The sequence below is a fragment of the Gossypium raimondii genome, chromosome 6 (genome assembly GCF_025698545.1).
Source record: "Gossypium raimondii isolate GPD5lz chromosome 6, ASM2569854v1, whole genome shotgun sequence".
NCBI classification, from domain to species: domain Eukaryota; kingdom Viridiplantae; phylum Streptophyta; class Magnoliopsida; order Malvales; family Malvaceae; genus Gossypium; species Gossypium raimondii.
This window is the reverse complement of record NC_068570.1, coordinates 9,299,799-9,371,887: the sequence shown is the minus strand read 5'-3', so window position 1 is coordinate 9,371,887 and position 72,089 is coordinate 9,299,799. Positions and strand designations below refer to the sequence as shown.

Here is a 72,089-nt window from a genome sequence, read left to right as displayed (position 1 = left end):
TATTTGTTTTATTGTCCTAATTTCACTTTAATTACAATTTTACCCTTAGTTCACACTAACTTGTCATTTCTTCTCTGTTTATGCTGTCTCAACCATTTTCATATGCCTATTTATCCTTTAAGTCCTCCTTTATTTATTAATTAATTCATTTAATCATTATTTCTTTAATTAGCAAGTACAATTTAGTTCTTTTTAATCAATCAAAATGTTAAAATTTTCTAACGAAACTTTAATACTACCTTAATGATATTCTGTAAATATTTATAAAAATATTTATGGCTCCGTTTACAAAATCTAGGTCTCGATACCTTATTTTCAAAACCATTTTATCTAATAAATCCTTCTAAAACACAAATCACTAATTCAAAAATCTTTCTAAAATCACACTTGACTCGTAAATAATAAATAATAATAAATTTTTGAACTCACTCATCAGATTTAGTGGTCTTGAACCGCTATTTCTGACACCACTGAAAATTGGGCTGTTACAAGGTCGCACCACCCCTCGGTTAGTATGGCTCAACTTATTCTATTGCTTTCACTAACCCCATCATTTTTACATAAGAACCACATCTTATACCACCCCGTTGTGGCACACATTCTGCTCGACGATATGAATGATTTATTTATTTGTTCTTCTCAAGTAAATATTAATTGTTTAACTAAATTATAGTCGATAAGATTGTACCGATATTTGATATGAAATGTTTTTAAATAAATATTGTTTTTGAATCAAAATTGGTTTTCGTTTTCATTTTCTATTGTTAAACCAAGTTTAATACGACCATTTTCTAAGGATATATAGGGATCTAGTCTACACAAGAAAAATGAACAAAGTTGTATATTGTATTGTTCTCTATAGTATAATAGAAACTTACATTCACAAATTACAAAAAAAAATTGAGTATAAATGAAAAACTCAACAAATAGTTGTTAAAATATTAATAAGTCAGTTAATGAGGTGTTGTTCTTATCCTATTAGTGTGGACATGACGACATTGTATGCCTTGGGTTCCTACAAATCCCATATAACCTTGATTGGTTTGTCTTTTTCCGAGAATCCATGTTGTTGCGTATTTGAGTAGATTTCGATCGGCCAAGGTTCAAATCAAAACCACTAACTGATTGTCGTGTTGGGATCTAGTATTTTGGGTTACCTTCAAACCCTGCCTATTGGACATTATGCCTCCCACAGTTGAAATCTAGGGCTGAAACTGATGAGCGTCTTCCCATTGATGATTCTGGGATATCATAATCAGAACTTTCTAACAAAGTAGTGAACTCACCGCACAACTATGTCATTGGACTCTTAGCTTTTTCTTCTGTTTTGACCTCTCAAATTGAACATAGTCGACCTCCGACCACTTTCATCTGTGTTCGCCAACTCCGCATATAACTTGAGTATTGGTGATCCACTAGCAATATGCATCTGCACCATCACCTCTATCCCTCTTGCGCCTCTAATATTGAAAACGTCATATTTGACGAGGTCGACCGAAGAACAAAATTGATATTTCAATGACGATACACTAATCTGGGTGGATTCGACGATTTTTTGCCTAATTATTGCACATAGCTTTGACAATTGTATGTTCGGGTTGAAAGTCAACCGCGTTGTGTTCTCCGATTAAAAAAAACCCCATTATCAGTGCCATAGACTTCACTGTCGTAATAAACAACAAAATTAATTCGTCTACTCATTTCAATGAAATAAACTATTTCACATGTTGGAAAAAAACATTATGCAGAAAAATAGAGCTGTAATTATATATGAACAACAAAAATCGAACCTTACTTGATGCAATTACGTGTTTGATCCAAATTATGCCTTATGAAATGCCTTGCGAATTTCTTCTTCTTGCAATTCTTCGTGCAATTTAGTTTGCTCAAAATTGCCTTATGACACTCAATGTTGAAAGCCATCCTTTTATACAGTAGCGGTGAGTGGCAATTGATTCAGAAAATATTCCCGAGATATCTCAGGGGTGAGTGGGAAGTTTGTACGCGTTGAATTTGGTAGACAGAAAACGCTCCACGTAAGGCGTGATTTCAATGACATGTAAGAAAAATTCACTGAAAGCACGTCCAACTGAACGTGTTTTTCGTGCAATATCAAAAAGATGCACTGCAAGCGCGTCTAGCTGGATACGTTTTTAGCTTACATGGCATGAAAACGCGTTCAACTAGGTGCACTTTCAGTGCATCTTTTTGACATTTCACTGAAAAAGTGCCTACGTGGTGCATTTCTCCACTACGAAATTCAACTACAAAATTCCCACTAACCCATCAAATATCCCGAGATAATATTTTCTAAAAATTTTTGATCAACCTTAACCTATCGTAAACTACGGAAGATCAAAACTCAGTTTCATTCAAAAAAAATGAAAAAAATACAAACTAAGAGTTAAACGAATCTAGTAGTTCGAGTTTTGATTTCGAATTGAATTAAATTTTACAATTTGAATAATTTGAATATACGAATGGTGTAAATACAATTGTTGTAAATACCCTTTTGGTACCAAATTGTGCTCTAAATAATTTCAAAATTTTAAAATAATATTAATTTTATAACTCAAAAAATTATAAAAAGTTTCTAAAGAATATAATTTTTTTAAAAAAGTATAAAAAAACCCTAATCCATTATTTCATAAACCCTAAAACCCTTAACCTTACAAAACTCTAACCCTAAGCCCTTAACAAAAATTTAAAACCTAACCCTAAAACAATAAAAAGAACTAAAATAATAAATAACCATAGACTGTGGACAGAGAACAAAAATGCTTCCAGTTGAAAATGTTTTCAGTGGATGTGGTAGGAAAGCACGTCCACTTAGAAGCATTTTCTAGGCCTAATTTGATAATTTTTGGCCAATTCATTTTTTGGCCTAATTCGATAAATTTTGGAAAATTGACCTAATCCGATAATTTTTCCAAAGAAATCGGTATTTTTTTGTATTTTAGCCCAAATTTCTTCTGTTAATTAAAATGTAAAATTACAATTCTTGGATTAGGCATAAATCGATATTAAATCCAAAGTTGAAATATGATTTAAAAGTGAAATCATAATTTGACCCCCCAAAAATAAGGATATTTTAAAAATTGTAAAATATAAATGATTCATATTAGAATTGGAGAAATTAGGTATATATGTCGATTTTAAAAAATAATTAGAGAAATAAGTCATTTTTTGGGATAAAAACTGAAAGGAGCATTCTTTACTGATGTGGCAGGAGAGGGGAAGTGCAGCTTATGGGGTACGCTTTCCCCTTATCTCCTACCACATTAGCAAAAAAATGTTACTCCGAAATAAAATAGTCGTGGGTTAGAAGAAAAATTAATTATTGGATTGAAATTTGAAAATATTGAGAAAATTTTCATAATAATTTAAAAACTCGAGAATTTGGGGATAAAATTCACAGTTCATCTCATCTTTTCCACAGCAGGATTTTGTCACAAGAATACGAAACTTGAGAAAGAAAAACTTTTCAAAACAACACTTCTTGTTAGAAGAGTTTTTTTGATTTGTTAGTATGTCCTATCTTGTCTAGCATTTTGAAAATTGTTTCATATTCGTGGTAGAGTTTTGTAACACCCCCGACCCGGTCCGATCGTAAGACTAGAGCTACCAAATGCTATAGTTAATGTTGAAATAGAACACATTCAATGTAACACCCCAAACCTGGCTTAGACGTTATGGTCGAATCTAGCGTGTCACATTGAACTGTCTTTCGAAAATTGGACTTGTTGGTAAAAATTTGTTTCTAAGTTTTAAAAACCCCTTAATTACAATTTAACAAATCATCTAGCCAAAACATTTGCCTTGTTGTCTACTTTTGATATAATAAGTTGATCTAAAATCGCGGAAGCTTTTGAAACTCTGTTGTTTAAATCTCGTGTCTTTGAAAACAGTAATTATTTTTAAAATGCATCTTCTCCTAAACTAGTAGTTTAGAATAAGAAAGCAATAGCCCAATTAAAATTTTAAACAAACTTAAAGGCCTTATTACATAAACAAAACCCAACATAAACATTAAATTTCAATGAAAGCAAATTTAGAACTGTTGCAGTTGTGTGGCCACCTTCGAGTCCCTTGCAGCACCATATCGCCTAAGATTGAGGATTACCTGCACGGTTAAAAGGAAAGAGTAAGTTTATGAAACTCAGTGTGTAATCCCCTATCAGACAATTAGTATACAACGAGCAGTGACAGTCTAGGCCTGAGCCCTATTCAGTTACAGCATAGTGTGGGCCTTAGCCTAATATAATATCAGTACAGTGCAATAATGCAAACCTATCCTAATCCAGCCAACACACCACTCCGTACCACCAACACACCATGTGGGGATAAAATCGACCCACCCAGCCAACACACCAATATCACATCAAAGCTGCCAGTAATAGTATTGCAGCAATGCGCCAGAATGATGATCGCAAAGAAAGCTACCATAACGATGATCGCAAAAAAGTCGCCATGAATGATATACTTCCTCCATAACAGTATCCCGACCCCTTGCAGTATGTCATGTCATAAATCATATGTGTATGCAAAATGTCATACTCATTCATAGTCATACATATCATAGAGGAAATCAATTATACATAACATAAGACCATATCAGTCATTTCATCTCTTAGGGGTATAATAGTCATTTTACCTTATGGGGGTATTTTGATTATTTTACCCTATGGGAGTATTTTGGTCATTTTACCCTATGGGGGTAATTCGGTCATTTTACCCTATGAGGGTAATTCAGTTATTTTACCCTATAGGGATATTTCAATCATTTTACCTTATGGGGGTATTTCGGTCATTTTACCCTTTGAGGGTATTTTGGTCATTTTATCCTTCGAGGGTATTTCGGTCATTTTACCCTTCAAGGGTATTTTGGTCATTTTATCATTTGGGGGTATTTCGATCATTTTACCTTTTGAGGGTATTTCGGTTATTTTACCCTTCAAGTGTATTTCAATCATTTTAGGCCCATTACGGCCTAAGCGCATGAGCTTACCACACGAGCGTTCGTACACTCATATGGCCTCGAACGTCGTCATTTTCAGCTTTTTGACTTTTCCCGATTTATAGTAAAGGGGGGGTGTGATTACACACCTAGATTCTATTTGTTGAGAAAACCTCCCACGCCTATGAAACCTACACTTAACCAACAATCTCCAATTAATCACTTACGCAGTTAAACAATCGAATAAACACAAGTTACCACAATCGTTACTTACCACAAATTTTGATTGAGTGAAGAGGGAAGTTCACCAATCCAAAAGTAATCACAACCCTTCAACCCTTTGAAAAGTTCCTAGGCACCAACCAAAACTGGGTAAGCACTTAATCAACAGGTAATAAGGTAACACTAAACTATTACCCTTACCAATAACGTGAGAAAGGGAATCAAACTACGAAATGCGAGACACACAGTCGGCCCCTCAAAAGAAAGGAGAGATTCAGCAACTAGAAAATAAAAGGAAAAAATGAAAGAAGGGGAAAGCCAGAAAAGCAAAGCGGCAGCAGTGAAGGAGGACAAGGAACGGTAAAGAAGTTAGATTCAAAAGGACAAAAGGGGAGAAAGGTGTATTCGGCAATCAAAGAGGAGAGAAACCTAAAAGAAAGAAGAAAAAGAAAAAGATGAGGAAAGAGAGTATATTCAGCCAAAAAGAAAATAGGTGAAAAGGATAAGAGCAGTCAAAAGAAAACGAACCCGAGAGCTACCTCAAAACTTAGCAAAAATCGGCACCTACAAGTAGGGAGAGAGAAAACCACACAAAACTGGCATGAAAAGTAGAGCCAAAAATGAGCAGAATGCCCACTAGCCGAATTTTTGTGAGTAACAAGTCCAATTTTCGGCACCAGTCCCCTCTCCCCTCACTTCCCTTGATTTTCTCCTAAAATCTCTCCCCTTATCCCTCATTGAATCATTCCACCAATTTCTCCTCAACTCCCCCAACGACCCCATTCAAATTCCATTCAAACACCCCTTAGCTGTGTTTCAGTCCAACTCCACTTCCTACACAGCTCCAGTAGCAAAATAAATACTCCAATACGCAACCCAGGACTTGAACCTCAGACCTCACAGTCACACCACACACCACCTTGCCACTAGACCACAAGTTCTTTTTGTGTTATAAGACAGACACTAATATTTATGTGGCCTATATGCTAGTGTCCAGATTCATTTAAGAGCAAAACTAAAAATTCTGTAAAAGCCAACACTTGAACCCAGACTTCTCAAACACTCCCATACACACCCAAATCACTTAGCCACTGAAGCAAACATTCATTTATGTCACTTCCTTGCACAACTAAATATTTATGTACAGTCTCCTAACTGTTTTCTTGTTCAAAACCTATTTCTTCTAGGCCTAAAATTCGGGGTGTTACATTCAATTAACATCAATTATTTCAAATAAACAAGGAATTACTTTATAACTACACAATAAACATTCAAATTGAACATGAATCATACAATCATAATCAATTCAATGTAAAATCACCAAATATAATTTTTCTCGGGCTTTATACGAGCTTACGTATGCTTTAGTATCAACCTAGCATTTAACTAGGATTGATTTGCAACATTTTCAAAATTACAAATCAATTATATCATAAATCAATTATTAAAATAATCAATCATATCATAAACATTCAAATATTATAATATACAATTAAATTCGAGTCTTGATCAAGCTTACGAAAACTCTTAAATTAACTTGGGATCAAATAGGACTTAATTGAAAACTTAACAAAATGCATGGGAATTTTTGCAAACAGGGGTCACATGACTGTGTACCTAGGCCATGCGGTAGACTGTGTTCATTTAGAATTGGAGTTGCATAGTCATATAGCCAGGCCGTGTATCTCACTTAAGTCATGTGGACCTAAATGCAAAAATTTATTAAAAGTCATACGGCCGTGTACCTGGGCTGTGTAACAAGTTGAAACTGTGTGCAAACCTAGTGACCATATCTACAGTATTCACACAGGCGTGTGGCTAACCCGTGTAACATTCGGGAACTGTGTAAAACTAAAGTGTCCCTTTTTGTGCAAGCTACCAAAATCAATTCCTTAATTGGACCATACCTGCACCTATATCAACTTTTAGACATGTTTAAAAGAATGTATAATATCTACCATAGCATACCACAAATCAACATCCCTAATATCTAATCAATATGCCTCAATGGCACCACCACATAATATGAATCAATTCAAATATTTAATCTCATTTCATAACAATTTGGATTATAACCATATAGGTTCACTATAAGAAAATAAAGCTTCAAGTTACAATCACCCTTAAATGGTCATATTATCAAAACAAACCACATACAATTTTGGTACCAATTCCACATTTATATCACCTCAAACATACACCTAGAAACCTTATACAATCTACATAACAACATGCCATTCAATTCTACCATTAGACCATACCAAACAACCATTTATATACATACAAACCATAACCAAACTTGGCCATTATACACCCATTAGCTCAGGTAAATCACATTTCAAGTTGGCTATTCACTTGCCACATGCATATCTCATAATAATACCAAATCATCAAACATCATCAACATCATTAGACCAAAATCATAAACATCCAAGATAACTTAAACATAAATAAAATCCTATATACATGCCACATAACCAAATCTGGAACAAATAAAAGACTACCGAATCAGAGGTTAGATAGTGTAAGCTCCGAGTTGATCCGCCGACACATTCCATAAAGTAACCTATGGAAAGATAGAAAAGCAAACAAGATAAGCATTACAAATTCTTAGTAAGCTCATATGAAATTAACACAACATACCTTGATCTTAAGCCAACTTAAACTATTAAACCAATTTGGTAATTAATATGGCATCCTTGTCTTCCTTGCACTTTTGTATACATTTCCACAAAAACAACCAATAGGTTAGTTTCCTTATACTTCAAGAACTACTAATGTAATTCACATATATCTGTGCAATGATTTTATTATAAAAAGATATGATATCCAATTCATACCCAATTTATTAACGATATACTTAAGTTCTTATTCATATCAAATTCAACCATGCTTGTTTGGAAACATAATAATTTAACCCATTCCAATCCCTTGACATTCTCATAATGATTTAATTACAAGTTATCAACATACAATATAACATAAACAAATATTAATCCAAATAAGATCACACAAACTTACTTGAAAATTTATATACTCAAGAATTGAAACACAAATACCATACTCAACTCATGTACAACATTTAATACATCTTTTGTAACACCCCAAACCCGGCCTAAACATTAGGGCCAAATCTGGTGATGTCACATTGTAACACCCCTTACCCGTATTCTACGCTGGAATAGGGTACGAGGCATTACCAGAATAAATACACTTATAAACATATTAAACCGAGTTATAAAATTTTATCCAAATTAAAAACTTTCAAATTATTATCTTCGAGTCGCTAATTAGGGTTTACGAGGCCCAATACATACATATTCATATGCTCAATATATCTGTTAAATCAATCCAATATTGAAGAATCCACTTTAAGTCAGAATCAATATTAATCACAATCATAAATTTTTTCATGTTATTTTCATATATCACTAACTGAACTTTGAATGTCAATTTAGGAATATGTAATTCACTAACACATTCTGGTATACACAATGTTTAATTGATGAAATCATTTAATTGAGCTAAATTTCATATTCACTCCGAATTTTCTTCTATATCCATAAATGCTTTCACTTACCATTTACCTAACCAATTTCTCGAACCAAGCTATCACACAACAATAATACATCACTTGTGCTTCATGAATTCAAAGTTTGAATTTTATCTCCATCAAATCCATGTCATTCGAATACTTAAAGTTTATTCAAGCATATATTATTACGTTTCATATACCAAGCATATATCAAAATTACGAATACGTAATCAATTCATTTGTCATTTATTTGACTAGCAAATTAATCTCAAAATTCATAACATTCCATTACTTAAGATATGCCATAAAACACTCCTTTAACATAAACTAGCACCATGGCCAAATTTTTAGTATGCTATTTATTCGCCTTTTTCCGAATCACATAGCAAAATATTACAAATATGTATACATTTGAATACTATAATTATGCATCAACTTACCAACATGAGTTAATTCATGGGCCACTCATGACATCATTTCATACCAAATATACCACACGCATATGCTATGAAACTTTATTTTCTCTCATGAGCTTACCATGACCAGTAATGCACCAATATAAGTATCACTCCTATTTCAACATTTATCAATTATAATCAGACATTTAACCAATTATACACAATTCATTCATATACTTTATTCTTCCTCCTCCTCCTCTCCATCCCACATCCTTTATGTATATAACATGCTTAAATAGCATTATACATAATTTCACTATTCACTTATATCTAAATTCAAAGCTTTCTAATCGAGTTACAGTCACTAAATTATTTTTATCTGGAGATACAGAGCTTCAAATTAAGTTCCGTTAATTTTCCCCAAAACTAGACTCACATATCTTCTTACCATAAAATTTTCAGAATTTTTGGCTTAGCCAATTAGTACAGTTTATTCTTTAAAGTCACCCCTGTTTCACTGCTCAACATCTCTGACTTCTCTTCACTAAAAATGAATTATCTCATTGTACAGAATTCAGATGATATTTCCATTTATTTCATTTGAAAATAGACTCATTAAGGATTCTAATAATATAAATTATAACTCATAATTATTTTTGTACAATTTTTAATTATTTTCCAAATTCAGAACAGGGGATTCCGAGATCAATCCGACCCTGCCTCACTAAAATTCAAATATCTCATCATATATAACTCTTTTGCTTGCTCTGTTTCTTTTATGTAAAAATAGACTCATTAAGCTTTCATTTCATATCTTATTATTATTGTCCAAAACTATTTTGTTGCTAATTTTATTTTTTCATAATTTCACTTTTTCACTTTCAATCATTATTCAATTCAATTCCACACATATATTCATCAGTCAATCACACTTAATCGTTACATGATCTCATGTATTTTCACTTAGTCAATTTCTCGATGAACACTTTGGAATAATAACAAATACACGGTGGATTCAGCACACAGCAACCACCCTTTGTAATCAATGATATCCGGTGGGATCACCACATAGCAACCACATTATAATTAATGATACCGGTTCACATAGTAGCTTGCACATAGTACTACACATGTGACCATCACTATCCGATACACGTAGTAGCCTGCACATAGTACTACACACGTGATCGAAGCTATCCGGTACGCATAGTAGCCTGCACATAGTACTACACATGCGACCGATCATTCCGGTACACGTAGTAGCCTGTACATAGTACTACACATGCGACCTATCATTCCGGTACACGTAGTAGCCTGCACATAGTACTACACACGTGACCATCACTTTCACTTTCACTTTCACATAGTGGCCTACACACATTCCATTCCGCACATGTGATCATTTCTGTCACTTCATTCGTATCCCTTTTTATTCTGAATGTTCAATCGGGAAATTTCTCACTTTTTCTCATTTTTTCCTTTTTCACTAATCAAAGTCAATTCATTATCTTTCTTGACTTATAATAACACATTTAACTTATTTAACACTCGCATTATTCAATCCAGTCCAAAAATCACATTTTGGAAAAATTACATTTTTGCCCCTAAAGTTTCACAAAATTATGATTTTGCCTCTAGGCTCAGAAATTAAACTTTATTCCTTTTTCTTATGTTTTATGACATGCTGAACATTTTTCCCTTCTATGGCAACATAAAATTCTCACTCTAACACTTACAAACATTAAGTATTTTTACCGATTATGTCAATTTACTCGTTTTCACTTAAAATCGGCTAGCAAAAGTTATTTAACATAATTTCAAGCTTCATATTCTACCATAAAACATCAAAATAAACATATTTCATCTATGGGTATTTTTCCAAATATGAACCCTAGATTAAATTATTGCTAGAATGAGCTAAATCAAGTTACCAGGACTCCAAAAACGTAAAGAACATTAAAAACGGGGCTTGGAATAACTTACTATGGAGCTTGGAAGCTTGAAAACCCTAAATATGGCTTCCCCCTTGCTGATTTCGTTCACCATGGAGAAGATGAACAAATTTTTGGCTATTTTGGCCTTTTTAATTCTTTTAATTACAAAATGACCAAAATGCCCCCAACTTAAAAATTTCCTATTTCACTTATCTCTTGTCCATTTTTGTCCAAAAAGTTAAACAATGGTCTAATTACCATTTAAGGACCTCCAATTTAAAATTTCATAACAATTGGACACTTCAACATGTAGAACTTAACTTTTGCACTTTTTACAATTTAGTCCTTTTGACTAAATTGAGTGCCCAAACGTCAAAATTTTCGAACGAAATTTTCACAAAATTATTTTGTGAAATCGTAGACTATAAAAATATAATGAAAATAATTTTTTTTCTCGTCGAATTTGTGGTCCCGAACTACTATTCCGACTATCCCAAAATTCGGGCTGTTACATCTTTAAACCTTTATACCAATTTACTTTCACAACCTATTTATTGCCCAGAGAACTATAGTAAATATATTTCAGACACATGGAATAAGATTGCTCACACGAGCTATGAAAATGGGTTTGCTTACACGAGCTGTGGGTTGGGATAGTAACTTTACACGATGCTGCTCACACGAGCTATTAAGAATCCAGAAAAAATGTAGGACCTTAGCCATTAGTAAAACATCCAAGACCAACACCTGAAACTGTATAAACCCTAATGGCATGTCATTTGTATTGTAGTTATTCACTAAGTTCAAATGAACCTTATTCCTCGTATTCAATCCATTTTCAATCTCTGTAGTTGTATGCTCACTTTTCGTATTTCCAGTAATAATTCACGTACATTTACTGTGATTTATCACCATATACACATCATTTAATCACAACTGTGATCAGTCAATTCTACTCATCTATTCACTATTATCATTTAAATTTCTTATTTTACAATTTTTTATAGATTCCGTATTAATAAAAATTAAAATTGTATATATATAAAATTAATAGGTTTAAACACACAATTCAAACATAATAATAGAATACAATAAGTCCATATAAACTTACGGAAAACAACAACCAATAAGAAGTTAAGAACTAATCTATAATTTCTCGATTATCATCCGATTGATTCAAATCTCGATCTATAATAATTAATTTCAATTTATCAATTCTAAACATCTTTTAACGACTTATTACAAAATATATCAATTCTATTTCATTTTACAAAAGTTCTCTAAAGTTTCACATTTTATTCAATTTAGTCCTTAAATCGAAATAGATATATCTAAAAATTTTAAGCTTCGTTTTGAATCCGATTTCAATTTCATTCCTATACAACCCTCTAAATTCAAAAACTACAAAAACTTTATGTCAATTTTAAAATATTTTCATTGTAGTCCATAATTCAAAACTAACAAAATTCACTTTATAATTTATTCCATAATAAATCTAAGCTTATAACCAAGCTGTTTAACAACAAAAACATCAAAAACCATTAATGACAACATTTTAAAACTTTAAAAATTTTACAATTTAGTACCCGAGCTAGCTAGATTAAGCTACAACGATTTCAAAAACATAAAAATTACGAAAAACGAGTTTGATTTACTTGCCATGCAATAGGAAGAAACTTGATCAAAGCTTGGTTCTGTAGTTATGGAGAACTCGGTCATGGAAAGAAGATGGAAGGAAATTTTTCTCTTTCATTTCACTATCTTTCTTTTTATTTCATGTTTATTTCCTTTCTAATATATATATTTGTTATTATTCAAATTTTATAATAAAATTAATGTCATTATATGATTAAACCTTCCAAATAAATGCATTAAGGCTTAATTTCCATGCAAGTCCTTAAATGTTTCCCATTTAAGCCTTTTATCAAGTAAAAACCTATAACGATTAACTTTTACAATTTAGTACTTATACCTTAATTAATCACTAATTCTGTAAAGTTACATATTCAAAATTTAATTTACAATTTACAGAAACAAGGTCCCGAGACCTCAATTTCCAAAACCACTAACTTTTGAATCGATACACTTGTACCTTGACTAACTTTCCACATAATTAAAATTATTAGACCATAATTAAGTATAATACTGTAACAACCTCATAAATATTAATAAATAATATTTAATGACTCAATCATTAGAAAATGGAGTTCTAAAACTACCGTTTTTGGTACCGTTGAAAATCAGGCTGATACAAGTTTCCTATAAAATGAAGATTAATATGGAGAGGTTTTCACAGTTAAATTTTGAGTATAAGATTCGCATATTAAGGATAAGATTGTTGATATTAAAAATCGGAAGTTGGAAAATCAACCCAACAAAGTAAATTAGTTCAAGTAAATTTGGTGTCGGTGTTTGAATTTGGTTAATGAGTATTTATTTTTTTGTATAATGTTTTTGTTTTAATTTTATATTAAACATGTGAATTTTTTTTTTTTGGAAAAGATAAGTAAACGAATTAAAGTTGTTATTTATTACAACGGTCAAATTTGTGATATTAAAATTGGGACCGTTTTTGTATCAGTTGAATCTATGAAATTGGCTTTCAATTGAAGTATCAAACTGAATGAGCTTTTGTCAATCATTAGAAGGAAAGTCTTGACTTTCAGGCAGAGGAGAATTTCGAGCTTGGAATATAGATATCTAACATCAATGAACCTTATAAGATATGATACATTATCGACTTAATACCTGATACACATTGCTCAACTAGAAATGTTATACTAGATTTATATGCTTAGTTTTGCAATGTAGTGGAAGGTAGTCCGAGTTTGACAACAATTTTAGTTAATTTGTTTTAGGAACAGGAAGCAGAAAGTCCAGCCACACTATTGTGCAATCGTTTCATGGTGTTGTTGCATAACACATATCTGAGAATGTCTGAATCATCAATGGGAATGCATTCCTCATTTTCAGCCTTCAATTTAAAATTTGGCATGCAGTAGGGGTTAATTGGTAAATCAAACACAGAGACCTCGACACGGTATTATATGAGCACCTTTGATTTCAACTTCGAAAAGCTGATGTCTTATGCTGCAAACACTTATGCAAGTATGCCACCAAGTTACATAGGTGGGCAATCCGTAAGTAATATTGGTTTTAACGTAGGGTTGACGAGAACAAATAATGTTCTCCTGACAACCTGTACTGGCGAAGAGATATCCAATCTGGTACATGAAACCGCAACTGGGGTTGAGAATGAATGGGAAGTTGAAACTGATGATGATCTAATTTGGGAGTTCGAGCCTAATGGTTTGGAAATTGCATTATTTTCTAAGCCATACCGACCTAGACGTTATAGCTAGATTGTGAAGACTAAATTAGCCATCGAAATGACTAAGTAAACCTTCGTACCATAAAAACCTTAATTTAACTCATTTTGGAAAACTGTGGTCACACTTGAGTTAGTTTGAAAAATATTCATTTATTGAACCATCTATTCTGAAGTCTCATTTTTATTATTGATAGTGATGTTTATAGAAACCCGTTGTTTGTTGCTTTGTTTTGCAAAATTTTGTTTTCTTTCAAAATAGTGGAAAAATACTATTCATGTCAGATTTTAATTAGGTCGTGTAACATGCATTTTTCGATTAACATATATAATCAACAAGTTTGAATAATGCATGCATAAAACCCAAATCCAAAAACCCATACCACAGTCCAAAATTTTGGAAAACTATAGTTGCACTTGAGTTAGTTTGAAAAATATTCATTTATTGAGCCATCTATTCTTAAGCCTCATTTTTATTATTGATAGTGAGGTTTTTAGAAACCCGTTGTTTGTCGCTTAGTTTTATAAAATTTTGTTATCTTTCAAAGTAAGAGAAAAACACTATTCATGTCAGATTTTAATTAGGTCGAGTAACATGCATTTTCTGGTTAAAATATATAATCAATGTGTTTCAATAATACATGCATAAAACCCAAATCCAAAAACCCCAAACCACAGTCCAAAATGATATTTTACAATCCAAAAATCGAATAAATACTTATTAAAAATTAATAATAGTAAAAATAGTCCAAAGTCCATTATACGTTTGCATGTCGGGTCTGATCCTAATTTCGGTCATTACCTGAGAAGTTAAGACTAGAGCGTGAGCTTAAAATAGCTCAGTGTGAGTCAATATCAATATAATCAGTCAACAACCTCATTACAGTACGATATATGGCAGATTTCAATAAGCGTACGAATATGTCATGAGCATGATGTAATGTAAAAAGGTTCCTACCCATCCATTCGTTACACACCACAATAACCCACCCCAAGCATATGCAATATGACATACAATCATTGAGCAAAATCATGTTTTCAGTTGGGTTTTAGTACAATGGCATGTTTTACATGCGTATGGTAACATATTCAATTCAACAACTTGCTTAATATGCTTACAGTAACATATTTAGTTTAGTGGCGTGCTTAACATGCTTACGGCAACAATTCCAATACATGGATTGCAAGCTTTCAGTCAACTGATACAATGACATCGCAATCAAACATACTTAATATGCAATCAAACAATGACTCAATGAGTCGTGTGCTATAAAAACACTTAATAAACAATAAAAATCCATATAATGTCATTTCAAAGTATATCGATATCAAGCATGCAATCAATTAATCAAACATGTCAATTTTACATTCATGCAAATTTAATAAGGCTCATCACTCGGTCAATTGTAAATAGCGTACCTTGTTTGGCACCATTCAATACACTTATTTGGCCATTCTGTCTTGTCCGAACAACAAGCAATATTTACCAATTGAACATATATTTCAATGTATTGTAAACAATTATTTAAAGTTCCATACCTTAATTCGTAACTCGCAACACTACGCTGTAAAAATCCACACTTTTGCTCCTTAAAAGATCGTTGATCTAAAAACAACATTAAAATGTTAATTTTACACTTAAGAAGCCTTGAAACACCCCTAAGGGTTCGGCCAAAAAATATTTCAATAACGAATTTTCAAATTCGCTAAAATGATTAATCTTACACTAAAATAATGCCTAGCGATAGTGCAATTAGGTTTTGATTTTACTACTGGTTCAGGATGTTATGATCAGCACCTATGATCAATTTTATATAAAAAAATTCAATAATTAAACATTACCAAAAAGCATTCGAAATATCTGGCCAAAGCAATAACTTTAAGCAAAATTAATACGGCACTAGCTTTTGCTAAGTTTTGCACTTACGCTACCCATTAACATGTTCGCATCGTCGAACGAAGGGAAACGAGTTCACCTAAAAAATAACATGATTAAAAAACCAATTAGATGAGACGAGTGAAAATATTTTACTAGCTAGGAAAGGGCGACAAAAGTGATAAAATAACATCCCTCAAAGTGGTGTTTAAGGGGCGGTACACCACCATGGACGACACAAAAATGGGCTGCTTAGGGACGAAACAAAGAAGAGCTTAAGGGACTGTTTTAAGTTTGAAAATAAATGATAAGGGCCTAGAAAAAATATATTATATCAATATATTAAGGGCACAAATCGGTAGCCACTAAAGAGATTTTAAGGTACGAAAAACACCCCCAACGACGACGATTTAGGGGTTTACCTTGGGCAATCTTTAGGGAACTATAAGGCTGACATGAGGCTATTTTTGAACAACAAAATAACATCAAAATTCCAGAAATAAATCAGTAATAAACGGAAGTAAAAAGGAAGAGAACAAGAGAAAATAAACATCACCTACACAAAGAGGAGAGGGGGTGGCAATGACGATATTTTTGTGGCGGAAATGAGAGCTATTTTTGTGTGATAAAAATAGAAAAATTAAAGATGTAAAATGAATGGAAAAAAGTGAACAAGAAGGTGAAGAAAATGAACAACAAATCACCACCAATGGAGGAGAAATAGACAACAAAGAGGGTGCAAAAGACTAGGGTTTGGGCGGCTTAAGAGAGGAAAAGAAAAAGGAAAAAATGAATTGAAAGAGAAGGAAGATGATATGTTGGAGGAAAGGAGCAAAAAGAGAACAATGAAGTTGTACAAAAAATAAAAAAAATGATATTTAACCTTAGGGTTACTTAGTTGGACAACAATGCAATAGGAGTAAAGAGAAAATTTTGCATAAGATTCAATAATATGTAATAGTAAGGATTCAAACTCTGGTCTCGAAGATTATTGGACTCTTTCAATATTTTCTCTTAACCATTGAGCCACCAACTCATTCTTGTCATAATTTTACGAATCTAAAATTAAAAATTTGGGATGTTACAATAGGCCGTTCGTACTGAACCAAAGGGGAGTAATTCTGACAGTGAAGGTCAAAATAATGCTAAAGGAACCCAACCAAATTTTATGGCATATGAACCTCCACCCCAGATGATTAATGTCGAAATTGATATTCAAGATGGTTTTGTTATGAGAGTTCTTCTACAAATTTCATAACTTGTACTGTTAGAATTTTCATAACTTCCTCATAGAAGACTGAGTCATGAGAGTTCTTCTACAGATTTCAACGATTTTTAGAATAGAGTTTTCCTCCAAAGATGTTATTGCTACAATGAAATAGTATAGCGTAAAGTATGGGGTCAATTTTCATATTACAAATCACAAGCGGAAAAATATGAGAGGAAGTGTGCAATGCGTGGCAATAGATGTCCTTAGAAAATCATGACATTGATGAGAAAGAATACGAGATTCTAGACAATAAAGAAATATTACGCTCCACATGTGTTGTTGTAGGCAAGTCAAGGATCATTTGAAATTGAATTATGACCTTATCTCTAACATTAGCTTAACTATGGTGAAAATGAATCCTAATATTCCCTGCCAGTTTTGATTGCCAATATCCACACTGAGTATGATTAAATCGTGTCGTACTATAATGCATGGGTTGCAAAATAAAATACAATGGAAAAAAATGCATAACGGGTGGGATAAATCATACAATGATATGCCACAATGGTTGAAGGTACTGAATCAGTACATCCTAGGCACCCCCATCAATTTGCAAACAAAACCTATGTATCATGAAAATCGGATGGTCTAGGGCAAAAGAATTTTCCATCATATTTCTTGGACATCCAAGCCATACATTGAAACATTCCAATATTGTAAGCCACTAGTCCAAATTGATAGTACATTCGTGTAAGGGAGATATGAGCATCACTTCTTGTTGGTCATTGCACAGGACAATAATAAAAAAATCCTATCAATAGTTTTTGCGATTGTTGAACAAGAAACCGTGGATGCCTGGGACTTCTTCTTAACTAACTTGAGACGACATGTCATGCCACAATTCGGTATATACATTATTTCTGATAGGGAACCCAAAATATAGGTTGCAATTGATCGACATGGAAGCTTATAGGATCGTGCACACCATAGGTATTGTATACGTCATATCGGGGAAAATTACATAATCTAATTCCAAAAAGATGACGAACAACGATATGTTATTAACATGGGTACATAGTAAATATTATTTTCTATGATATACTATTTATTTTCCTCGGCAGGGTATGAATCTGTCTAACATCGATTCCATGAAATGTTGGAGAATTTGTTGGTAGTAAACAAATACAGTGCTAATTATCTGGATAGAATGGAAATTTTAGTAGTTAACAAATTGAATTAAAAAATTAATTAATTTAGCTATATTTTTACATTTTTAACAAAAGAATAACAAACAAAATCATTAATTATGTAATATATTCTAATATTATATTGACTAATTTTAAAATTAATGGATAATTCAAAATTGAATTAAACATACAATTTTTTTTTGATAAAGTGTAAATAAGTAGATTGATGATGTAAAAATACAATAAAAATATAAATGGAAGCATTACATGTATAATTTTTTTTAAAAATTAAAAGTTAACAAACTAAATGATGATGTACATGAAAAAAATTAATATGAAAAAATAATCTCCGTCGCTTGGCCGAATGTGTGCCACAACCCAGTGGGTGTTGGTTACGATGAAGATTTCCTCATGGTTGGGGTTCTGTCTCATCATCGTCATCTTCATTGTCCCCATCATCATCATCATCATCATCATCATCATCATCATTATCATTATCTTCATCTCCGTCTTTACCTCCAACATTATCTTCATCTCCATCTTCACCTCTAGCGTTATCTTCATCTTCATCTTGTTCTTTCGTGCTAGACTGCATTTCATCCTAGGTTGTGATCGTATATTGTCGGTTTTATTAGTAGATGGCTGTGAAGATGATCCATTTTTAAAGAATATTGATTTTGGTAATGCTTGTGACACTATCGATGAAGAAATATAGGGTGTTGAACTATCCAATTGTGCATAAAATGCTGGAATTGTAAGCAATCTTGGATACGATGGTGTTTTTGATGACAATGATGTATAATATGCTTCTGAAGATAAGATGGTGCAAACAATATTCATGGGGAAGGTGTTGATGCATGATATGATGGTGGAATGGATGATGGGGCATATATCGATGATGGTGCATAGTTTGGTACTTATGTGAAAAAAGTAGGGTTGTTAGTAAATGCACCAAAAATATATGAACCACACTGACCGAGAGGTGCACCTACTAGTATAAGATTTGTGGTTGGAGCTGATGATGATGAACTCGATGCATTTAGTCCCGATTGTGACCTCATATGGGGTCGTGTTGGCCTTCTACGACAAATTTGTCTACTCCTTTCCTGTTCCAACAATAGATATGACTTACCATTAAGTCTAAACCATGCCATGTAATCTGAAGATGTTGCTAAATCCATTCTGACAATTTGTTCGCGTATAGGTACAAAATCACACCTATATTCCCACAAGTTGATATGACAATTTTTTTGCATGGAATTTAGGCCAATCTTCATTGGTTCTCCCCCACAAGTTAATCTTGTGAAGTTCATCGAAGTTTTGAGGTGAGGACGAAATATTTTGCATAAAACCAAATTGACATATATTAATGACACTTTGACATGCCAAATATAATGATTTGTCAAAAATTCAGACATGATGCATTCTTCAATTCTCGGATCAAAGTATGACATCCATTCAAACAAAAATACAAAATTATAAAATTCATTATGTACCTAATTTTAAATTTTGAATCCTTACGTAATTATCATGTAATTGAAAACTTCAAAACTAATCTCGACTTCTGACATCTAACAATAATCGGATATCTTCAAGCTCATTCGGTATACCCATATAACTCACGTCATTGTTCCACATGTTCAAATAATATGTTATTCCAAAAAAAAATGAAAAAAGATAATATGATAACTATATTGTTAAGTGAATCTTGCCTTATTATTAGTGGGAATTGGTAAGGAAAGTTTACTTAGGACATAAAAATGGTAAGCGGTACCATGCCCAGGATTGAAGAAGGAATATACAACCATCGATTTAATTTTTTATGCTTCAATTGCTCGACACACTTCTCATTACAAAGTAGCCAAGACAACTGATCCCCAACAAAGTCGTCAAACTTCTTTTAGGTCGATTAGTTGTAGGAGCCACCTTAAATGTACCAGATTTTGAGATTTATCTAGCATTACAAGACCTCCAATCAACCTTAGTATGAATGCTTGAGCAAATTGTTGTCTTTCAACCATACTAGAAGAGTTGCCAAGATGTGAGAAATTATCTTCTAACACTAAACTTGTCATGCACCTTGCATAATAGCCAGTGGCAAATTGGCTTCCAATCCCCAATATGCATTACCCTCATAATGACTACCCATCAACTGGTAGACCAAGTTGTGGTTCTCCAGTGTAATCGCACACTCGCCGTACAAAAGATGAAATGTGTGTATTTCGGGTCTCCATCTTTCTAACAAAGCACTAATAAGTGTGGGTTTCTATTTAGTCTTGTCGAGCATACAGGACACATGTAAGAGTCCTACCTCTTTCAAGTACTTTTCAATAACATGTGGTTCTCTCGCACTTAAATTATGTATATATGTTTCAATAATTCAATCTTCGTCCTAATTATATAAACATAAAAAATTTTAAAATATATAATAGTATTAAAAATATAATAATATTAATTAAAATAAAAATATAATAATATTTTCTTACCATTTATAATTGGACAACGAATATATGCTTGCGATCTAAACCGAGTTAGAGGCATTGACATTTTAAAACATGTAACATTTATCAAATCAAATAAGATTAATTAATTTAGAAAAGAAAAAACTAAAAAATATAATATTATTAAATTACCACTAAAGTAACAATTTATTTAACGTAAAAATCGCTAAACCTATTAAAAGAATAAGTCACCTTATTTTACGAAATATTTGAGATGATGAAAATTGAATAAAATAAAGAAATTACTAACCGTTAAGAGAAGAAATTTGTTTACAGAAAATTAAGGTATTAAGATAAAAAAAATTAAGAGAAAAAGAGTTTGAAATTGAGGCAATTTACCAATAAAAGCCCATTTTTTAAAAAAATTACCGAAATGGGCCCATTATTTAATTATTTACCAGAATGGTCCATTTTCCACGAAATCGCGTCCACGTCAGCCCGATGTCAGGGTACGTGCCAAGAAATCGCGTCCACATCAGCGCGAGTTGCTGACATGGAAGGAAATCGCGTCCTTGAGGGAGCGATTTCCTTCCACGTCAGCAACTCGCGCTGACGTGGACGCGATTTCCACCCGCGCGTGAACAGTACCCAACGGTCAAAAATTTGACCGTTGCCCCCCCTAACGGTAAAAAAAAACTATAAATACCTCCACCCCTTTTTATTTTTTCAGAAACAAATCCTCTCTCATATTTCCTCTCAATTCCTCTCAATTTCCTTCCAAAATTCTCTCAATTTCCTTCCAAAATTCTCTCAAATCCATATTTAATTTCAATTTCCTCTCAATTTCCTTCCAAAATTCTCTCAAATCCATATTTAATTTCAATTTTCTCCAAATTTCCTTTTTTAAAATAATTTTAAAATTTTTTATAAATCGTAAAAATTTGTACGATTTCATCAATGGCCGGATCATTGACTCGTCTTGATAATATCATCACATATCGGTGGGATGAATAAAAATGGTAAGTGTTAAATTTAATTTTTAAATATAATTTAAGAATTTTTTATTTATGCACTTTTAGATAATTATTAATTTATTATTTGTTATAAAAGTCTGTAGATCGGGTATTGGAATGCAATATCCGAAATATGCATGCTCTTCCATCACCGTTGGTAGAGAATTACCTGCGGGAAGCGGGTTTTTGGTACGTGGCGACGGTAGGCCGGGGATACAAGTTGGACCTGAAACTGATCAATGCATTGATCGAGAGGTGGAGACCCGAGACGCACACATTCCATCTTCCATGTAGAGAGTGCACTATCACTCTAGAAGATGTCCATCTGCAATTGGGATTGCCAGTGGACGGGTACCCAGTTATCGGGTCTGCCCAATTTAGCAATTGGGAGGCAGTGTGCTACGAGCTTTGGGGCACTATTCCGGAGAAAATGGAGGGAGGTAAGGTCGAGATGGGCTGGTTACGTGACACATTCCCTGATCTGAATCAAGATTCAACCGAAATTGAAAGAATCCGATATGCTCGGGCATACATTCTACAAATAATTGGAGGTTATCTGATGCCCGACACGTCACGGAGCCGCGTACATCTAAGATGGCTGCTGAAACTCGTTGATTTTAGAGTAGCCGGTGAATTTAGTTGGGGGTCTGCTGTCTTGGCAACATTATATCAGGAGATGTGCAGGGCGACGCGACCGAGGAGAGCAAACGTCGGAGGTTGCCTATCACTATTGCAGTCGTGGGCACAGTTTCGCTTTCTATTTCTAGGTCCTCGGGTGAACCATCCATATACATTTCCGCTCATAACGTGGTAAATTTTATATTACATTTTACAATTATTAAGTAGATTTTTAAAAATAAAAGTATGCTAAAAATTTATTTACTTAGGTGGAACCATCCGGCAAGTTATGCTCGATTACCGTCCTCACTTGAAGATATACGGCTTCTATTGGACCAACGGTCGGAAGCAGAAGTAAGTATTATTGAAAATAGATATTTCCATACATTCGCTAGTCGATTGATATTTAGTATTTAGTATTTAGTATTTAGTATTATAAATATAACTAATATTTCTATCATGTTCATATAGTTTCAGTGGACACCATACGAGGATCCGGTAATTCGGGCAGTAATCCCGGAAGAGTTTTTACAAAATCCACAAGTTTGGCACGTGAAAGTCGTGTTGATCAACTACGCAACCGTGTAGTTGCACCAGACAGACAGAGTGCTATAGACAATTTGGATGTAGACAACCGATTCCGGTGGATCCTGAGGAGTTTGACGAGCAACACAAAGTCGACCTTCGGCAATTGAATATGGATTGGACGAGATACTGGTCTGTGTACATGGAAATGTAGGAAGATCGGTATGAATATCTACCTACTCGGGAACCAATCATCATTCCAGAGTTAGCGTGTGTTCCAGAATACATGCCATGGTTTAGGATCCATGGTAAGCCATATTTACTGACACCAGAGGAGAGGCAGCGGGAAAAACGTCGTGAAATGGAAATACACGGGCCTCTAAATCCAAGATGACAAGACAACGAAGGCAGCCCCACAACGAGGCCCAGACATTCACTCGGCTCATCATCAGCGGCCATGCAATCACCAGGCCCAACGAGACCACCGACGCAGTCACCCGACGCAGTAGTACAGCCAATGATACCCACACAACCACCTTTTCAGATGATGCCAGGTGTGTTTCCTAGCCCTTATATGCACCCTAACCCTTATATGTATCATTTTCCGAGTCTTATGGCAAGTTGTAGCCAAATGCCCGGTTCAGCTCCATTTCCTGTTATACCGAGCGGACCGCCGATGTATAGGCCAGTGGCGCACAAGGGATCGCAAGGGGGGTCGTCGGGGAGCTCTCCTTTTTACCAATCCCCACCAATGTATGGGTTTCAAACACCGTCCCCGCTCCTGATGCAAACACCTCCACATACACTATTCTTTGAAGGTGGATCATCGTCCCAAGTCCGACAACCAGATGCCGAACTGGAAAAACCAGAATTCCTACCGGAGGAACAACAACCGCCACCGGAAGCTAGAGAAAGGAGGAATCCAGCGCGTAACCGTCAACGGCCGCCATGTGGCACTGAATCCCTCGGGCATAGACATTGATTGCCGTATTTAAATTTATTTGTACAAATATTTTGAATATTTTGATATTATTTTATGTAAAAAAATAGAAATTGTTAGAGTTATTTTGATATTATTCGATGTAATAAAATAGAAGTTTATTTTATGTAATAAAATAGAATTTTATTTGATGTAGTAAAATAGAAATTTTTTCGAGTTATTTTGATATTATTTGATGTAATTAAAAACCCTACCCCTAACCTTATTTGATTAAAAACCCTAACCCTAACGTAATTTGATTAAAAACCCTAACCCTAACCCAATTTGATTAAAAATTAAAAACCCTAACCCTAACCTAATTTAATTAAAAACCCTAACCTAACCTAATTTGATTAAAAACTCTAACCCTAACCTAATTTGATTAAACCTAATTTAATTAAAACCCTAACCTAACCTAATTTGATTAAAAACCCTAACCCTAACCTAATTTGATTAAAAATCCTAACCCTAACCTAACCTAATTTGAATAAAAACCCTAACCTGACCTAATTTGACTAAAAACCCTAACCCTAACCTAATTTGATTAAAAACCCTAACCTAACCTAATTTGATTAAAAACCCTAACCCTAACATAATTTGATTAAAAACCCTAACCCTAACCTAATTTGATTAAAAACCCTAACCCTAACTTAATTTGATTAAAAACCCTAACCCTAACCTAATTTAATTAAAAACCCTAACCTAACCTAATTTGATTAAAAACCCTAACCCTAACCTAATTTGATTAAAAACCCTAACCCTAACCTAATTTAATTAAAAACTCTAACCTAACCTAATTTGATTAAAAACCCTAACCCACCTAATTTAATTAGATGGATATTGCCTGTAGTAGTTCGAAGCAACGTGTCTTAGGCAATATCTATGGTGTGTGCGCTGCCATAAGCTTCCCTCTCGATAAAATGCAGCTAGAATACCGGTGCCCTAATCTAAAATAACACAGATATCAGGTTGGGGGCATACATGCCTCCTTAACCTAGAGAGAAAGAAGTCCTAGTCATCAGACGACTCCCCCGGTGTTATTGCAAATGCAATTGGAAGAATTCTCCCACCGCCATCCTGTGCCACTGCAAGCAATAGCCGGTAAGTATACCTACCGAAAATGAAGGTACCGTCAATTTGTACCAACGGCTTGCAGTATGGAAATGCGTCTCGGCATTGCTTAAAGGTCCAAAACAGACATTTGAACACTTGGCATCCACGTAGCAATCGGCCGTTGTAGTACGCATGTTCCGTTTCAAGGTCTGTGATGGCACCTGAGACGTATCTCTCTAGCACCTGACACCACTGCCATATTTCATTATATGAGGCGTCCCACCCACTATGTATCTTCTCTAACGCCTTTTGCTTAGCTATCCAAGCCTTGCGGTAAGAGGACGTGTACCCCATTTGGCTATGGATATTGGCAATTAACACCGGCACTGAAGTCCTAGGATCTACTTTTATTGTGGGCAGTATCAAGCTAGCTAACATAGCTGAATCCATTTTGAGATGATCTTGTTAAACACCTATAAAGGAAGTACATTAAATAATGTAACATTGCATAATAAAAGTATTATTCAGATACCGTCAATACTATACCTGCAACACATGTATGTGGACCTTTGTACTTTTTTATCTCCCACAACCCTGTCCTTTTCCTTAACGAGGCGTAGATTTTCCATGAACATGTGTCGTCTTGCACTGCACACTTCGCCTCAAACTTATCAGATTTTGATTTAACGACGTGGTAGTTAACGCCGTTTTTGATGCTATGTTGTCTCAAAGCACCAATAAAACTATCCTTGTTGGTAAATTGATTACCAACTTCAAGTTCACCGAAATCTACCTTCGAACTTGTACGATCACGGAACCGGTGTGGTAGATCTAAAAACTCTAACGCGTCATCTGCAGACAGATCGACATTATGCATGTGGGCTGGAGGTGAGTATGCTCTGAATCGTGGATTTTCTTCCTCATCTGAACTCCTTTCAGCATTTTCAGCTTCTGTTGGAATAGGCTTTGGTTCAGAAAATAAACCAACTTCTGCACCATCTGGCCCGGGCTCTCGAGGTGGATCCACATCGAAGTCATCTTTTAACAGGTCCCCTTATCGGTTGATGTCGTAGGGAGTACGTCATCCCTTCTTCTGGGCATTTGATAACGTCCCCAATTGGATGTAGATTGCCGCCCACTAGAAATTGATGCCGTTCCCCAGTATGTATTTCCAGCATCAAACGTCGAGCCACCAATGTACATGTCCGATCCACCGATAGAGTGTCTCGCAGGGGATGTGCATTCGACACTGCTACCGAACATGGGCTGTTCCGTATTTTGTAACCCGCTAACTGAGTGTCGGCCAGAGGTCGTGTATACATCTCGAACACTGGTCGCAAGTACATCAGTTGGCGATGTAAATTGCACATATAACTCAATATAATGTGCTCCACTAGCAAGATGAGTCTGCACCATTGCCTCAAGCTACGAGCACCTTTTATGTCGAACGAGTCATATGTCACCGGATCAACAGAAGAACAAAATCGATACGTCATAGATAGAACTTTCATTGGCGTCGTTTCGAAAATTTTACGCCTAATTCTTTTACGAAGTTCTGTCAAATCTATGTTCTGGTTACAAACTAGTCGCACCGTATTCTCCGACAAAAAAATAACACCATTCTCTGTGTGGCAAACCTCACCATCGTAATAAATAACAGCACTAATACGTTCACTCATATTTGAAACAGCACTAATACCTTCTTAGCCTCTCTAAATTGTTTCTGTTGTGACTTATGCATTCTGAGAACATTTTATGCCTAATTTATAGCCTCAGCCCAAACATGCTACTGTAGCAAAAGCGCGTCCAGGAGGCCGCGATTTCACAAATTTTTCTCAAATAGCATCCTGCTAGAAGCGGTTTTATACTATTTGCCCAGAAAAGTCAAAAAAAATATTTCTTACATGACCTCCTGTAGCAAAAGCGCGTCCACGAGGCCGCGATTTCATAAATTCTTCTCAAATAGCATCCTGCTAGAAGCGATATTATACTATTTGCTCAGAAACGTCAAAAAATAATTATTTCTTCAGTGCCCTACTGTAGCAAAAGCGCATCCACGAGGCTGCGATTTTACAAATTTTTCTCAAATAGCATCCTGCTAGAAGCGATTTTATACTATTTTATTAGAAACATCAACTCGAAATTATTTCTTCCAGGACCTAAAAACCCTAAAAAGCTTGAACCCTAAACCTTAAAGCCAAAAAAACCTAACGTGGGAAAAACGGCGAAATCACGTCCACGTCAGCGCGTACCCTGACATCGCGCTGACGTGGATGCGATTTTGCGGAAAATGGACCATTCCGGTAAATAATTAAATAATGGGCCCATTTCAGTAATTTTTTTAAAAAATGGGCTTTTATTGGTAAATTTCCCTTGAAATTGAGAGGAATGATGGATGAAATTGAATGGAAAAAAAAAGATAAGTGGAGGAATTTATATAAAGTTAGAGTTTGAGAGTTGTTGGGTGTTTTCAATCTTTTTTTTCATCTTTCAGTTTCTTACTGTTAGTCCAATTTTCTAACAGTTGAGAATCGAACAATTCATCTTTATTATTTTAAAATTTTTCCAGTAAAGTGTACTTTTATCTACATTATAATTAAGCTTTACAAAATCTATCTATTCCTTAATTTGAAAATAAATAAATAAAACAAAATTGTTATCCCTTAAATTTTGTTTGAAATCTACACATTCCATAATTTTCTCCGTTAGAACTTGTATACATATAGAATATAATAATACGAATAGATAAATGGTTAATTATTTAATATTGACTATAGAGTGTTTTTACTCTGGAAGTAACAATAGTATATTTTAAAAATAATAATTCTAAATATATTATGAGATTTGAAGAAGGATTCTGTTTTCTATTGGTGGTTCAGTCTGAGTTTGAACAAATCAAAATGCTTATTTAATGTTAATAAATAAATTAGTTGACGCTCATATGTAGCATGTGATGAGTGGGGAAGGAGCAATTCCATCGCTCTAAGTTTGAAGCGACGCCCCTAGAGCGTGATATTATTATAATAAAGAAGGACAATTGTGATGGACATTTTGACATCATTACTCAGGTACAGGTGGGTAGAGCATGGACTGCACAAAAATTATGGGAATAATACTTTATTATTTTAATCTCTAGTATATATTAATTCTCTCACTGTTTGATGTTATTAAAAATATCAACTCAGTTGCTAAAAATATAAAAAATAAATTATTAAATTAATATTTAAAATATGAAAACTAGAATAAAATTTGAATACAAACTTTTATTCTGAGTAGTTTAGTTAAAATTAAATAATTATATTTAATAAATAATTTATTCTGATTATATGTATTAATTAAAATATACATTATTTTTAATTTAATATTTAAAAATTAAAAGAATTGATAACACATAGAAATAAAATTTAAAATAAGAACATAGAAAAGATCATTCAAAAGGGAAAAAATAGTTTTAACCCCTGAATTGATAATTAGGATCACTTGGGTATCTCAACTTGGTAACTAGGTTTATTTTGATTCTCAAACTTGAAAAATATAAAAATTTGGTAACATTATACTCTGAGATTGTATCACATCATCACTTAAAAATTTAAAAAAATTATATAAATTTTCAAATGATGACATGATACAATGTTAGAGTGTCTCATGTAATGTTCTAATAACCAAATCAGTTGATGAATCTATTAGACCATTGGCTCCTGATCCAGTCGGTTTGATCGGTTCAAATGCCAAAACAATAACAATTAATTAATTAAAAATTTATAAAATTATAAAACTGGTTCAACTTATTCAATTACTGGTTTTTGACCCAGTTTTTTTACCAGTTTTGAGCAATTTCTGATTCAATCAATTCAATCCCTTTCTTTTGACCAGTATACCGAATGATTCTCTATCCAATCAGTCCAACTGACCAATCTAGTTATGTTTCAAGAACATTGGTCACATCATTAAATCTTGATGGAATAAAAGTTCAAGAACCAAAGTGAATCTAGTTACCCAGTTCAGGTATCAAAGTGAAAAAAAGAAAAACTACAGGTACCAATGTAGTCCTACTTGTTAAAGAGTAAAAAATTATATTATCCCATTTAAAAATGAAAAAATTGAAATACTATTATTTAAAATAATTTTATATAATAGTTGTCAATATTTATATAGAATTTTTAGAATATTTAAGAATTAATAAATTTATATTTCTAGTTATTTTAATTTTAAATTTAAATTTAAATTAAATGATACATATTTTATGATAATTTTACATTTAATCAAATAATTAAAATAAAAATTTAAAAATTTAAATTATATTATAATGATAATTTTTAAAACTCTAATCATAAGAAATTTAAATATTAAGATAAATAATATTTATCTTTATGATAATTAAATAATAATTATATTTATGATAATTTTAATTTAATATTAAGGTAAATATTATTTATCTTTTGATATTTTGATATTATATTTATCTGAATTTTGGACATTAAACTATATTTTTAACAATAAATAAAAATTATTTAAATTAATTTTTAGCTAAATTTTCTATAAAATAACTATTATCTATTGAGTAATTAAATAATAATTTTAAAAATCTAAAGATAAAGAAATTTTAAGAAATTGATAAAAATTAAAAAAATAATGAGTTGTTTTATATATTTTAAAAAAGTAACGATTGAAAACGTTAATGAAAGGTAATTGATACTATGTATAAATAAAAATATGATATTAATAGTACTTAAATTCTCACTGTAAAACAAATTTACACATCCAAGCATTGACATTATAGAGTAAACTAATTAATACATGCATGTATAAGTGTCACGGGGCTAGATCTTTCGTCTCGCAATCCGTGCGGCCTTAGGCGATCCGTTCGTCCAAACTCGCCTAAGTCAGCCTTTACTCAAGTGAGGATTCCTTAAGAACTCCTCCAAGGCACCAAATTGAAGAGCAGAAGCGATTTATGCCAAAAGAAGAACAATAAAAGAACAAGAGAAGGCCACAGAAAAGAACACACAAGGTGTTTGAGTAAATGCTCTCTAAATTCTATTACTCTAAAGAATTCAACATACAATGGAATGAATACAAATGAGGGGGAGGCTCTCTATTTATAGTTGAGCTCCCCCAAAACTGGCGGTCAAGATTCATTTACATCGACGGACGAGATTAACCATATCCCTTTATTTTAGGGATTTACAAGATATATCATATCAAATCTAATCTAATCTTTGCAAGATATGATTACCTCAATCTTCTAAGATTAGTTACCAAATTAGCCTAAGTTTTCATATCTTAATTATCGGGCCAACCAGGCTTCAATCTGACAGGCTTCTCCAATAGTTCCTTGAATTGGGCTAGTTCTCGTGGGCTAAATGTTCTCCATCTAATCGATAGACCTCCATGGGGCGCATCTTGTGCCATGGTCACGGGCTTTGCACTTTGGCCCGTGACATAAGTTTGTACAAGATGTTTAATACTTTATAATTTTATACACTTTAACTTATACGATTTTAATATCATGATTGTAAATATAATATAACTGCATATATAAACTATTCATAAAGACTATTATATTTAATGTCACAATGTTATTTATTTATTTATTTATTTTACAATTAGATTATACAATTTACAATATTTATATTCTTTCTATAAAAGAAACTAAAAGCTCAGTTCTTTCAAAACCTAGCACTTCCTTAGTCTCACGCCACCACCTCCTTAGTCAAATCATCCAACAACGCTCTCCGACAAAGAAACATATTGGAGTGAGCTTATTTCCCTTGACCGAAATATCGCCTTTCTTTTGCCAAAATCTAACTCCAACTTTTCCAAATCTAAATTTAAAGCTATACAAAAATTATTTGGCAAATTAGAACAATTCTAAAAAACTTAGCCCAAAAAAGAAAATAGAAACAATCTGTAAGAGAAGAATCAACATTAAGAATGTTGATACCCGACAAATTGTTATGGTGTTCATCATTACCGACACGTTACTCGGTTATCCAACTGGGATCGAACAGATTTCCTTTACTCCAATAATGATAGCCTGCGTAGTTCGTTTACATGAGTTCGCATATGGTGGGTTTGCATCCTTACATGAGCTCGCACATGGTGGTTTCGCATCATCATGCAAGCGAACCCACACCTAAAGAACATGTGTTAATCTTAGGATAGGGTATGTGTTGGCATGTATGGAAGCCTCCTAGGATGTCAGATCTAGGAATCGTATCATATAAATAGAGAAATTAGTCTCCTTAAGATACAGGCACACAAAAATACTCAACAAAGAAGAAGAAGAAGAAGAGGAAGGACCCATTTTCGCGTCTCTTGGTTTGGATCGTAAAACAATAAGGATTTGTTTGAGAATCCAAATTGTAAGAAGGTAACCATCGATGAGGACATGAATATACTAGAATAGGTAACCACCTATAAGGACATGAACATACTAGAATCAAAGCTTGATCCAATAGTTGAAAAAAGTAGATCGGAGTAATTTGATTCGACCTTTCATTTGAAGATTCGTAGTGTTCACACTATTTCACAGATAATCAAGCCATAGGATGAGAAAGGGCATTGATTTTATGTTGAGATCAACCGGAGAAGGCTATGGATGACAATTTCAATTTTATGTTGAGAGCAATTTTCGATTAAAACCAACTAAACTAGTCCAATCAGCTTAGTCAATTTCAATTTGGACGGTTTGGTCGGTTTTTCAGTTATGGGTTCAATTTTTTTAATTATTTTGGTCAGTTATTGGTTTTTAAATTCTCAAACTGACCCGATAGGAAAAATGACTTAATTTAATATTTTTAATTACTTAAAATATTTATAATTTATATTCTATAAAATTAATGTAAATTATTTAAGCCTAATAACTTAGCCCAATAATTAAAGGTGGTTAACTGATTGAAATGGCCTATATTAAATCAGTTTGATAATGTCGATTTTTGAAATGTAACATCCCCAAACTGACCTAAACGTTAGACTCGAATTTAGAAGATTACATTGGCCACCAAAATGGCCCATCAAGCTATCTGAGTTTATAAAACGGTCATTTTAAAACATTAATTTATCTTAGAAGAAGACTTAGCCTATTTTTAGAAAAAACTCACAAGTTAACCAAAACCGAAGAAGCTTAATAGTTTCTTTGTAACAATGCCTACTATGAAAACTTAATTAGTTTCCAGTTTATTTATTACTCAAAATTTTACTCATGATCTAGCAGCGGAAAAGTGATATTCAACCTAGTTTTAATTAAGTGAAATCATAATTATTTTTATGCATAATTATTTCTAAATCCATGATTCAATATTCTAAATTCAAATTAAATTTCATGCATGCTAATAAACCTTAACTTAACTCTTATGCCACAGTTTAAATAAAATAATACAGTTCCAAAACAATGAGAATTATAAAAATATGCCTAAAATACTTATATATATATAAAAAGATTCTGAGCCCCTTAAATGTCGCACCGTGTCCTAACCTGGTAGGTTATCTGTAAAGATGGAAAATAAAGGAGGTGAGCTTAAGAAGCTCAGTGTGCGTCCAATCACAAGAAAATCAGTATGGAACAATAAGTATAGCATACAATATAACAATCTTTAGGATAAACACATTCGTAAAGCAATTCACAATTTCACAGTATCGGTTTATCAGAATAGCACATCACTATAATATTTCAGTATTCGCTATTTTGTATACACATGCTCATGAATGAAAATGTAATTTCATTTTATTAGAAAAGGTTCTACCCCACTAATGCACGCCACACTATGAGTTCCCAAAAACTTATCTATCCTTATAACTTTGGGTTGTGGATAAACCACTACTAATTTGTAGATAAACTACCACTTATTGTGGATACACAACATATTTGTAGATAAAAACTACCACTTGGTTCATTAACGAACTACACTATTTGTAGATTATTAAATTGCCAGTCTTCCTCCATACATATCATCCCACCTCATGCTATGCAATATGACATGCTTTGTAATAGAACGAATCATCACTAGCAGTAAACATGATTAACATGTATTTGATTCATCACTAGCAATTAACATGCTTAACGTGTATTCAGTTCAACACTAGCAGTAAACATGCTTTAACATGTATTCAAAAGGATGAAATTTCTTTTTAAAGGGGAGAGTTATCACGCCCCGAAATTGGGTCCGATAGTTTCAATATGAGCTCATATCTTAGGTTTAGAGATTGGGGGTTAGTCTCAGGAAAAATCGAGAATTTAAAATTAGACACAGTAACTCATAATTAAGTATCCAAAAAGTTAATTTTATTAAAATAGTATTCGAAAAGTTTAAAAAATTGAAAAAATTAAAATGAATTTTAAAAATTAAATTGAGATTAAAAATAATTAAGGAAATGAGTTTTAAATTAAGAGGAATGATTAATTTGTAAAAGGGATAAAATTGGGAGTGGCCCAATGGCAAATAGCACAAATTTAAAAAATTTGGGTTGTCTCCCTTGTCAATTTTAAAAGCCAACCGTCACTCCCTCCCATCCTCATTCTCATTTGAATTTTTTTTAAATCCTTCCAAATTCTCTCCACAAATATAAAATTCCTTCCTCCCAAACACCAAATCTTTCATCAACTTCAAAGAAAAACCTCTAAAAAATCTTCAATTTATTCATCTTTTCTTCAAGGCATTTCCAAAGAAACCTTAAATAAGCTCATTTTTCTTTCTTAAGCAAGGTGAGTTACTAATTCCAGGTTATATTTATGTTCAAAATTGCTTTACAAATCAAGCTTTAATCTTATTGAATGGGTTTTCTAAGATTTATTAACTTCAAGTCAAAATTAAGTTAGAAAATGGTAAAATTTGAAATCCTTGTGTTAAACCTTTGTTTCTAGGTGTTTTATAACTTATTTTGATTAGATAAAAAGGTTTTGAAACTCAAATTATCAGATCCTAACGAATTCTTAATGGATTTAATGAAATTTCAACTTCAAAGCTTAATAATGGTGATTTTTTTTGGAAAACTAAAAACTGAGTTCCTAGGTGTTCTAATTGGTTGTGATCATTCCTAAAAGGTATAATTAGATGTTTAGAAGCAATCTTGAGCATTAGGAATGAAACTGGATCAAGAAATTTGAATTTTGACTTAACTAGCTTGTTTTTTGGTTTGTGAAAAGTTAGTTCAGATTTGAGTATTTGATGTGTTTCTGAGATGTTTATTTCTATATGTGATGTGTTTGTATCATTTTTATCATGTATGTGAAGCTTTTTATTTCTTGGAGGCTTATACAAGCTAAGCAAAAAGTAAGGAGAATGTAATTTGAGCTTTTGGCCAAGCACACAAAAGCTTCAACTGTTAGGGTTTCGGAATTGTTGCTGGTAAGCATGATTCAAAATGTTAATTGAAGGCTTAGGAAGCTTAAAATTTAACCTAATTCCTATGAGCAAGCATTTCTAAGCTCTTGCTTAAAATTGTGCAAATTGTGTCTATGATTTGTGTAAGGTGTTGAGAGTGTGTTAAAATAGTGAAATGTGATGTAAACTATGTTTGTGATATGTAATCTACTGACTTCATGCACGTGTATATGATCTAAAGTGAATGTGGCTCTATGAGATCAATGTGATAGCACTTGAGAGTGCAAAATACATGCCTATGTTAAGCATGTTTAGTGTATGTGAAAAGTGAAATGTATGTGAAAAATGTTATACGAAAATGTGCATGAAACAGTAATGAAACATGTGTAAATGTGAATATATTGGCATTGTAATCTTTTGAAACTATTGGATCTAGTTGGCATGCTATAGGATTGTGAGCACTCACCCATTGTTGATATGTGATATGAGTACAGAGGCTCATGAATGTGTTGGAGAGATAAAGGAATGTTGAGTTAAGCTCCATTCAATGGGATGTGTTGGCGTGTTTGGAGAGTGTTTAGCTTGTGCTACACTTATGGGATGTGTTAGGCTCTATGAATTGAGGTGTGTTTGGAGATCCGTTAATGCAATGTGTATATTTATACATGTATGTTTCATAGTTTCAATGTGAAAATTTATCATAAATTGATGTATATATGATTGGTGTGCAACTATATGTGAGGATAAGACCATATTTGAGAGGCCTTTATAACATGGAAGTGTGTTTTTAACTTGTGGTTCATGAGTGTGCAAATGTACCTATAGTATGCTTTTGCTTAACTTTTGAAATTGTGTATGCTTACTAGTATTTTTGAACATTCACTAATCTTTTTTAAATTCACACTCTCCACTTTAAATGTGCATAAAAATAAGGGAAGCAAGGGGTGAGAGGTAAGCAATAAAGGTGATCCAAGGAAGGAAATACTTTTACGTAGGTGACTTTAGTTTTAAACGTGGTTTAAAGGCAATATGGGACTATACCTTGGGACTAGATTTTATAAACTGATTGTGGATTTTGGATTTGAATTGTGGTTTTAATTTGTTGTTTTGATTGCTTTGGAATGATGCAAAATATGTTTTAATGGTATGCATAAGTGTTAAAGACATGTTTAATGGCTAAAATGAGACTTTGAGGCCAAAGCAATATTCTGATGTTTGCAGCATGTTTCAATGAACCAAATGGTATATTTTGGACACGTAGGTTCTTTAGATATGCATGTTAGGCCAAATTTAACAAGTTGAGTAGTTGAATTCTAAGACTTAGTTAACGTGTATGCATGATGACACTACTTGATGAGTTAAATTTTGTTAATGCATCCAATTATGTGAATAAACATAATTTAACTGTTAATTAGGAGTATTAGAAAGTATTTGAATTATGTTTGAAAAATTTTACACTGCACCTTAGATGCTTAATTTCATATATTTACATTTAATTTTATGATTTAATTAATCTGATTTTTGACATCTTTATGATTTAGTTCCTGTGATTTACATTTTAAAATTAACCATGAATTAATAACCAAATTAAGTTGAAATTTTAGGAATGGTTTTAACTAGTCACTAGAACTAGATTATGTGATTAATTTTGTATATCATGCGTGATTACATGTTTTGAGTGAATTGACCATTTCACCTCTAAGTACCTATTGTATGTTTTATGTTAGAAATGCATGCAATTATGTTTTATTTGAATTTGTATGACTGAATATGATTAGAATGTATGCTAAATGTAGAAAAAAATACCTACGCTCGAATTCTATATGTGTTTATTTCTGGGTCACTTCAGTGACTAAGGTGCCATTCCGGATTTGGGTCAGACCATCCCGACTAGGTTTGGAATGACATAATTGAGGTTTTCCATTTTTTTTGTTTTGTTTCTTAAAAAAAAGCAATAACATTTTCCATCCTTTTGAGTTTAGATGAGTTGTCGGTCTCTTACCGACATTAACTTCATTTATGCAAAGTTCACAAAATATCAATGTCACTCATCATCCCAAACAACTTTTCTTGTCGCCTTGCAAAAATTCATGTTTTTACATCCATAATTTAAGTCCAATTTTATTTAAAAGACATGTCATTTGAAAATAAATTCCTCAATTGATTTTGTCAGTAAACCTTTGGAAAACTATGTTTCACCATTGCGCAACGAAAAAAGTGTTGCTTTTGGTGTTTGTTTAAAATCTCATATTTTAAATTGTATTAGGTCGGATATTTAATTTTTTCTGTTTCCATTCAAATATCTCACGCATACAAAAGTCCCAAATAAAAATCACCCATACCACAATCCATACTTAATAAAAATTATAGTCCCAAAATAAAACAAATAAATTAAGTAAAATTTTAAAATACTTTATTCTATGAAAATATGTGATGAGACCTTCGAATGTTGTGTCTGACCCTAGTCCTGAGGTTATCTGTAAAGAGAAAACTAAGAGTGAGCTTAAAAAGCTTAGTGTGAGTCTAAACATGGCAACAGTGAATAACTAGATTATCAATCAATTTAGCATTCAATCATTTTAGTAAAAATCTTATAATAAACATGGCATCGTAGCATTCAATTTTCCAATTTCATATATATGGCATTCTCATGCACCAATACAAAGTCCTACCTATTCATTCTCTACACACCACGAGTTCCCCAGAACTTGTCATCCAAACGCCAAGACAATAGGAGTCGAAACTTAGTGTGGTTGAACTACCAATATCAATCTTGCAGATATATTGCCAATTTGGTTTGCGAATAGTTCATGAATAACCATTTTACAGACGAGATGCCAATACACCATAATACTCCTGGGTGCAGTTTACTGACTAACCAATTTTACGAATAAACCACCTGTACTTTACGAAACTCCTCCGTCATCCAACAAACCCATCCCCATGTAATGCAATATGATATACTTTCAATGAAGCAAATCATGTTTTTCAATATCAATATATGCTTACATGCATTGAATTCAAAGTTAACGATGGCATATTTTTATGCTTTCAATACTAACAATCTCAATCAATGGCATGCTTTTACAAGAAAAAAAAGAAACAATGTCAATCAACAACATGCTTTAATATTACACATGAAACAACCCAAATATCACACAATCAGACACAACTTTAATCCCTAACATTTGGCCATTACCTCTTATTACTTACCAATCTCGATATACCTCTAAACTGTAATCGACTATTCGACCATCCCCAAAATCAGCATACAATATTTACCACATGCATATAATATATCATCTAGAATTACTAATACACACAAAGGACAAACCCACACCTGATTTACGCAAATCCAATGCACTAACATAAAATCACAACTTCTACAACTTAAATCTAGATAGATGTCGCTTAGATCTATACATAACATGAACAAAAGTGAGTTAGGACCAACCTAAAACAACCCTATAGGGTTCGGCCAGATTAGGAAAACATAGTGACCATTTAGATTTGGTATTCAGGATCCCTACTTACATTGTTTCAACTAACAATCTAACAATGGACATATGAATAGCCTTTTTTATCACTACTGATTTGGGATGTTCAGATTCATTCCTTCAATAAAAATAACACAAAAAATTAGCATAAAAGGATCGGCTATGGCATTAATCAACGTTAGATCTCATTAGAATCGACACTTACGCTTCACCCGTTTACTAGATCTGTGATGTATGGTTATCACAGAGTTGAAAAAACTCTAAGGAAGATCAATGAGGGTTTGACCAAAGTGTGTAAAAATTAATAGAAAAATTGAAAAAATGATATGGCAGCAATCAAGCTCCAATGGTGGCAATGAGAAGAGGGAAAACAACAAAAATGGAAAAAATAGCAACAAAAACGTCGAATAAAAGATAAAGTAAAGAAGAGGCAAAAGAGAAAAATAGTATCAATAATGGAAGAGGTAAGGGGTGACATAACAATGGAAGAAAAAAGAGTATAAGGTGAGGAAGAAGGGAGAAAAGAAGGGTGTCGGACAACAATAGGGAAAAAGAGAAAAAAAAAAGATGATAAACTCTACATAAAAATTAGTTTAATCTATTAAAAAAATTGATAACCTTTTTATAATTTAGATAAAGTCTTTGAATGTTCAAGTTAATTAGATTTTCCAGTGATTGAGGCAAGTTGAAATCTAACAATTTGCTAGGGGTGGACAGTATGTGCTTAAAAGAAAAAAGAATTTGCAAGTGAGGTGAATCGAACTCCAGTATCAAGGACAATTTCACTAACTCTTAACCATTAGGCCAATTACTTAATGTTGTTATAATTTTACAACATTTTCAAATAGAAATTTAGGATGTGACAACTCTCCCCCTTAAAAAAAATTTCGCCTCAAAATTTACCTAATTCAAGCAGATGAAAATACTGTTGACGAATTGAGTCCTCCGACTCCCAAGTGGCTTCCTTGGTGCCATGGTTCCGCCAAAGAACTTTAACCAGTGGGATATCTTTCCTTCTAAGAACCTTTACCTCTTTGTTCACAATATGTACAAACTTCTCCTCAAAAGACAACTTCGGTCTAACCTCAATCTCCTTAATCGAGATTATGTAAGAAGGGTCTGATTGGTATCGCCTCAACATTGATACATGGAACACATCATGAATATGGTGCAGCTTGGGGGGCAACTCAAGCTAATAAGCCACCAATCCAATTCTCTTAAGAATCTAGTAGGGTCAAATGAATCTAGGGCTCAACTTGCCCTTCCTCCAAAACATTAATACCTTTTTCCACGGAGATACTTTCAAGAAAACCCGATCACCAGTACTGAACTCAATTTCCCTCTTCTTTAGATCTTCATAAGTTTTCTACCTATCCGAAGCTGTTTTCAATTTATCCTGAATCAGTTTGACTATACTTTCAGTTTTTTAAACCAACTCCAGACCCAAAACCTTTCTCTCGCCCAACTCAGTCCAACACAAAGGAGTGTGACACTTACGACCATACAAAGCCTTGTAAGGTGCCATTTGTATATTGGATTAGAAACTATTATTGTAAGAAAAGTTAGCTAACAATAGATGCTCCTCCCAACTACCTCGGACCTCAATCAGACAACTTTTTAACATATAATCCAAAACTTGGATAACTTGTTCAAATCGTCTATCTTTCAGCGGATGGAATGTCGTATTGAAATCCAAATGAGTATCAGTGCCTCATAAAGTTTCTTTCAAAATTGAGATGTGAAACTTGGATATCGATCTGAGATAATTAACACAGACACCTAATACAGTCTTACTATTTTAGAGATGTAAAGCTTAGCTAGCTTCTGTAGAGAATAGTCACTGCGAATCAGTAGGAAGTGAGCCGACTTTGTTAATCTATCCACAATAACACATATCGAATCTTTCATAGTAGGTGTCAAGGGCAACCCACTAACAAACTCCATAGTGACTCTCTCCCATTTGCACTACAAAATCTCAATTGGCTACAAAACCCCAAAAGAGAATTGATGCTCGACCTTTACTTACTGGCAAGTCAAGTACTTGGATACGAAATCGATTACCTCTCGCTTCAGTCTCACTCATAAGGCCGGAGTCAACATTGAGGGTCATCGAAATGACAAAAATGTGTAAAAACACTTATTTTATTAATATTCCTAACCTACTGACCTGTTGTAGAATGTAGTAGTTAAGTAGGGTCAATTTCGCACTTAAGAAGCTTGTTTTCTATGCAATTTAAGATTTTATATTTCATTTTTGGTAATTAGGCCTAAGGACTAGAAGTGAATAAAAATAAGTGTTTTTAAAATATTTTGTAGGTGTTGTGACCCAATAGGCTGACACGGGCCTTAGGTTGTGTTAATATGTTTAATTAATTGTGTAGGATGAAGATATAAGGGCTCAATTGATGTGGAAGCAAGGGACGAATGATGCACAAGCTTTCTGAGCCATCAAGGCACCAAACAATAAAATAGGGCTGAAACTAGGTGTCGAGTCATACTATAGCCTTGGTGTGGCGTGACACACGTCGACGTCCTACCTAAGTAATCTGAGGTTATTTTCGTCCATGGAATCATACTTATACGAAGACCTAGGACTTGTTGAGGACCTAATTTGGGTTGCTAACACCTCTATAAATAAGACATTAGGGGTTGAATGTAATTAAGTCATCCTAGATGCCTTCAAAAAATCTTGTAGTTTAGAACTAGTTTTAGATTATTTTCTTTTCGGCTTTTAGATACTTTCTTATTTTTCTTCTTGAATTGGTTTTAATTCAAGGACTTGTTTATTTAATTAAAGTATTTAGATTATATTTTTCTTTGCACTTGTTTTATTTTATTTTTCTAATTGAGAGATTTGCTACTCTGTTCCTCATTCGATACTCAATCCACAATTATTCAATTCTCTTTTCTTTTCTGAACTAATCATGTTTTTTACATGGTTTATTCAATTGAAGTTAAGATTCTGAATAACATGAGTGGCTAAATCCCTTGGGGAGATTAATTGAAGTTATAGGGATGTGACTAATGGACGATTTGGGATTTCTTGAGGTAGTTTAGTTGGTATAAATTACGTGTTCTTAAACTGTTAGGCTTGACAACCTTAATAAGTTATCATAGGGTACACAAAATCAGAAGATGAAGTCGAACTGAGTAAATCGTAATTTATCCTGGTTGAGAAAGTGATGTCGGGAGATAAGCAAGTATCAACCAATTGATTCAGTCAGTTAGAGCTGGGAGGTAATAATTGTCTGAAGCAATGACAAATCTACTCTAGAACCCCAGTCCAAAGTTAGTTACAAACCTTGAAGCGAGTTAGGGTGGGTCTGGATGGGCGATTGGGTACGGTTCGGTGTGTTTAGTTTACTTTTTATCTCACGCTACAGTATCGCTGCAGTGCCTAATCTCACCGCCGCCGCTGTTTTTACACTAACTGCAGGTAAATGCACCGCCCATCCAAACTCACCCTTAATCTTCCTAATTGGTTTACTGGTTTAATCCATTTGTTTGTCTATCCTTATTTATTTTTGTTAGTTATTGCTTTTTAATCCTCTTAGTCTACTCTAGGATCCATCGTAATATAGGAACTAACTATTACTACTTAAACTTAGTATTGTAAAAAAGTATATTCATTATATGTTCCATCCTCCCTTGGATACGATACTCGAAATACTTCCAGTATTTCTTTGTACAATTATATTACAATTTGACTCATGCACTTGCGGACACCGCCATTCTTAATTCTTATACTTTTGGTGTTGTATTTATTCTATAAACGATAACTCATTTATAGGCGGTCACCTACTAATGCTGAAAATGCAATAATTAATTATAAACGTGTTAGAAAACAAGCTCATCAAGTACGAAAATGACCTAAAATAACTACTACATTTGATGTTAGGTCAAATACCCCCACACTTAAGTCTTTGCTTGCCCTCAAGCAAACTAAAAAAACGAAAAGAGGAATAAAAAACAAAAAAAATTGAAAGTAAGAAATAAACATGCAAAAGATAAAATGTACCCGAGATAGTATGATACACGAAATTGGACAGAAATTTATTAACAAGGTAATGTAAATAAAAATATAATTCTAGCATGATGCACAATTGACTCGTAATTTCTAAAAATAGACAAGTTAGTTCATTAAATTACAAATCAAACAAATAAAAGAATATTAAGTATAGAGTTCCAACAAAATAGATATACAAATAGACAATTATGTTCAAATGAATATAAGCGGTAAAAACATCAAAACTCGGCACAATTTCATCCATATAAGGTACTACCTAAGTCACATAGGACTTTTCGGCTTGTAATGATTTGCAGCTTAGGTTGGTTCGGAATTCAAAGAACAGGCTCGAAAAAATGACTAAGCACGAAAGTAGTTTGGCACACTGCATTTGTCCCCTATACTCCCCCAATATTCAAATAATCTCACCACCTTATATCCACCTCTCTCACCTTTCTTATTTATCCATTACTAAGGCATGGTATAGCATTAATGAGTACAATCATCCATGTAATATCCCGAAAATTTCTACAGTAAAGTAAGATAATATCTCTCATATAGTAAAATAAGGAAATAAAGTGCTAAAAAGGGGTAATTTTGAGTTATGGCAATATTGGGAAGTAAATTATAACATATTAATTCAAGAAAGGATTAAATCTCAAAACTGAGAAAAGTTTTGTTACCCAAGAGTAAATACTTAAAAGTTGAGGGGTTAAAGTGTAAATATGAAAAAGTTGAAGGACCAATGGTGTAAATATTTCAAGGGTGGAATAATCTAGAAACTAAGAAAAATGGATGGATTAGGACCAAATTGAAAAAGGTGAAGAAGTTTGAGGGACTAAATCACAATTTTACCAAATTAAGTGATGACTCAAGGATGGAATTTTAAAAGATCATAAAGGGCAAAATGGTCAATTAGAAGAGAGAGAAATCTAGAAGATAATGATGATGTTGGAGATATTTTAGATTAATAAATAAATAAATATTAGTTTATTTATATTTTAATTTGATTTTTTTAAATGATATTATTTTATTATTAATTTATTTAGTATATATATATGTGGAAAGAAGGATGAAAAGTAGCCATCCCCACCATTTTTGCATGCATTAACGTGAGAAGAAGAGGGGAAGAAAGAAAGCTTTGCTTTCTTTACAATTTGGTCCTTTCACCAAAAATCCACCATTTTTACTTAGAAATCAAAGAAATTTCCATTGCCACCAAGAGAGAAAATTGACAAAGAGACTATGGGGAGCTAGAATATCAAGTTAGATTCAAGAAATAGAGGCTGGAGGAGAGAGAAAATCAAGTTAAAGATTGAAGTCAATTGAGCAAGGTAAGAACATCATGATTTCAATATATTTTTGAGTTTGATATTATTGAAAAAGTGTGAGATTGATGTTCATGTAGGGTTTTATTATATAAAGTTAATGTTCTTGATATGTTAGTGAAGAGAAAATAAGAGAAAGTGTTGAGAAATAGTGTAAAAAAGAAAAGAGAATAAGAGTGTTATAGACTTAGTAATCAATATTCTGCACTAAAGCGGTTTTGGACAGCAGAAGATGAGGTTAACTTTGAAAAATCACCATAAATTGTGGAAATCGAATTATAGGATGAATAAAATATGAAATTAAATCTTATTTAGTCTAGTTTCACATAGAAGAAATAGTGTAAGCAATGAAATTATAAATTATGATATATAATAGGTTATGTGAGATAAGGTCAGAATGATTTCGAATTCCCCTGTTCTAACTTTGGAAAATCATTAAAAATTGTAAAAAATAATTATGGGATAAAATTTATATTCTTAGAATCTTTGATGAGTCTATTTTCAAAGAAAACAAATGGAAACATCATCCGAGTTCTTTACAATTAGATAATTCATTTTTAGTGAAGTGTGGTCGGAACTGTCAGACAGTGAAACAGGGGAAACTTTAAAGAATAAACTGTACCATTTGGATGAACCAAAAATTCTAAAATTTTATGACAAGAAGATATGTGAGTCTAGTTTCAGGTAAAATTAACGGATCTTAATTTGGATTTCTGTAGCTCAAGATACAAATAATTTAGTAACTATGACTCAAATGGACAGCTTTGAATAAATTTACAAGAAAATAGTGAAAATTATAGACAATATTACTTATAAGCATGTTATATAAATTAAGGATGTGGAATGGAGAGGAGGAGGAGGAAAATAAATGTATGAATATTATGCTATCATGGATTTGCATTACAAATGGTTAATTTGCATGATTTGGGTTCGAGGACTAAATTGAATAAAAGTAAAACTTTAGGGGCAATTTTGGAAAAATGTCAAAAATGACCAATTTGCATGAAATGAGTTGGTTTATTAAAATGAAAAATTAATTTAGATCAAGATCTGGTAGAAAATCGAGAAAATGGAAAATTACCAGAATGCTCTTGTATTTTAGTATTTTTACAATTTAGCCCGGTATGTTCGTGTAACTTGAATTATATGCTTAAATGCTTGAAATATATTTTTATCGATGTGAATATGATTTGGATGTTTATTGTATGATAATTGATGAAGTATTGATATTCTTGATGAAAAGAGAAAATAAATCCCGGTTGAATGAAAGGAAAATTCGATGGATCTCTGAAAAGGAATTGACGGTAAAAAGGATCTAGCCCGGACGGGTGATCCTATCCTGATATAGCCCTCCAGAAGAATATGTGTGAAAAAGATCTAGCCGGACGGGTGATCTTGATATAGCCCTCCGAAGAATATGTGGAAAATGGATTTAGCCCGGACGGTAATCCAATTAGGTCTCAATTTAGCCTGGATGGTAATTCAGATCAAGCTCATTAGAGTAATTGTCGTTGCGAGGATTTAGCCTGACCGGTAATCCCACAATACTCTATGAGTTTATATTACGAGATTTAGCTCGATGGTAATCCATTGTAAGGATGAGGTTCATGGAGTGTGCTATCTTGCATGGGATTTAGCTTTGGACTAGTAATCCCATTGTAAGGATGAGGTTCATGAGTGTGCTCTCTGAAATGGAAATGTCGCACATGAATATGAATTGACGGACCCGGAATTGTACACTAAAAGTGTACCTCTAAAATCCATCAATTTCTAAGAAATTCAACGGGATAAATATGGAAAATAATATGGGTATTAGAAAATATGGAATTGAATTATTATTGGTATTGATCTCAAATAAATGTAACCATTGATATTTAAATGATATAACGGTAAAATTTTGAAGTGAGATAACATGAATTTGAAATGAACTATTACTGGTATGTACAAAATTCATGAAAATGATGGTACATGAAATATCAAAATAATGAAATGGAAATGAAGCATTAAATTGCATGAGTATGTATCGGGTTTCGTAGGCCCTAATTATTATGATCATAATATTTTGAGGATATATTATGAAAAATTATAAAAGCATGTTAATAATTTTGAAATTTTTAATTTAGATGAAATTTGTAACTTGGTTAAATACGTTTACAAGCATATGGGTTCTGGTAATGCCTCGTACCCTATTTCGGTGTTGACTACGGGTAAGGGGTGTTACAATCCAAGCTCGTAAATTTTTATTTTTATTTTTTCAAACAAATGTGAGCATACTTTTTTTTTCCAACTCACTTTTCTTTTTCTTTTTTTTGAGATTTTCTTGATTTGGCATTTTGCCTTATTTTCTACAAGCTCAATTTTTTTTACTCACCATACCATACAATTTCTTAGTTCACTCATTTTTTCTCTTTTGAAACCACCGTGATGTATCTACCTAATCCCTCAATTGCAATGGTTGAACGTCTAAATTCGTGTAAGGACCAAGAAATAAAGGATCAAATAGAATATATAATAGGCTTAAGGTTTCATTTTTGGTTCATTAAGGAAATGGATTCATGCTCAAATTAGGTACTAGGGAAAATAATCACAGGATAACTTTTTGGCTCGAAAAATTTATCTAGCAAACAATGCCTTAGGTCATCCCTCGATAATTCAATACATGGATTAAATCAACCAAGTCTATTAAGTTTTACAACATATAATTCAATTAAACATGTATGCTATTTATATCCCTATTTATCATGTGGTATGCTTAACATCTGAAATCTATTCACAGTGTAATAAATTGAACTAAGTGGTCTAAATTAGAAAGTTTAAAATCAATTATTATCAAATTAAATTTACAATTTATTCAAAAATCCTATTGACATACTCCTAACCAATCACTTGTATTTCTACAAGCTTGAGCACAAAAAACACATAAAATAAAAATTTAAAATGACTAAAAACAAAACAAAATAACAAAAAAAATATATAAAAGTTTTCCTATGTCACCCCCATACTTTATTCGACACATTGTCCCTAGCGTGTACTAAAAGATAAAGGAAAAAGGTTACCCGATTAGCTTGATACATGCAAAAAAATTGGTGGGACTGACTCCTCCTTGAAATTTTGGCTCGAAATTGTAGTGCCCTAAAAAATATGGTTTTCCTACACAGAAAAAAAAAACAACAATTTTTTTCGATAAATTAAAAATAAATAAATAAAAGACACAAACTGAAAAAAATTCAATCTTATGTATTTCCCTCACACTTTAGAACAAATATTGTCCTCATATAAAAGAATTAAAGTATGAATAAGAAAACTTCCTTGAAAAGGTTAAATTATTGTTGTCTTGGAACTCTCGGGATTTGTGTGCTCTAAGTGAATGGGAAATAATTATGAATAAAATATAAACTTAAATAAATAAATAAATCACAAATATAGTCGTTGATTTTGTGAAGAGCAGAGAATGGCGGGAACCACATGGGTCAACTGGATAGTGATGCATTGGGACATTGGGTTCCCGTAGCGGTTGGCTTGTTGCAACGGAACCTCTACCCTGTCACAATGTTGCAATAAATTTTATGCTCCCCTAAGTCGTTTCATCAAGGTAAGTCAAGACACCCTGTAGTAGTGTCACGACTTTGATCAGTTTCGTTACGACTTGGAATCTCGGCTCATCACATTTAAATTCCAAGGCTGTTGTTCATCGGTTCATCGTAATTAAAGTACACAGCTCATCACAATCTCTACTTTAGCTTGTCACAACTCTAGATTACGGTTTAATCCTTTCACATTTGGAGGTGTTGTGGCTCATCATAATGTATGCATGGTGGTCATTGGGACGTGGGAGCTCATTAGGATGACTCATTCTCCCTCATCACGATGATGCAAGTTGTTGCTACTGTCGTTGGGCTCGCTTGTCATGGTGTGTCAGGCCATAAAGGGTGCATAGTGCGACATGACTTGAAAATCTCCCAACTCACTTCTTTTTCCTTTCGAAGCATACCGAACTCCTCGGTTTGTGCTTAATCGCCTTGATCCACCTCACAAACTCTACAACTACTATGAGAAGCAATTAACACAAATACTTCAAATACAATAAAAAGTAAGCAACGAAAAATAAAATTTAAAATTTAACAAAATTTCAAAGAGAAGTCCTTTTTTGGAGTTGGGATGACCTGTATCACCCCAAAAGAAGAAATTTCAACTGGTCCTCGACACTTTGATCCGTCATTTATTCCACCTCGATTAATCTGAACTAGTACTCTTGGTCAACTCTAATGATGTCGTCTTATCTTCGACCGACGCAACATCCACATCACAAGGCACTTGGTATCGAATTCGAGCCAACCCCAAATTATCTTTCGGGGTATTGTTAGCTCGAGCTTCCTTTTCTCCATGTTGCGAGAGGCTTTGGTTGCCTGAGCTTTATCTTCATCGTCAATTGAGAATGAGATAAACACATCGACTTCGTCGGCTGACACCTCCTCTATTATGGCAAGAAAGTGTATTGACTCGTCTACACTTTCATTCAGAATTGATTGAAGCTCCTCTACCTCTAAATCTACCACTACATCTACTACTACGTCTATGTCTATGTTATTTAGATTCGAGACAGCTTCAGTTATATTCAATTTGTTTCCGTTTTTGGATCTGATCTTTTGAAGATTTTCATGATTTAATTTCAAATATTTTTCGATAGCACATTGGTCCTTTTGATTGAAATTGGAGACATCATGTACGACCTCTTCCAATGGTGTACTCATTTGGGATTTTTTTCCCCAAAAAATTCCTCTAATTTATTTAACTATTGTTAGATTCTATTTGATTTGGCTTGGAATTCTCACTCATGGCTTTCCTGCTCCGACTTATGGTGATATGAATCATAAAGAGTTTCATCTAAATATTCAGATGTCCCTAATTATTGCTTGTTTATCTCTTCTAATGAAGTCATTATTTAATTTCTTCGTTGGTAAAGCTCTAGTGTATTCGATCTTTGGTTGTCCATAATCTCCCATTGTTCGTATGCTCCCACATTGTATACTTCGTCTTCATCCAATAGGTTCATCTAATCTCCATCTCTCTCATGCATATAATAGCTCGGCTTAGGTGAAAGTTCGTTCGAACACTTAGCCTGCTCGTATTTGTAATCACAACTCCATTGGTTTCTCAAATATCCATACATTCAACTCACTCTGGATTGTTCTTACCCCAACCTATAAAAATAAATATTCATAATTAAAAATGATACTAAAAAAGGTAAATAAAAAATAAAAAATAAAAAATAAAATATTTAATTAACAAAAAATTCAAAATAATAATAATAATCATAGTAATTATTTTTTCACACTCAAATAAAAATAAATAAATTAAACATCATTTGGAGGCATAAGAACATGAGACTAGGTACAATGTTGCAACACGGAGGAGTGGCATCGCAACATAGTGAGTAGAGTACCAAAAAAGCAAAGCTACCTTCAGTGTCGTGACATAGCTAGAATGTGTCACGACACAACCTTAAATTCGAGACTCAACTCTTAAACTGCTACCAGTGTCGCAACATAGGCCAGATGATGTCGCGACACCACCTTGATGTGGAGAATTCATGATCTAAGGGCGTTTTGGTCTACACAACTAACTTTAACATAAAAAATTCAGCCGAATTAGGTCAATGGACAATGACAAACCCTAAATCTATAAATAGGCTTTACTGAACACTTAATAATCTTCTTTTATTCTAGTTTTAGGTTACAACTTTCATTTAGTTTCAGTTTTCAGTTTCTTCAGTTTATTTTGTTCTTAGGTTATTTCTATTTGTAATTCAGTTCTAGTTTTATTCTTGTTCTTTGGGGAATTTGATTTCTTGCTCTAGGTTATTTCTGCACTTACAATCATCAATACAAAATAATCATTCTTCTTGAACCTTATTCTTGATTTATTATTTATGCTCATCCTTTTAATCAAGTTTATGTTATTTATGGGATCAATGAGGAACTAATCCCTTTATGGGAGATTAGCGAGTGGACATGGGATTTATTAATTTCTATTTAGGTGTAACACCCCAAACCCGACCTAGTTGTTATGGCCAAATTTGGAAAGCTACATTAGCCACCGGAATGGCTCAGAAAAACTTTCTTGTTTTCAAACATGCTTTTCTTTTAAAACCATTTGCGCAGTTCATTCAAAACTAGTAAAATCGAATGTTCAACTTTATTTTCAATTCCATTTAAAAAACAATTTTTCCACAAAAATGGCCGAAATAAAATTTCAGAAATTTGAAAAAATTATTTTAAAACTATTGGCTTATCAAATCAAAACAAATGAATTAAATCGTTTATTTTAATTTCATAAAACAATTCAAATTTCAGAATCGAAATAAATAATATATCAATTGTAAACATTCAATCATTTATTCAAAACTATTTTGGATTTTCAATCATACTTCTAAATAAATTGTCTTTTTATTCAAAATTGGAGAACTTGATTATTTGTTACTATTTCAAAAATAAAAACATATTAACTTCATAAATCAAGTGTATTTAGAAAACTCATTTGTAAAAATTAAAAATTTTGAAAACTAAGTCTAATTTTATTACAAACTCATTTTTCATAACTCTCCCCTCCTTAAAAAAAATTTCATCCTCGAAATTCCCATTGTCACACCAGTTAACTTATCCACAAAATTCATAGCTCTTCTTTCTAAACCAACCACCACACTTTCGCAGCGCAACTCTGATTCCAATGTAGTTCCAATACTTCACCTTAAATCTCCAATGGGTTTCCTATTTACTTACACGAATTGTCTTAAGGGATCGCTAACGATTTCCTCATTCTCAAATTTTTCACAAACACACTTTTAACAACAAACATTTAGGTAAAACCAAAATTTCAATCAATGCAAGGTACAATTAGAATGGATCGTAAAAGTACCTTCATTGACGCTAGATACATCTCGATCCTCTCGACGCTTGCATTTAAATAGGATGATGCCATGGATAATCCGTAACATAATGCTTTGCAGACCCATTTCTCAGCCATGTTCCTGACTTTATCCATCACTCGCTCGAATGGTGCTTATTACAATACTCACAAACGAATTTTCTCGTTGATCCAATAGAACTTCCTGTATTAAATTTTACAACACTCTGTTGTGGTTTATCCTCTCTAGCTCACTCCAAAGGTCGTGAATTTGAGCCAGTAGGACTAAACTTCCTCTTATTCTGTACTTTGTTCTTTTCCATTCCCTAATGTTTGAATCACTTACTTCCTTCTAATATTTTGTTCTTCTCAATCGTAGTCTCAAAAAATCCTTTCTAAAACTCCCTACATTGCTTAGGATATTGTATCATCCCTAGTCTCTTGACTTCTGCCTTAAGCGGTAGATGCTTTAACGATGCCATTTGTCTTAGGGTCAGACACAAGTCCATGAAAAGCTAACGAATAATCTTGAGCTACTCGACATTGTGCTCCTGGAAAATCACGTACCACTGGTTCGCATAGCTCAGGTTTTCATATCACTTTCTTGAGTCTAAAGTTTTATATTACTCTATAGTTCAAAGATAAAGTGTCTAACTATTTCCTTAGTGTTTACAGTCTAAGTTTTACAGTTTTAATATATAATTTTAAACAGTACAATCTTAATATTTGTCTACCGTTTAGCAGTGACAGTACTAACTTTGGAACGACATCAGAGTTCTCGAATTTTAACTTTTTGAAAATCTCATAAAAATTTTCTTGTGCATGGTTCTCAAAATACCCTTTTTAAAATATTCATGTAGATTCAAAAAAAATTCCACGATTCAAGTTTTAAAATGGGCTCTAATACCACTAAATGTAACACCCCTCATGCACTTACACTACTTAAAAATACTACGAGATCGTTGATAAGTCTTGACGAAGGAGCGAAAAGGTTTAACGATCTAAAAATATGTATGATTGATGAGTCTTGGTCACAAAATAAAGAAAATAGGATGATTGAATCTATAAAAGAGATGGGAGAGATAAAAAGAGAGAAAAAAGGGAAAAATAAAACCCAACAGAAAAAATGGCATCAGTGACGGCAGCGACGGTGCTGGTCAAATGAAGTGAGAAAAAATATAAAAAGTGTGGGAGGGTTTGGTCATAATACTGAGAGAAAAGAGAAAAGCAAATGAGTGGTGGAGGAAGGTTTTCCCGCGGTGGTTCAAGGCGGCTCATGGCGACGACAATGGCGGTGAATGGCACTGATCTAAAGAAAAGAGAAGGAGATAAGAACCTTGGACGGTGGTGTGGAGGTTGTAAAGCTATAGCTCACGATGTAGGAATTTTAGATAGTGGTTGAAGGTGGTGCCTGTTTGCAAAAATGGATAGAAAATGAAAAAGGAAGAAATGAAAAAAGAATAAGACTGTGAGAGCAAGTGAGTGGTATAGATGACAAGGAGGTGGGGTAAGCTTGGTCAACTGTGAAATGGTTTATTGAACCTCAAGAAAAGGCAAGATATGAAGTTTTGGAAAGGGACGGAGACATGGAGTGAAAAGGGGATCATGTTACCCCAACATATGGTATGTTTGACTCATAAAGAGGGAAATGAATCCTTCTAAACATGGTAAAAATGGGGTAGACATCAAGCACATTATGCATATGGAAATTATGTCAAAAACTTTAAATTAAAAGATGAGAAAAAGGGGACTTAAACTTATGACCTCTAGGAAAAGAATCACTTAACCACTTGACCACTCCAGTTCCTTGTTTTAATTCCTACAACATTTATTTAAAAACATGGTGTGTCCTTTGCTAAGGTTTGAGGCAAAATTGCACCACATAGAAAATAGTGTGAGGGAAGGGATTTGAGCACAAGTCATCATAGATAGTTTCACCACTACTCGACCAATATATTTGATATTTATTAATATAAAAATATTATCTAAAATAATAAATAAATAAATAAAATTTGGGCGACGAATCTCTCGGTTCATTAACCTAATTTTTATGAACTAGGTTTTTGGGATGAAAATTTTGGACCATTTCTTGATTTGTGCATGTCATCTTTGTGTTGGGGCCATGCTAATCTTCTCTATATTGTTCCAATTTTATCGGATGTTGGTTTAGTGGTAAGGTATTAGCTTACCCTAAGGTCATGTGTTCAAATCCCTGCGTGAGTGAATAGGTAATATATTTTTATAAATGTCATAGCCAACACCTAGCCCGGTAAGATATTGTCCAGTTTGGAAGCACATGACCCTCAAGTTTTATTCTTAGGAGCGCCTATACAACCCCAAAAGGCCTCTTTATCACTTAAGTGTTGCTAGCCCTTTATATAGCCTAGGTTTCTCCCATGCTTTGGCAATGTGGGATTCACCTAGGGTGTTAAACAGGGCCTTGCATAAAGGCTCTGTATATGTTGTTAACTGCTTTGTTTATATCATTTGAGATCGGGGGTTTAAGTACTCCTTTTCTAGAATTAAAATAAAGAGGTGGAGTGGTCAAGTGGTTAAGTGCTTCTAAGCTATCTTAGAGGTCTTAAGTTCAAGTCCCCTTGTTCTAATCTTTTTATTTAAATTTTTAACACAATTTCCATGTGCTTAATGTGCTTGCCGTCCACCCCATTGTTACCATGTTTAGGAAGATTCCTTTCTTCTTTATGAGTCAAACTTACCATATGTTGGGGTAACATGATCCCCTTTTCACTCTCTGTCTCCTTCCTTGCCAAAACTTCATATATTGCCTTTTGTCCTGGCTCAATGAACTTGGTCACAGTTGACCAAGCTTACCCCACCTCCTTGCCATCCATACCACTCATTTGCTCTTATATTTTCATTCTTTTTCATTTCTTCCTTTTTTCATTTTCTCTCATTTTCGACAGACAACCACCACCTAAAATTCCTCCACACCACCGTCCAACGTTCTCTTTTCCCCCTATTTTCTTTCGATCACTGCCCTTCACCACCACCGTTGCCATCGTGAACCGCTGTGAATCACTGTGAAAAGACCTTCCTCCACCACTCATTTTTTTCTCTTTTCTCTCAATATTATGACCGAACACTTCCATTATTTTTATATATTTTCTCACCTGATTGGACCATTGTCCTCGTCGCCATCGCCAGTGCTATTTTTTCCGCTGGGTTTTAATTTTTCCCTTTTTCTTTCTCTTTCAATCTATCCCATCTCTTCTAAGGATTCAATCATCCTATGTTATTTATTCTGTGACCAAGAATCATCAATCATATAATCCTTGTAGATCGTTAAACCTCCCCGCTCCTTCACCGAGATTCGTCATTGATTTCATTGTGTAATCGAGTAGTTTAAGTACATGAGAAGTATTGAGAATATTCTTTCCTCTCTATTATTTTTCCTCATAGTCGAATGGTGTTAAGAGACATTTTTTTTCTTGTGTTAACATTTTGTTCCTATATTCTTTGTCGGATCAAACAACGCCAATCTAAAAGATCCTTAGTGTGATAACGAAGGCATCGAATCTAAGTTTCAATTTAAGGGTAAATAATTGGTGAGAATTATTTCAATGATTAATCTTTAAGTAATAAGACACATCCGATAGATCTATAACTAAAATACGTGTTTGATGCGCTAGATTCATCTACCTGGTTTAGCTCTAAACGAAACCTCTTCTAATAGGATTGTGGCAGTCAAATCTTCGATATAAGGTGTGGGATCTAAATATTTAATTTAAGTATAATATGCTACTTTTATTTTTCATAAAATGCTATTAAATAATTATTTAAGAGTACACTAAGTACTCTAAAAAGAGTTAAAAAACTCATCATAAGGAAATTCCAAGTAAGTGTTCCTAAAATTATTAGCTCATAAAAACTATGATTTGTGATGTGTTGATGTATGTGATGATGATATATGTGTGCAAATATCATCTCTATGTTATGTGATACAATGATCGGATTAGGTATAAAAGTGGTCAAGTTATTATAACGAATTATAATTAATGTTATGGCAAATCCAAGTTAAGTACGTAGTGGTAAATTAAAGTAGTAACAATGTGTGTAAAATGTATATTGACTAGCATTGAAAAATGCTAAGGCAAAGCAAGAGTAAAAATGCAATGGAAATTATGAGAATAATAACGTAAATAATTTATGAGCAAATAAATAAATAACTAAGAATGTTATGGCGAAGATACTACGATAAAGGATTAAGGGTCTATGATGTTGATTTGGAAGGTTGGGATTACTAAGAATTTGCCCTTACTTTCAGTAATGCCTCAGCAAAATCGTTCTCAATATACTGCATAGAAGAGACCTAAAGTGATCTGCTTCTTTCGAGAGGTAGATCTCAAGTTACCGTGCCTGTGTCTATAGGCCTTAGCATGGTACCCTGCACTATTTTGTCTTCGTTCTATACAAACACTACACTATGTCTAAAGTTTGTTGCAAGTATTCGATCGAATACCTGCTTGTATCATTCAATTTCAGTCCAGCTAATCTAACCTTTTCAGAATTAGATTTAGTTTATGGGCATGCTACACAATCATCTATGTCTAGAGAATGTATGCATACAATTGGGAAATAAAAATAATTGAATGAAACAATATATTGAATCAAATATATGCTTCAACCATTAATGAAAGTAAAAGTTTCATCATGCAATCCCAACCTTATGAGATTTAACTCATAGGTTGACAATTAAAATTCAAGTACAAAATAACACCCAACATCATTTTGATCAAATAAATTCATAGGAGAACATATTAAGAAATAATAGAAGAACATAGAAAGATGGTTGTCACCAAGTCAATCCATAATCCAGCAGCACAATGTCCTACGGTGGCTGAGAGGGATTGTCTTTGATTTCCTCCTTTCATCTTTACTCAGTCGTTACCCTTTATTGTTGCCTTTAAATCTTCACACCCATTAGGGTTTCCTCCTTTGGCTTTTTATAAGCTTTTCTTCCTAGGGTAACTCCAACCACCCCTAATATCTTCTCCTCTTTTTTAGGTATATTTTTCTAGTACAAGTAGAGTGCGGCTAAAACTGGTATGCATTGAGTGTTAACTCGGTCATATTCTTGAAATTGCCACTGCATTCGTGTTGGCAACCTGTCCAACCTTTTACCCCGAAAAACCTTCACTCTTTTTCTTTCTTTCTTCACATCTTACATTTGCCAAACCACCAAACACAACCTTTCCACATATAATTAAAAGTACCTAACTTTTAAAAACAATCCAAGCTTTTAATGCAATGATAAAAATACCAATGAAATTTCCTAAAATGAAACTAAATGTACCAAGTATAAGTAATTAGCTAGGTCTAAAGGCATGAAATATAACTCTTTTTAAGAGTTATCACACTCCAAACCTGAGTTATTACTTGCCTTCAAGCAAAATATGCATGAGTACCTGAATGCAAAAATATTGCCAGTGCATATACCCATCTTGTACTGTCAATCTATTCGAAGATCAATATATACATTAGTTCTCAACAATCTTCTAAAAAACTGGTTCAAGTTTCAAAGGTTCAGTTTAAGGAAGGTAGTGTAGAAAATTGCTCCCTAAAACAAAATTTCCTAAATACCATGTGTTTTCTAGCCATAGCAAATATATCCTAATTTACTTAGTTCATTTGTTACCTAAACTCAAGTTACTCTTGCTCTACGCATACTTGAAATGTATAAACCATTTATATTTGTGTTCTTTTTGCATATTATTATATTAGGGGATTTAGCATGTCACAAAATTCTTTGACTTGATAATCGCAATGGAGCATACACCGAATTACCTAGTTCCCAATCATGTCACAATTTAAATAGAAATCACTCTTGAAGCTAAGGCTTTTGACTTAAAAGATGGATGGAGCAAACAACTACCTCATTAGCTACTCATCTCGTTACCATAGCGGAGTACCCCTAATTTATTTACTTCCTATTACATACTTTTAGTTAAACTCACCTTTCTACTCAAGAACACGATGAAGCAAACAAAGTGGTGTGACTTACTCAACAATTCTAAGCATTGGAGTTCCTATTATCCTTTATTTAATAATGACGAGGCAATATGACTGAATTTGGCTTCAAAAGTCCCTATGTTCATTAGAAGATACTCACTATAACCCGAAAAAAACTGTGTATAGGACATCTGATTTTTAGAAACTAATTTTCAAGCAACCAATCCTAAGCTAAATTCACCTAATCCATTGTTACATGTTCTAGGTGTATTGAAGAATCTAAACTCATCATTGAACATTATAAGTATAGATTGTACTACTCATTGGCAAACAATACTTCATAGTTACATTACAGTGGCAAAACTGATTTAGCTATACCAAAATGACTACACTAAAATGATCACACATACTAAATATAAAATGCAATCTAAATGCACAACACACCCCCAAACCTAAGGGATGCATTGTCCTTAATGCATGACTAGATATAAAATAGAACAATCAAAAGGGAATTTTGTACAAAAAATGCCATAACAAAAGAAATAAAATGCAAGATGCATGAAAGAAATAGAAAACTTAGCTGGCTTTAACTAGTATGTAGATACTTTAGTCTGCCCGATGAGTGGATTTTTAGGCACTAACTTTATACCGCCATTTCCCATTTTTGGGGTCCATTTCTTCCCCTTCCTTATCAGTTTCCATGAGCTTATCGATTAGATGATCAATGTCAATGTCTTGTACAGTTACAGAAGTTGGTGGAAAAGATGGAACAAGGTCCTTACCTTTAGTGGTGGCAGTGTGATCTTTTTCTTCATCTTCGTCCTTCTCAATATTTAGGGATGTCATCTATTCGGGCTCTTCAACAACAGGTTGAGTAGGCTTCACAACAATAGTTTGAGTAGGCTCCTCGGCAGCATCATAAGATTGGAGCAAAGTGGCGTGGAAGACAAGAAATTCTGGCCTTGGCTCTGTAAAATTCTTTTGCAGAGATCTTCTGAGAGCCAAATCCCTACTCCTCACATAGGCACAATATTAAGCTTGCTGCTGCTGGGCCTAAACAATCTCTCCAGCCAGGTGTATTGTACGTAGACGACATATTTTCTAGGCCTACCCCGTCTTCTGCTTCATCTGCTTTAAGGAGTGAAATATTTTCTGTTTGAGGGAGCTACAAGAAACTGAAGGTGTTACCGTGCGAGTTGCCCTAGCAGCATCAGTGCCTTGAATCTTGGCAAGGATGTTCATGGACAATCCACCCTTATTAGGGGCGATATCCTCATCTTCATTGATAAGGACTCGGACGGTTCAATATAGAGCAATAATAAGTGAGGGAAAGTTTAAGCTACCAATATTCTTCTCAGCACATAGGTGTACTTGAAAAATGACCCTATTGACATTAATTCTTCTCCCTTTTATGATGGAGTGCAGTAAAAACATTCTATCTTTTGAAATAGTTGTATTGTGTGTAGACGACATAAGTCGGTTCCTCCTAAAAGGCTTCAACAAAGTCCTCTCAATAATATAACAGTCTTGAATGGAAACAGTCCATCGTGTTCCTTCAATACATATATCTTTCAATACTTTGGCTAAACCCTCAACAATGATATTGTCAGCAAACAATGTGTGTTCATCTTGGACACCTACAACACCAAACTGTGCATTAATACGATCTTCATTAAAAGGAACGAAAGTTCCCCTTATGCAGATAAAAAGAGAATCTGGAGAATTGACATGGGCATAAAATTCCCGAATAATTTTCCCTAAAACATCTTTTGTATGCGAATAGAAAATATTACAGCCATGCTTTTCTACTACGGAGAACACAGATTCATCATATCCCATGTATGGTTCATGGCCACAACAGCCCTTAATGGTTCAAAAGTTTTGAAGGCAGTTTTAATACGAGCCATTGGAGAAGGCTGGAAAAAATATTGGAAGATGTACTGGAAGAAAAAGATAAGAAAGATTGTAGAGAAAGAGTAATAAAAATGAAAACTTTAGAAGAAAACTAAAAGACGTGAGCAGTTGAGAAGAGGAAAATAAGGGAGATAATGATGACAATTTACCAAAAATGAAACGTACTAAGGAAGCTGTGTGACGTGGAGGAGAAAAAAATGAATAAGGAAGATTTTGGGGGGAATGTAAAGTGCCCTAATCCTTAAGAAATTGTAACTTCTCTTCTAAGAGCGGGCCAAGTAACAAAATTGGCCTAGCTATAAAAACAAATCTCTCCCCTTGGACTTATCTGCCAAGTCATCCTCATGTTATCCATTTACCTAGGTTGTGGCAATGCTACGACAAACTTCTCTTCATATCACAACTGCTCAGTTCATATTCTGTCTCTGGAAATCATAGAAAACTATTCAAAAATAAGGAAACTAAAATGGAAACAATATTAAATGAGTACTAAAAGTAAAATTAAAGTAAAACAAGCAAGGAAAAGAGAGATAAAATAAATTATTATCTCGAACATCTCGAAGGTCAATGGAGTGCTTGTCTCGATCCACATAAGCACCCTAGTACTGTTTTAAGTGTTGTCCATTAACCTTAAATGTGACCCCCATTTTCAGGTCTTTGGTATTAACAGCTCCATGAGGATACACTTGAGCTACTTCAAAAGGACCTGACCAACGTAATTTTAATTTACCTGGGAATAAGAGTTGAATAAAAATACCTGTTGTCCTAGTTCAAATTGTCGCGGTATGATTCTTTTTTTGTGCCGAAGCTTGTTCTTTTCCTTGTACAACTTAGCATTCTCATATGCTTGTGCTTGGAAATCCTCCATTTTATTCAATTGTAACAACCTTTTGTAACCAGCAGTGACCCAATCCATGTTCAGCTTCTTAATAACCCAATTTTCTTTATGCTCAAGTTTAACAAGAAGGTGACATGGCTTGCCATAAACAAGCTTGAAAGGTGCCATCCTTAACGGTGTTTTGTACGCAGTACGACACACCCACAAAGCTTCATCCAATTTGGTAGACCAATCTCTATGGGTAGGATTCCTCACTATTTCTAATTTTTTTTAAATTTCTCTATTAGAAATATTAGCTTGTCCATTTGTTTGGGGGTGATATGCCGTGGCAATCTTATGTTTCACTCCATATCGATGCAAAGCATTAGCTTCCAACTTGCAAACAAAATGAGACCCCTCATACTAATAATGGCTTTGGGTATACCAAATCTTGTAAAAGTTTTCTTGTGTAAAAACTTTATTACTGACCTTGCATCATTAGTAGGAAGGACAACAAACCTTGACCTACTTAGAGACATAGTCCACCGCTAACAGTCTATACAATGTGCCTACTGATTGTCGAAATGAACCCCTAAAGTCTAATCCCCATACATCAAACAACTTAATCTCTAGTATACTTTGCAATGTCATTTCGTGTCTTCTAGATAGATTTCCTGTTCTCTGACAACTATCGCATGACTGATAGAATTCATGGGCATCCTTGAACAGACTTGGCCAAGAAAATCCTGACTGAAGTACTTTGGCAGCAGTTCTTATCCCTCCAAAATGTCCTGAGTATGAATCTGAATGAAAATGCTACAAAATGCTAAGAATTTTCTCATCAGGGTGGAAACACAAAAATATATAGACTTTTTCAGCACATTTTCATCCCTAATTCATGCAGTTTTGTAGTAATTTTTTTTCTAAATTCATACTTTAATTATAAAATCATTAATTTACACTTAAATTATAAACATATTAAATTGTAATTATTTTTATAGTAAAATTTCACAAATTTGGTTTATTTTCGACAGTTTTGCACAAAAGGTGAAAATTGACTCAGTAGACACCTCAAAAGGCTTGAACCGTTGGGTAAATTTTTGCATCAAGTAAACCAAGGGAAAGATTAAATATTTTTCCAGCCAATTTCGGTCCAAATGATGACCATTTTCTATAATTTATATTTAATTTTTATCCAAGTTAAATTGGGTTAAAAATTAATATAAATTCTTAAGGAGAATGTGACCCGGTGTGCCAAGCATTGAAGATTGATCCAATAAGAAAATTTGCAGCCCAAAATTGACCCAATAAGCTGACCCAATTAGTTTATTTAGCTGATTAAATTACTTGAAAAATAGCCCTCATGTTTCCTTAAAATCCTATTCAATCTCCTTCAATTTCTATGCCTTTGAAGATTTGCCCCAAGCTAAATTTAGCAAAGTTTGAAACATTCAAACTTTGCTCCTTGTGTGGTCGGCCAAGGGGAGTGTGTGGCTGATAATTATTTCTATTTTTAGCAGCCACACTTACCTATAAATATCCCCTTCACCTACTTATTCAACACACCTTCATTCCCACACACCTATCTCTCTTTCACTCACTTTCTCCTATTTGTTTTTCCTTTTTTCCTGTCCATTTCCCTTGTCGATTTCCCTCTTGAAAAGTCGTCTTCTACCTTGTAATAACATCATTCAATTTTTCGTAGTGGCCTCAATTCAACAGAACGAGTAGAGAAGAAGAGGAGCGCATTAGTCTGGCTTCATAAAAATCCTGGATTTGCTTCCTAGTTCCCTTCTCTTTAATTTTCTTGTTTATGTTGTAATCTTGAAAATAAATAATTTTTTTTGTTCTTGTTCTAATTAAAATGGATTAAATTAATTCATATTAGATTGATTGCATTATATTCACTTGAATTATTAAAATCATGGGTGTGTTGTTATAGGCATTGGTAAGTTACTCAATTAAATAAAACCATGCCTATGTTATACTTGCATTATAAAATGTAAGGAAACAAATGAATTAATTATTAAACGTCTGAAAATATAATTAACTAACACAATATTTGATTGGTGCATGTTTAATCTTCTAAGGTAGCTGAAGGTTAAATTAGCGACGGTATTAAACAATACATTAGCCTTGCATAACTTGGAGGATTATTGTGATTAAATTCTTTCAATATAGAAATATATTGTCACCTCACTTAATCTTTTATGTGCTTATGAAGATTTATAAATTGTTTGAATTGCCATTGAAAATGTTCAATAGATTAGTTAATTTAGTAAGTATGTATGAGCAGTAGTTAGCGAATTACCAAGTTGATGTGAAAATATTCGTAAGAACATGAACATAAGTTTAGTAGTTCTAAGTTAAGGAACGTAATTGGTCTAACACAATTTTTTCATATTGATTAAAACTCATCTTTTTGAAATCGTGCATTGGAATTTTTACTTTTTATTTCTATTACTTAGTTAATTTTTAGTTTTCAAATCACTTCTTCAAAACAAAATATTTTTTTCCATCACCAAATTATTTTATTTACATTTCATAAATATTTTTCTTCCACAGTCCCTGTAGGTACGATAACTCGACATTTACTTGTCACTTTATTGCTTGTTGTGATTGTGTAAACTTGCACATTTCTGTCGTTCCACAGGGACACATTTCCTAATTATTTGATCAGCACAATGTTTAAACAAGAAAGGTTCATCCCAACAATAGTGCTTGGAATCATGAAAAAATTTTTGTCTTCTTTGACTGTTGAGATCGGGTGGTAACACTCCACTCACTAAATAGTTCACTATGTCGACATACCAAGGCAATGTCTTGGTGACTAACAACTGTTCGTCTTGAAATTCTTCTTTAATAAGTGTGCCATGATCACCTTTACTTCCATATTCTAATATTGAAAAGTGACCGACCACTTGATTCTCAATCCCTTTCTAATCCCTAATTTCCAAATCAAATTCGTGGAGCAAAAGTATCAACCTAATTAACCTTGTCTTAACATCTTTCTTGCTCATTTGATACTTAATAGCATAATGATTTGTGTAGACTATGACCTTCATACCAGCTAGATAAGAACGAAATTTATCAAATGCGAACACCAAAGCCAGTAATTCCTTTTTCATGGTGGTGTAATTCAATTGTGCTTCTGATAAAGTTCTGCTAGCATAATATATTGCACATAGTATTTTGTCTTTCCTTTACCCTAACATTGCTCCCACAACATAATCGCTGGTGTCACACATGAGTTCAAAAGTTAGTGTCCATTCCAGAGCTACTATAATTGGTGTTGCTATAATTTTTTCTTTAACTCTTCAAAGGCTACCAAACAATGTTCATCAAAATTGAAAGGTCTATTTTGCTCCAACAAAGTGTAGAAAGGTTTAGATATCCTCAAGAATTCCTTTATGAACCTTTTATAAAATCCTGTGTGACCTAGAAAACTTCTAATACCCTTAACTCTGGTAAAAGGTGGCAATTTTTCTATCACATCAATTTTTCCTCTGTCCACTACAATTCCTCTATGTGATATCCTGTGCCCTAGGACAATTCCTTCATGAACCATGAAGTGGCATTTTTCCCAATTCAAAACAAGATTTGTTTCTTCAAAGCGGCATAAAACCAATTCTAGATTTTCCAAACAATCCACAAAATCATTCTTAAACATAGAAAAGTCGTCCATGAAGACTTCAAGAAAATTTTACACCATGTCAGAGAATATAACCATCATACAACATCTGAACACAAAAGTAGCTTATGGACATGTGAAAGTTGTCTTCTCTTGGTCATTGGGAGCTATGACAATCTGATTACATCCTGAATAAACATCCAAAAAATAGTAGAAAGCTTTCCCTACTAATTTATCCAACATTAGACCAATGAATGGTAAAGGAAAGTGATCCTGCCAAGTTGCCTTGTTAAGCTTACAGCAATCCATACATACTCTCCATCTCGTGACAGTGCGAGTTGGTATGAGCTCATTGTTATCATTACTTACTACTGTGACACCTCCTTTCTTAGGTACACATTGTACATGACTCACCCATGAGCTATCTGAAATCAAGTAAATATGCAAACATCAAGAAACTTAATAATCTCTTTCTTGACAACTTATTTCATGCTCAGATTCAATCTTCACTACTGTTCAATGTAATTGCTAGGACAATCCTTCAAAAAAATTTATGCATGTAAAATACAGGGCTAATTCCCTTTATATCAGCCAAGGTTCATCCCAATGCCTTTTTAAATCATCGAAGAACTTCTAACAACCTTGCCTCTTGCTCGGGTGTCAGTTCCACAAAAATTACTACCGGTAAGTTACTGTTGTCGAGCAAGTAAGCATATTTCAAATGTTACGGCAAAGATTTTAACTCCAGTGTAGGGGATTCCTCTATAGAAGATTTAGGAGGATTGAAAGGTTGATTTGATAAATCCAAGGATTCAAACTTCTTCCCTAGTCTATCTATTATATGCTTGGCTTCCATAAATTCACCGAATTTCCCAAAACGTACTGTATCACTCTGCTCGAGTGGGTCTTCATCACTATCGGGATTGCTATAGAAAAATCTGGTGAACTCCTCCACTGCTATTTTTATCAACCGATGGCATGACATTTCAAAGCATTAAATACATTGAAGGTAACCTGCTGATCATTTACCTCATGGTGAACTCACCGTTCTGCACATCAATTAACGTCCTTCCAGTAGCAAGAAAAGGTCTCCCAAGAATAATTGGCACATCTTGGTCCGCTTCACATGCTATAATAAGGAAATTCACAGGAAAGATAAATTTATCTACTTTTACTATCACATCTTCAATTTTACCTTACGGAGGCGTGTAGGATCGATCAACCAGTTGCAAAGTAACCGTAAAAGGTCTTGCTTTTCCAATTCTCAGTTTCATACAAACCGATATAGACATTAGATTTATACTCACTCCAAGATAACATAACACCTTACCAACATAATGATTTCCAATTGAACATGCCATAGTGAAACTCCCTAGGTCCTTCAGGTTCGGAGGTAATTTATTCGTCAACATTGTTGTGCACCCTTCAGTGAGAGGGATAGTCTCAAATTCTCCCAATCTACGCTTTTTTGACAATATATCTTTAATAAATTTCACGTACTTAGGCATTTGCTCCAAAGCTTTAACCAGTGGAATGTTGATGTGGAGTTGCTTCAATACATCCAAAAATCTTTTGAACTAAATATTTTGTTTAGAATTGTGAAAATGTTGAGGAAAAGGTAGAGGTGGTCATCCTTCAGGTTGCTGATATTATTTTATTTTCGCATTCTTATTGACAACATGATCTGATTTTGCCACAACATGTTGCTGCTTACCTTTTTTAGGTTTAGTATATTTTTCAAATGACTCTGGGATCTTTATATGGTGGTTATTCGATTTATCCTCTCCTGTCGTGGCATAATAAGCAATGTCAACAAGTTGAGTTCCACTTCTAAGAGTGATGCCTTAACTGTTCCTTCCCTTATGATCTCAAATTCTCGGTATCATTTGGTAATGCTCCTTGTGGTCTCGAATTCAAAGCATTTGTTATTTGGCCCACTCGATTCTCGAGAGCTCGGAGTGATGAACCCTAAATCTAAATTACAACATCATTCTTAGTCATATATTCCTTCAAAAAGGCTTCAATAGATGATGATGCTAAAGCCGATTCCTGACCGTGCTGGACATTTTGCCTCGACATAGTATGATTATAACTAGGCGGTGCATTGTTGGCATTCTGTTTTGCAGCATTATTAAAATTCCCCACACCTTGATTATTCTAACTAAAGTTCAGATGTTGCTTCCACCTTGGATTATATGTGTTGGAATAGGGGTTATTGTTCCAATCGAAATCACCTATGTAACACACGAATGCTGGGCTTGATGAGCATTAATCAAACACATGGTCTTCACTATAATAAACACACGAAAGCTTGGCTGATTTCATCTCCTGAACTATAGTGGGCTTCTTCATTGTTTTGATCATATTAGCCAAAGAAGATACCTAGTTTGTTAACAAAGTGATTGCATCTAGCTTCATGGTACTAGCAGCTCTTTTGTCTGTCCCAACTCTTGTGGTAGGATATTGATAATCATTGTTGGCAATCTTCTCCTGAATTTCGTATGCTTCATTATAAGATTTATCCAACAAAGTACCATTGGCAAAAGCATCAACTACTATCCTCGTCTGCGCATTTAGCCCATTATATAATATCTCCATCTGAGTCTAGTGCTGAAATCTATGCATTAGACATTTTTTAATTAATTCTTTAAATCGTTCCCAAGCTTCATATAGTGTTTCATCCTTCGATTGCCGACAATATGTGCTGTCATTTCTAAGCTTGCCATTCATATTTAGGGGATTATACCGTAGCAAAAATCTCTCACAAAGATCATTTCATGATGCCTCTATTCCTGATGGCAAAGTATTCAACCACGCTTTTGCATGTTCTCTTAAAGAATATGGGAACATTTTAAGTCGTAAAGCATATTCGAGAACACCTTGTTGTCTAAATGAGTCACAGATTTCTAGAAAAAGTCTGAAATATAGCTCAAACTGTCTTTGTATTTGTAACATCTGAAACATTACCAGTTTCAGCTCAAACTATTGCGCCTATATTTCTGGCTTAACTATCCCTGGATTCAGGTCATCAAAAATTTGCACATCATGCTCTCAGATTGGTTTGTCTCGATCATCTACCACCCTACGAACATGAGGATTAGCGTCCTGACCATTTAGATTATCATTCAGACTAGGTACCACCCTATGAACAATAGGATTAATATCTTAACCATTTAGATTATCATTTAGGCTAGGATCATTCCCTTTCCTAGCCATTTTTCGTAGTTCTCTCCACCTTTTTCGTAAAGTTCTTTCGATCTCTCGGTCAAAAGGATACTCTTTGTTAGCAGGAACGCCTCTTCTCATGCACTGATGGCAAACAAGTAGAAATTAAATTAAACTAAGTTAAATAAAAATAATGGAATTAAGTAAAATAACAAAACCAAATTTAACCAAATTGTCGATCCCCGGCAACAACGCTAAAACTTGTCGCGTGTGAAATGGTATGCGAATTGTGCAAGTATACATGTCGAATCAAGTAATAAAGTGATAAGTGAGATCATCTCCACTAGGATTGAATTAGGTATAAAAGTGGTCAAGTTATTATAAAGAATTATAATTAATGTTTTGGAAAAACCAAGTTAAGTACACTGTGGTAAATTAAAGTAGTAAGGATGTGTGCAAAATGTATATTGACTAACACTGAAAAATGATAAGGCAAAGCAAGAGTGAAAATGCAATGGCAATTATGAGAATAATGACGTAAACAATCTACAATCGAATAAATAAATAACTAAGAATGATATGGAAAACATACTACGACAAATGATTAAGGGTTTACGATGCTGATTTGGAAGGTTGGGATTACTAAGAATCTGCCCTTACTTTCAGTAATACCTCAGGAAAATTGAACTCAACCTACAGCTCAGAAGAGACCTAAAGTGATTTGCTTCTTTCGAGAGCTAGATCTCAAGTTACCTTGCCTGTGTCTATAGGCCTTAGCACTGTACCCTACACTGTTTTGTCTTTGATCTATACAAACGTTGCTCTATGTCTAGAGTCCACTACAAGTATTCTGTTGAATACCTGCTTGTATCATTCAATTCTAGTCCAACTAATCTAACCTTTTCATAATTCGATTTAGTTTATGGGCATGTTGGACAGTCATATACATCTAGAGAATGTATGCGTACAATTGGGAAATAAAAATAATTGAATGAAATAATAGATTAAATAAAATATATGCTTCAACCATTAACAAAAATAAAATTTTCATCATGTAATCCCATCCCTATGAGATTTAGCTCATGGGTTGGCAGTTCAAAATAACACCCAACATCATTTTGATCAAATCAATACATGGAAGAACTTAGAAAGACGGCTGCCGCCAAGTTAATCTACAATCCAGCAGCACAGTGTCTTGTGGTGACTAAGAGGGACTACCTTAATTTCCTCCTTTAGTCTCTACTCAGCTGTTACCCTCAATTGTTGCCTTCGAATCTTCACACCCTTTATGGTTTCCTCCTTTGGCTTTTTATAAGCTTTTCTTACTAGGGTAACTCCAACAGCCAACGATATCTTCTCCTCTTTTTAGGTAGATTTTTTAGGTACAAGTAGAGTTGGGCTAAAACTAGTATGCCTTGATTGTTGACTCGATCATCTTCCAAAAATTGCCACGGCATTTGTGTTGGAAAACTGTCCAAACTTTTAACTTGACAAACCTTCACTCTTTTATTTCTTTCTCCATATTTTGTATCTGTCAAACCACCAAACACAACCTTTTTACATGCAATTAAAAGTACCTAACATTTAAACATAGTCCAAACTCTTAAACATTGATAAAAATACCAATGAAATGTCCTCAAATGCAACTAAATGTATCAAGTACAAGTAATTATCCAGGTCTAAAGGCATGAAATATAACTCTTTTTGAGAGTTATCAATGACTACATGAGAAATGCGAAAATTGATTATATGTGTTATATTTGAAAAGTACCATATCACATGCATGGGTGGGTTTTGTGAAAGGTGGAAGTTATGTGGCATTTTATCTGTGATTATGTGGTCATTATTGGAATTATGAGGTGGCTTATGTCGTGTATGAATATGGTAATCGAATTGTGCAAGTTTACACGTCTGATCAAGTAATAAAGTGATAAGTGAGATCGTCTCCACAAGGATCGATTAGGTATAAAATGGTCAAGTTATTATATAAGAGTGTGTTTAATGCTATGGGAAAACAATAACATGAATGCGGAGATAATTAAGAAATATTGATGTGTGTAATATGTGAATTATATCAAATAAATGAAAACGCTATGGCAAGACAAAAGTAAGTTTGCAATGGGAATTATGATAATGGTTACGTGAATAATATGTAAACGAGTAACAACTATGGATGTGAAAATAGATATTGTACAACAAAGGCTAAATGATCTGCGATGTTGACTCTTAAGGCTAGGATTACAAAGAATCTACCCCCATTGTCCAATAATGCATGGGCAATTTCAGTCTTATTCTACTGCTCGGAGTAGTTCTATTGTGGTCTACTTCTTTCAAGAGCTGCGGCTTTAGGATTTGAGTTTGGTTCCTACTACTGTTCCTCTCATTTTTGTACAGAATGATGCTTTGTGTCTAGAGTCCACTACAAGTATTCTTTCGAGTACTCACTCATATCATTCAATTTCGATCTAACTAACCTAACCTTATCAGAATTAGATTAATTGTATAAACATTTTTCATATTCACCTATGTCTAGAGTTTTACATGCACGTTATTCATAAATACCATTGAATGAAACAAAAAATTAAAATTAATCTAAGTCATGGCCAATAATGGAAATAACAGTTTCATCAAGTAATCTCAACCATATGAGATTTAGCTCAGGGGTTGGTGAATCAAATACAAATTCAAAAGAGTAGTCAACATTGTTTCCTTAAATCACATTACATAATAGAAAATAAAGCATTAAAGGTAGAACTCAGAAAGATAGCTTTTGTCTATCCAGCCCACAACTTCAGCTACGAAATGTCTTCCGGTGAACACGATGGACTGCCTTCATCTTACCGTTTGTGTTTTCATCATTGTAGCATCCGCTACCCTCTATTTTTTCCTAAAGGATTTCTCTTTCCAAAACTGACTCCCTCACTGTCTACCCCATTTTTAGCTTTTAATTTTGGGCTTTATATCTCCTCCTTTAGGTAGACCCATCATCCCATCATCCCATGATCTTTTTTTCCTCTTTTTAGGCTAAATTTTTTGGTAGACGTACAACAGGACTGATAACGGTTAAGTGTTGACTTGGTCATTTCCTAACATTGCCACGACACTCGTATTGGCAAACTGTCCAGCCTTTTGCCACGATAAACCTTCAGTTATTTACTTCCTTTTCTCATTTTTCACATGCTACTTAACAAACAAACCCTTCCCGCAAACAATTAGAAGTAACATGTAATAGCATTTAAACATAGTCCAAATCTTTTAATACAATTTCCTAATAACACTAATGGAAAATCCTAAAATGTAACTCTTTTTAAGAGTTATCATACCCCAAAACCTAAGTTATTGCTTGTCCTCAAGCAAGATATGTATGAATGCATATATGCAAGAATTTTCCATCACACATAACCACATTGAACTGCCAGCCTACTCAAAGAACACCACATACATCAATTCTCAGTAATCTTCTTTTTACAAAAACTTGTTCAAGTGTTAGAGGTTTGCTCAACAATGGTAGTGCAAAAAATTTCATCTTAAAAACAAAATTTCCTAAGTGCTCATGTGTGCTTTATGGGCACAACAAGCATCTTCTAATTCACTTAGTTCATTTGTTACCTAAACTCAAGTTTCTTTAACCTACTCAAAGTAATGTAAGGGATTTAGCATGTCACAAAATTCTTTGACTCGATAATTATAATGGAGCAAGCACCGAATTACTGAGTACTCAATCATGTCACAATTTAAGTAGAAATCACTCTTAAAGCTAACACTTTTAACTTAGAAGATAGATTGAGCAAACAACTACCTCCTTAGCTACTCAGCTTGTTACTATAGTAGAGTGCCCCTTTTTTTATTTCAAATTCTTACTCAAACTCACATTTTTAGTCAACAGCACAATGGAGCAAACAAAGTATTGCTGACTTCCTTGGCAAATCTAAGCCTTAGAGTGCATACTATTCTTTATTTAAGTAATGTTTTGGCAATTTGATTGAGTTTCGCTTGAAAAGACCCAAAGTTCATTAAAAGGCACTCATTACAGTCTAAAACTAACTGAGGTTACGGCATGTCATGTTCAGGAGTTAATTTTCAAGCAACTCTCCTAAGCTAAATTCACGTAATCCACTATTACATGTTCTAGGTGTATTGAAGAATTTAAGCTCATCATTGAACATAGGCATTGGCATTGGCTAGGTGAAAGTCTTTTGAAGGGACCTTTTCAGAGCAGCGTCCCTCTTATCCACATAGGCCCAGTAGAGAGCTAATTTGTCCTGCACTTTTTCCAAATCCACAACAAGCTGAAGCTATTGAGTATCGAAAAGATTGTTTTGCTTCTGCAATGTTGCCAATGAATTGAGAACTTATTACTCAAATAAGTTGTTAGTCTCGGATGTTGTTGTAGTGGCAAATGTAGGCGTAGACGATGTTGATGTTGAGCCAAGAGGTTGTTACCGTGACAAATCCTCCCTAGAAATATTTGCAACAATCAATATTGTAATGGACCATTTATTTGGGATGACATCCTCATTGGTTTAGACTGAGACACTAACACGCTGGCAAAGCACGGTGATTAAAGAAAGAAAGTTAAGACTCTCGTCATTCTTTTGTGCGCACTGTTGTACTTCGTTAAATATAACCTTACCCACATTAATTTTCCTACCTTGCCTGATGGAATGGACTAGTAACTCCTTAGAAACTGTTGAGTTATAGGTGGAAGGGAGTAGGCGTGTCTTAAGGAAGTGTTACCAAACCCTGCACTTGGGCTGAAAATATGTCTTTTCCATGGTGTAACAATCTTGCCTCGACACCGTCCATTCAGTTCCCGCCACACATAGGTCTTGAAGAACCTGAGTTAACCCATCAGCAGTGACAGTTGCAGCAAACTCGGTATGCTAATCTTGGATATCAAAAAGACCATATTGAGCATTAATCATGTCCTCATCAAATAAGGCCGAGATTCCTCGCACATATATAAAAGCAGTATTTGGGGAGCTATGGTGAGCATAGAACTATCGAAAAATCTTGTTTAAAACATCCCCCGGATGCAAACAAAAAATTGTCCATCCATGTTGCTCAACGACAGAAGAAATGGAAGCATCATTTCCCATTAAAGGCTCATCTTTACAAAGAATGACTTTTTCCAAATAAAAGGGTCGCTTGGAGATGTTCTGGTACCGCTCTACTGCTGCAGTGTCAAAGAAAGTGTGGGGTCGCATAGCAGATGATTGAGGTTTAGATTGTCTAGCGATTGTGGAAAGTTAAGGTAAATGTGAATGTAGAAAAGAAAGGATTGAACTTGCAGTTTCTGAAGAAAGCACAAATAAGCGAGGAGAGAAAGAAAATTTAGGGTAACTGTAAAAAAATTGAAGAGGTTAAGGTAAAATAAAACGATGACAAAGTATGCATAAACTGTGTAAATGCCCTAGAGGGTGATTATATACTAATTAACTTAGGAAATAAATAGGACTTTGGGAGGAGCCTATGCCTTAATTAAATGGGTTTAATGAATTTTCATTTTGCCACGAACCATTCGTAATATTGTTTTTATGAATAATAATGAATTCATGTTAAAGTGAAATATTTTATTTTAGTCTATTCATGTTGTGTTATATTATTCCTTGTGTTCATTTCATGTGAGGCATATTGTTTTATTTTGTGGGTATTTGACAATTGATTACATTATTTACTTACAATTGCGACTTCTTTAATAATAATATTTTTTTATTTTGTTTAATGACAAATTAACTCAATAGTGTTTGTGGAGACAATACTTTTTTACTTACTACTTATTACTTGTACGATCGTGTACACTTGCACGTAATCACACAACGACAAGTTTTTGGCACCACTATTGGAGACTGTATTTGTCATTATTTGTGAAGATATTTATTTTTCAGTTTGGTTTATTTTTATTTTTATTTTTATTTTTATTTTAGATTATTTATTTTTTATGATTTTTCAGGGTTTATGAACATAGACCGAATTATCGATCTATTCCCAGTTCACCCAGAAATTTAACGTACCTTTAGGAAAAGAAGAAAAGTGTGATTAGCCCAAATTCAAGTCGAAGAAATGAATCAAAAGCCAAGATAAGACATAGCCTGTAATAATCAGAATCCAATCCTTATTGCTGATGATAGAGATCAAGTGATTAGGCAGTATGCTATGCCTTTGTTCAGTGAACTCAATCCAAGGATTGTAAGACTCGAGATTGAGGCCCCTCAGTTCGAGTTAAAACCAATGATGTTCTAAATGTTGCAAATAATGG

The 72,089-nt window shown here is 33.6% G+C and overlaps 1 protein-coding gene and 2 non-coding genes across 3 annotated transcripts; 1 reads left to right on the top strand and 2 right to left on the bottom strand.

The window, feature by feature from the left end:
- Nucleotides 1–19,056: 19,056 nt before the first annotated feature.
- On the bottom strand, nucleotides 19,057–57,149 carry LOC128041678 (phosphopantothenoylcysteine decarboxylase subunit VHS3-like). The gene is made up of 2 exons (XM_052631969.1): nucleotides 56,946–57,149; nucleotides 19,057–19,248 (listed from the first exon to the last, which is right to left on the bottom strand). Exons 1-2 carry the CDS (start codon nucleotides 57,147–57,149, stop codon nucleotides 19,057–19,059), a joined length of 396 nt encoding a protein of 131 aa, XP_052487929.1.
- LOC128041977 (U6 spliceosomal RNA) lies at nucleotides 52,405–52,510 on the bottom strand. The gene has a single exon (XR_008197185.1). It is a non-coding gene; the product is annotated as a U6 spliceosomal RNA (small nuclear RNA).
- Nucleotides 57,150–65,279: 8,130 nt separating the features above from the next.
- On the top strand, nucleotides 65,280–65,386 carry LOC128042042 (small nucleolar RNA R71). The gene has a single exon (XR_008197250.1). It is a non-coding gene; the product is annotated as a small nucleolar RNA R71 (small nucleolar RNA).
- The last annotated feature ends 6,703 nt before the right edge of the window (nucleotides 65,387–72,089 follow it).

Bases quoted from the DNA above. Each gene is read 5' to 3' on its own strand.
- LOC128041678 (XM_052631969.1), bottom strand. From the start codon at position 57,149: ATGACATCCCTAAATATTGAGAAGGACGAAGATGAAGAAAAAGATCAC. The intron at 19,249-56,945 runs GTTAGTGCCTAA...ATCACAACCTAG, and splicing joins ATGGGAAATGGCGGTATAAA to GATGAAATGCAGTCTAGCAC.